At 48.0% G+C, this 71,919-nt stretch overlaps 1 protein-coding gene across 1 annotated transcript; it reads right to left on the bottom strand.

Moving 5' to 3' along the window:
• Window positions 1-7,600: 7,600 nt before the first annotated feature.
• Window positions 7,601-36,995, bottom strand: RP1L1 (RP1 like 1). Its single transcript, XM_074989040.1, has 3 exons — window positions 36,357-36,995; window positions 17,261-17,438; window positions 7,601-13,377 (listed from the first exon to the last, which is right to left on the bottom strand). The coding sequence occupies exons 1-3, from the start codon at window positions 36,993-36,995 to the stop codon at window positions 7,601-7,603; spliced, it is 6,594 nt and encodes a 2,197-aa protein (XP_074845141.1).
• Between the last annotated feature and the right edge of the window lie 34,924 nt (window positions 36,996-71,919).

A 71,919-nucleotide genomic window follows, 5' to 3' on the forward strand; every position in this document is an offset into this window, starting at 1 on the left:
TGGCCCCTGTTCCTGGCCAACGGGCGCTACAGAGTTGGCACTTGGGGTGGGGCCAGTGCACCGAGACACATGACCAGGGGCCACAGGGAAGCTCTGGCTGCTGCAGGAGCAGGGCAGAGCAAGGGCCAGCAGGAAGCCTGCCTTAGCCCCGCCCTTTTAAATTACCCAGGCTGCTGGGCAAGCGCCCCTTTGGTCGGTGGGTCTGCATCTGCTAGTGTAAGTCTGACTAAACACTGGACTCAGTGGCCTAGGGGAGGTTGAGGTACTGCCAGCCCTGGAGATGCTGAAGAGCAGGTTAGACAAGCACCTGTCAGGGATTGTCTGTGGTGTGTGGTCCTGCCCTGAGGGCCAGGGACTGGATTTGATGACCTCTGGAGGTCCCTTCCCATTCCAGCATACTGTGACTCTCTGACTTAGGCCCTGATCCTGCAAACCATTACATGAAAGCCTCTTGTTATATATGTGCTTAGTTTTGCCATCAGTCCCACGGAGCTTTATATGCTGCCTACCAGAGTTGAGCTAGGGGTGAGGTGAGAGATTATTTTAAACATTGCCCACACAATTTATCTACAAAACCGGCTCCAGTTCTCCCAGCTCCTGACCATCAAAACTCTGTTGGCTCCTAAAATATTAGGTTGAGCGGGTGTATCTTGCATGCCATCTGAAAGGTCACCTAATATGGGCCTTTGAAGACCTTACACCTGCAGCTTCAAGTGGACTCTCCCAGCAGAGTGGTGTAGCATGTAGGTCACCTCAGAGATCGTTAGAGCTACAGTGGCTTCGTCAACTACACGAAAGAAATGCTGGTTGCACAGCACCTACTTCAAGTGCCCTCAGCTCAAGCTGGGCCTACTTGGCTCAGCTAATCACAGTTCCCCTGAACAAACACCTGGACCACTAGGAACAAGCTAAGTTTTGAGAAATGTGACCCTTGTCTGCGACATTTGGGTGGCACTGTCTCTTCTCTGCCTCCCTCTGAGAAGTACCGCTCCGGTCGATGGCACTCATACGTGGAGCCCTGGGCGTGTCCGCAAATGCAAGATGACAAGGGAAACTCACCAAAGCCAGGGATCCTCTGGGTCCTGCCTGATGGGGCTGCTGGGCCCCAGTTCCTCCACTGGCGTTGCAACCTACACGCAAGGTCTTGGCACTGCGTGAGCTTGGCATATCTGCCCCTCCGTCGTAACAGGGGGCACCACAGGGCCAAATCTGACCGAGTGGCTTAGACTCAGTCAAATTCATGTGAGGACAGCCAGGCCAGACCTGAGCAGTGCTGTGATCCTGTGGGGCAGACTGCAACACCCAGACCCGGGAGTGGGGCCCAGTGTCATGGAACAGGAGCCAGAGTTGCAACCCGCCCCAGGGACAGGACACAATCTCCCCTAGGCCTGCGTTCTCCCGCTTGTGGACAATACCTAACCCCCCCCGGGCTTCCCTTCTTCTTAAAGCAAGGTCGGGGTTTAGTTTTGCCAGGAGAATGGGATGTGCCTGGAATGCAATGGTTTTTTACCAACTGGAAAAGCAGGGGGTGTGAGACCAGGAACAGTTATACTCAGGAATGACCACAGGGGGGCAGCAAATGTCCCAGCCCCAGGAAGCCTCACTGTCTGATAAAATGGCCCTCTTGACCCTGCCCTGACCTGGGGAGCAGCAGATGACCGGGTTTCATGGCTCCCACTGCCCTGGGATAGCCCCATGGAGAAGCCAGTGTTTGGCCTGTGGACACCCCTCACCCACTGGCCTGGGCTGGGCTGGCCCCAGGCAAGGCTGGGTATGTTTTTTAGTTGGTAACAACACAGCAAAAGCATCCTGGATGTGGAGCGACTTAGACTAGTTAATTTACTGATAGTGTTCCAACATCATGGGCTGCAAAGAGCCACAGAAGACACATGAAAGAGCCACGAGTGACTCCTGAGCCTCCGTGTGATCCAGTGACTATTTAACCCAAGAACAGCTAAAGACGTCATGCAATATGCAGAACCAGCTCTGAACGTCAGAATGGCCACACTGGGTCAGATCAAAGGTCCATCCAGCCCAGTGTCCTGTCTTCTGACCATGGCCAATGCCGGGTGCTCCAGAGGCAATGAACAGAACAGGGAATCATCAAGCGAGCCATCCCTTGTCGCTCATTCACAGCTTTTTGCAGTATCCCATTGACTTGCTCCGAGGTCGTGCAAGAATAAGGACCTCTCAATTCTTGCAAGGCAGCTGGAATTGTAAAAAGGCCAGAGCTGCACCGTGTGCAGTGCCCGAAAGGAGCCATCAGGCTAGCGTGATCACCAGGGGCTCCTTGCTGGGCATGGGTCATGGAGTGTGGGGGTTGCCAGGCCCTGCACCCCCATCCAGAGTCAGATGTGACTCCGATTCGGGAGGGAGAACAGAAGCATTATTAGGCGACAGGGACACAGTGTAGAACAGGCTTGTCAGCACAGAAACCAGAAGCCATCAGTACAATCCATCTTGGGGAGAGGGGCCTAGAGGGGGTCTTTGAGCCAGGGCCCTAGCTCTCCTTCCTCCCTCTCCAACCAGATGAAACTGCCCCACTCAACAGCTCATTTCCAATTCAAACCAGCCAGGCCCCCTCCTCCCTCCTTTGTCCTGTTCCCGGGGAAGAAAGGTGTCACCTGGTTGCCTGGGTTACAAATGGCTATGGAGGCCCATTGTGTATGTGAATGAAGCTGTCACACTGAAAGGCCCATCACCCACTACGAACTGATGCTGTGCCTAGGGAAACTGAGGCACCCATCTCAGGTTGCTGCAGGACAGTTAAAACACATGCAACCTATTCAGAGGAATAAAATCCTCATGTGCCCCACTTCATCACAGCATGAATTTAGAGAAGACTCTCAGAGTTAGAAAGCAGTTTTGTTTTATTTGACTCTCATTTTCCGTTGCATGATTCATCACCCTGCACTTAACCAGCACTAAACAGACTTTCAAAAACAAAACAAAAAAGCAATGTTCAAAACCCATTTGCCTTGCTTGCAAAGAAAACCACCCAACTAAATACAGCCAGACACGTTTTACACAAGTGTACCAATAACACACCATTCATAGTCCCTCAGCTTCAACTCCCCACTGAAAGACAGAACTGTAAATCCCCTGGGGTACTGCCATGAGTTATCTTCCCAGCCAGCAAGACTGTGAAGCTTTTTATCTGCCATACGTATGTGTCCCCTGTGGCAAAAGGAGAGGGCGGTTGCAAGATTTAACATGTAAATGGTTCATCAGCCAAAGGGAAATGTACACTTTTGTAACACAACAAGGGTGAGAAATGTAATCACATGGTACGCTCCATTCACAAAACCTCAGGGCTCTTGAGGGAGAGAAGACCAGAGTGGGAGATAGTGAAAAACAACCAATGCAGAGATTCCCAACCTATGGGTGGGGACCCAAACATGGGTCACCATTAGCTTTTTATAAGGGTCACTCACTGGGTGGCTCCGAGCCACATGTGGCTCTTTAAGGAGCCATTTGCAGCTCCTGCCGCTGCTGCCACTCATTCCTCCAACTGCTAGTTCGTGCCCTGCCGCACTGAAATGGAACTGAATTTAATTGGGTTAACAGTCAGCTGGAGGGATCGGGCCATTACACCAACTAAACTGAGTTCCATTTCAGCGCAGAAGGGCAGGGAGCTGCCTGTGCTGCATGCGGGGGAAGGGAGCAGGAGGGCCCGGGGGAGCCGCACAGAAGAGGAGGCATTGGCAGCCCAGCAAAGGAGCAGTGGGAGGGCAGCTGCGGCACTTGTGTCAGGTAGGTCGGCGGGTGGTTTGGGTCTGCAAGAGGTTTAAGCCTGCGAGTGGGGGGTAAGGAATCAAGATTTCAAAATAATAATAATAATAATAATAATTCCCAGGGGAGAAACTCCCCTGCCCTGTTTTGAATTGTCTCGAGTCAAAATGGGTCACCGTCTCCAAAAGGTTGGGAACCTCCCATCTAGTTCAATGACTTAAGTCTCTGAGTTGAATCCTGCAATGCTGACTCATGGAAATAGCCCCACTGAAGCTAACGGGGTTGTTTATGTGAGTTGGACATAGGCATTACGATGAGACACAAAAAGAGGAGAGAATTCAAACACCCATGCAGGGTTTCTCTTTCATGGGGACAGGGCTGACTTCAAATTAAAAAGCAAGTTAGAAATCATTTCATGACCCCCATGTTCTTCTGCCAATTTTTGTTGTTTTATGGTTACATTTTTAATAAAATACTCCTCTCATTGGTATCTCTAATGTAGGGTGTTCTCCTGGCTGGCTCACAGAGGCCTGCTTTTGTCTGCTTAGCTACAATGGCTTTAATTCCCAGCCATAACATTGTTGTGTCATGACAGAACACCATGGTAGTAAGAGAAATGACCAATGAGACGTGCTGTTTGTTGCTAAACCGGACAACTCCAACTGTGCAAGGCACCTAAACACACGCCTAACTTTAAGCATGTGAGTAGTTAATGGGATTAGTCATGTACTTAAGGTTAGGCATGTGCTTAAACGTCTTGCTGGTTCAGGCTCTGGAAACGGGAAGTTGGTGTTCTGGAAGGAATATCCAGATATCTCTCATGCCTATCGGTCCTTTCACTTCATTTTACAAACCATTGTAGAAGTGATGGTGCACTGAGTAAGCCTTCTCTATTTGCCTTAAATCCTCTTGCTCAGTCTGAGGCTATGTCTGCACTGCAGGTTTTTGGATGTTACTTATCTGGACGGTTTAATGTCTAAATAAGTAATGTTGGAAAATTGCATTCACACAGCCACAGCATTGCGAAACGGTGCGTTCTCATTTACAGCCACAACATGGCCAAAGGAGCCTTCCCGTGAGCTGGTAATAGCTGTGCTTTGTTCACACACATTCATTTTTGACCTTGAAAGCAGGGGCCGGGGGCAAAAGTCATTTGAGGAGCTAGAGGAATTATTTCAAGGGAAAAGCCCTCTTGTCTTTGAATAATCCTGCTTGGCTGTGTGAACACTTGTGGGTTTTTTTTATTCCCCCAGAAAAAAAGGGGGGTTTCTGAGGAAAAAGCCCAAAAATATAAACAAATACACAAACGATGTAGACAAGCCCTAAGCCTGCAGCCCTGGGTTTGAGGCAACAAGCATGCATGTGAAAGATTGATGTGGTAGAGCCCTTACTAACCAAGGTGAGTAAAGTTACTGTGGCGAGCATTAACAGAGCCAGGCTCTCTTTCAGTTCTCAGCAGAAATGGGGACAGTGCCATCTTGGACACTGGGAAATCCATGCACTGGATTTCAGGGCTTCTGCAGTCATGCTGTCGTTCCAACTTTCTGCTGCTTTCCGCTGGTGACCTGTAACCTCCAACTTGACTGCATCCTGTATGGAAGTTAATCAGCATCCATCCAGGAAGAAATTCGCCTCTGTGCAGAGGCCCAGTGTGATGTATGTGCACCACTTCCTTCGTATTTAGGCCCTCAAAATAGGGCTCACATGTGACTCCTGTCACGCACAGACCCTTGCACTGGCCTCTGCACAGGAATTTAATTTATCCCTATGGACCAAGGCACATATTCACTTGAGATGTAAGAACTTACAGCATGTGGTGTAATACTTGGTTCTGATAAAATGCAAGTATGTTTTTGGGACAGGGAGAGTTGCTTCATGTGATGTTTTTGTACTTTTCAGCCTGGATTCACCAAAGCTCTTACATGCTCAGCTTTAAGCACGCACTTAAGTCCCTTTGAAGTCAGTTAATAGTATCTGCGTTAGGAAATACTCTTGAGAGTGATGCTTTGAGGTCTTCTTTTAATGAGGCTGGCACGCACCTGGCTCAAAATTTCCCACTCGTTTTCAACATTTTCTTTAAGGCATTTTCACACTTTATCAACTGTTCCTTCATCTGTGACTTTTGATAAAATGGCTATTTGTTGCCTAAGGAAGTGCAAAAATTTACTTTTTCCCATGCTTCTGAAAGCATCGTCTCCTCTTGGAAATGGTTTTCTTTCTATTCAGAAATGGCCTGAGCACCAAGAAAAAGAGTTTAGCCATATTTCCCCCAAATGAGGACTTTGTCTCAAGCTTGCTTTGCAAATTTCCTTTGTGCTGACAATTTCACACTCCTGCTATCGGTACATTTGGTGAAGGTGGGCAAATTCCCTTACACTTTAAATCTGAATTGGTCAGCCACTCTGGGGAAATAAATTATAGGACAAATACTGAGTGGTCTTAAGCAACTTTTGATTTCAGAAGCATGGTGCCTCTTAAGCCGTGTCTACACGTGCACGCTACTTCGAAGTAGCGGCACTAACTTCGAAATAGCACCCGTCACGGCTACACGTGTTGGGCGCTATTTTGATGTTAACATCGATGTTAGGCGGCGAGACGTCGAAGCCGCTAACCCCATGAGGGGATGGGAATAGCGCCCTACTTCGACGTTCAACGTTGAAGTAGGGAACGTGTAGACGATCCGCGTCCCGCAACATCGAAATAGCGGGGTCCGCCATGGTGGCCATCAGCTGAGGGGTTGAGAGACGCTCTCTCTCCAGCCCCTGCGGGGCTCTATGGTCACCGTTTGCAGCAGCCCTTAGCCCAGGGCTTCTGGCTGCTGCTGCTGCAGCTGGGGATCCATGCTGCATGCACAGGGTCTGCAACCAGTTGTCGGCTCTGTGGATCTTGTGTTGTTTAGTGCAACTGTGTCTGGGAGGGGCCCTTTAAGGGAGCAGCTTGCTGTTGAGTCCGCCCTGTGATCCTGTCTGCAGCTGTGCCTGGCACCCTTATTTCGATGTGTGCTACTTTGGCATGTAGATGTTCCCTCGCAGCACTTATTTCGATGTGGTGCTGCGCAACGTCGATGTTGAACGTCGACGTTGCCAGCCCTGGAGGACGTGTAGATGGTATTCATCAAAATAACCTGTTTCGATGTCACCACATCGAAATAAGCTACTTCGATGTAGGCTTCACGTGTAGACATAGCTTTAGTGTATCATAGGAGGGACCTTAGCTCGGGGTAAAGTGCTTAGATATTAGGCCGTTGAGCACAGTAGAAATGGATGGTTGGATAGAACTTGGCTCTTCTAAATTGACCCTGCAAAGCACTGAGTTCTTCATTGAAAGGTCAGTGGAATAGAAGATCACTCCAAATCTCACAGCCTCATGCTCTCTACTGCAGAATATCTTAGTAGGGATAAGGAATGGCCATTTCAGCTCTGAGCAAACTTTGGCAAACAACCCACATGGTGTCAGGGTTCTACCATTTACCAGCTTTTCCAAAAGGATTACATGCAATCCATCAAGGCATCCTGAAGTCAATTGCAATAAAGCCCAGTTGAGACTGATTATCCAAGCAGAAAATACCAGGGCAAACTAAAGAGCTGGAATGAAAAGGCAATGTCCATGACAGCCACTCCCCAAACCCACATTTCTGTTACCCCATCACCCTCAGTCTACTGGCCCTGTTGATCAGTCCTCTAGAAAAGAGAGTGAACAACCTTGACTTACAAATTCCACTTACAGGTTTCCCACTGCAGGTTGCATGTTGAACTCAGAGCAGAGACATGCCTGTGAGGGTGGTCTCACTCATAGGGAATACTGGAATATGTAACGAATGTCTATATTTAAAAAAAAAAACAAAACCCACGCTCTTTGGTTAGCGGCTCTAAAAGTCCAAGTCGTCTTGGTCAATCTCGTCGGCATTTTCTGCCTTCTTTTTAGTGTCCTGGCCATTATTGGTGTCACCATTGTTTGGAGGGTCAGTACCATTTTTCCTCTCTCCAGCCACAGGACTGGTGCAGGAGGAGGCTCTGTCCTCTTCCTCATCCTCCTCCTGGATGTCAGGATACATCTTTTCAGGCTTGCTGCCTCCATCACTGTCAGCCTCCCTGTTGGGGTCTCCGTTCACGTTCCCATCTTCTCTGCACTCTCCTTCGCTGCCATCCTCTGACCCCTTCTGGGACTGCTGCGAACAGTTTCCCATGGAGGAGTTGTAAGAGGAAGCAGCTGCTTTGGTCAGAGTTTCTGGCCCTTTGCTGCAGTCTTGGTCTCCGGTCATTTCAGAGGCCATCTCGGGAACCTCGCTGTTACTCGCATCTCTGTCTTCTTCATTATCTTCCTTGGGTTCATCACTGGCTGCTTCTATTGCCTCGTCACCATTCTCAGCACACTCAGCGCATCCCTTGTTTTCATCATCCTTCTCTGTTGCTGGTGCTTCTGAACATGCCTCATGGTCCACCTCTGAGCCTGCTTCACCCACAGCCTCATCCGCTGCATCAGCCTGGGCCTCTTGTTCAGCTTCCTCATTCGTGGCTGCAGGGGCTTCTTCTGAGTCTTCAGCAGCATCAGAAACTTCAGCATTCTCCTCACGTTCCAATGCACTCTCTTCGTTATTGTCTCTGTTGGCCTCACCCTCAGCACCCTCTGCTCCACCCTCAGCGTCCTCCTCAGCTTTGGGTTTCTCCTCACTTTCCTGATCTTCCCTTTGTGTTTCCTCTTCTTCTTCTTCTTTCTCCTTCTTTTCCACTTCATCGTTTCCCTCTTCCTGTTTCACGTCCTCTTCCTCATTCCCTTGTTCCTCTTTTACTTCATCCTCTTCATCCCTTGTTTCTTCCTCCTCTTTTGCTGCCTCCTCTTCCTCCTCCTGTGCTTGTTCCTCCTCCTCTTCTTTTGCTGCCTCCTCTTCTACCACCACGTCGGAGTTTTGACTATTTGACATTTCCTCTCTCTCTGCAGGGGCTGCTGCTTCATCTTCATTCACTTCCTGTTCTCGTTGCTCATCAAATTCATGTTGTTCTGGCTCTTCCTCTTTGCCATCTGGTTTCTGCTCTGGGGGATCAGGTTCCTCCTCACCATTCTTGTCATTTGGGCAGGTTTCTTCTTCTGCCTCTTGCATGTGCTCACTGGGAACCACCTCGCTATCCAGAACTACTTCTGAGGCACAGTCCACCACATTATTTTCAGATTCGTTCTCCTCCTTCCTCCTCAGGATTTGCTTTAAGTCAAACGCCTTCACAACCGGGGCATTGGCTGCCAGCACTGGGTTTCGGCTTGGCTTAGAAGCCATTTTCTTCCTTAGGCAGGCATCGCAGGGGCAGTATTCTTCTTCACTTGGTTGTTCGCTAACGTCATCACCAAGATGAAATTCTTCTTCGTCCAGGTCAAATGATACATCCGTTGTCCCCTGTTGTTTACTCTGGGTCACGTTCTTGTCATTAAAGAGAGATTTATTACGCATGGTCTGCAACCATTGTCGTCTTTGCTCTGTCTGGATTGTTGACTCACGCCTGAGTGTTTCATCTGGAGGCCTTGGAGGCCTTCTCCCTGCTCTGCTTTTGATCTTCCTCAGCTCCTTCTCTATGCTCTTTTGTATTCTTTTATTCACCTCTTCCTTCAGTTCCGATATCATTATATCCAGCAGTTCGTTGTTCTCTAAATTCCACCTGATCTTGAACTCATTCATAGCACTGACATAGTGAGTCATAAATTCCTTCTCAATCTTCTTCAGCAACCTCAGCACCCAGATAGGGTCCGGGTCAACGGATGTTTGCTGGGTGATGGAATATGTTTTCACACTCGTTTCCGGGATAGCCTTGACATTGGATTCCTGATCCTCCACAGAACCCTCCTTTACCACCACTTCCAAATTGGATTCAGCTTCTTTTTCACCATGAGCATCATCAGCCTTTGCATCTGTTTCAGCAGTGTTACTTGAGGGCTCTGTTGCCTCATCTGCATTCCCTTCTGGAAGGATTTCATCTCCGGCTTCAGCCTTGCTGTTTTCTTGCACCTCATTTTCACCCCCTTCGCCATTTTCACAGTTGCTATCCTGGTCATCTTTCTTGTCGTCTGCTTCAGGTTCCTCCTCTGGAGAGCCCACCTCAGCGGACTCTGCTTCTCCTCCTCCATTAGACTTTGAGCAGGATGTTGGAGGCCGAGAACACTGCTCTCCTTCTTTACCCTGTCCCTCAGTCTCATTCGGTTCAGTTTCTTTCTCTAAACTTGCCCCTTGTTCATCTGATTTGGATTTAACTGTCTTCTGGGGCAATGTGGTGCAGTCTCTGGTACTAGCCATGCTTCCCTCTCCCGACTCACCCGAGCCACTACTGACATCAACCCCAGAGGACGACATTGGAGTGAAGTCGTTGTGTGTGGATTTCTGGCTTTTAAAGCCCGAGCTTATCTTTGTCTGGTCACTTCCTGGCTGGCCTGAGCTCGGACCGCTTTTCTCCGCTGCGCACCCAAACCACAGAGCCTGAAAAATGTTCAGCAGTTCTGTGTATCTAGGCTTATTCAAGCACTTTGGCTTATCTGATGGACCTAACGGCTCTTCGTCAAGGAGCTGCAGACTGGCCAGACAGGTGATCAGAATATTGGCAGAGTGACTGAGCTTCCTTCCCATGGTGGGGGACACTTCAGGCAAACTGTTTGACCGATCATATTTTGCTTCTTGTTTTGAACTGAGCAATGCCTTCATGATCTGCACTGAAGTCTGGATAGTGGTTGGCAAGTCCTTTTTGTTATTATTTTGGCTTGAGGTCTCAACGGACTGGCTGCATTCCACTTGATTGGCTTCGGCTCCTTCTGACATCCCCTCCAAAGTCTTCTCCTCTTGAGGGCATTCTTCTGCTCCCTCATGAGCAGCATTGTCCTCAGTGGCCTCTTTTTCCATTTCTTCCTCTACACCATTTTCACTTTCTCCTGCTTCCTCTTTCTCAGCTGTTTCCTCTTCTGAAATTCCTTGGTTAATTGCACAGTTTGATATATCCATAATTGTCTCTGCACATTCCTCTTCTCCATCAGCCTCCATTTCATATTTCATAAGCAACGTGTCTGGAGGAATTTTGCGCAGCCACTCCTGGACAACTTCTTCTGGAGATGTATTTGGCAGGGCAGAAGGTGCTAAATCACGTTTGTCCTCTGGTGCATTGGCCATTTGTAATTTTTCTTCCATTTTCCCTTTGCAGTAGTCACCGTCTTCTTTTTGATTATCATCCGAGTTATTTCCTGCTGCTTTCATTATGTTTGTTTCAGCTGATTTAGACCCTGAAGAAGTTGGTCTGGAGGAGTCTAATATTTCTTTCTGCTCTTTGTCCTCAGTCAGCACTGACTCTGTGCAGGCACTGGCGCTCAAAGAATTCTTCAACACGGCCGGTCGCAGTTTTTTGCTGCTCGGCTTTCCTTTTGGTGGAACAGGACAGTGCAAACTGTACATTGAGGCAACCTCTGAGGCTGACGCTCTGCTAGAATTTTCCACCTCAGCACGAAGATTCTTCATTTTTTGCCTCCTGGATGATCGTGTTGCACTGGATTGTGAGGAGCCATCATTGCTTATTCTTGACACCTCAGCCTCTACACATTTGCCCTGCATATCTGAGTAAGAAGAGATTCTCGAACTTGAACTTGGGGGATATCCATTCTCAGCCTCAGTGGGCTGATCACATTTTGAGCATAAAGATTCTGACATGCTTCCACGTCTAGAGCTTGGGGTCTCAGAACGAACTTTGGCGTGTCCCTCTCCATTGTTTCTGTTAGAATTTGAGAAACTTGAAGCAGGGGATGACATCTTACTGCTTTCTTCTGACTGGCTGCCCTGTTTGGTGCCTTTTGAAGACTTACTGTAGCACTTAGAGGTGCAGCTTGTGCCTTGGTCCTCATTATTAATAGGAAGTGGAGCTGCTTCATTCTTTGATGATGCACTTGAAGGAAGAGAGTCTGAATGAGGTGTGTGGTTTCCAATAGACTTTTTTGTGATTTCACAAGAGCTTTTGGAGTAGTTGGATACTCTGCTGTTTGATCGGGAAACTTCTGCATGGAGAGAATTTTTCTTCTTTTTCTTAGAAGTTGATTCAAGTGATGACATGGACATTTCAGAACGTGCCTCCAGATGAATCTTACTGTGCTGGCTTCTCTTTGATGCTCTGGAGGAACAAGAAGCATTGCAAACAAGTATTTCCTCACTATCACTCCTCCTGCTGTTTCCATCACAAGCTTTGGAATGGTAAGATCCTTCCATGGAATGTCTTTCACATTCACTGAAGTCATCTTTGATCGATTCGCTGGGCACCCTTTGTGCTGACACTGAACCAACTTCATCATCGTGGTTGTCTTCTTGTTCTGCTTCCTTCTCTTCAGCATCTTTCTTAGGGCAGGACTCACTGGAAAAGGAAGAGATCACTGGGTTATTGTCAGAATGGTCGTGCTGGTGACTCTTTGCTCTCAGCCCGCTGGACTTGCTAGACCTGCTGCACATACTATTAGCAGAACTTGAGCATGCAGCAGTATCTTCATCTTCTTCTGCCTTTTTCAAAGTGCAGGATGACATGGTCCTTGCCATGCTATTAGTTTCCTCACACATACTTTTCTTACATTGTCTGGAGTGCAGAGATGACTTTGAGATGCTACTTCCAACCCTGCTGACTTCAATTTCATCCACTTCACCCTTTGACCCCTTCACCGAAGAAATGTCAATGTCGTTTTCATCCTCGTTCTGTGACTGGGTCTTACTGGCTTCATCTTCATCAACAGTTTCTTCGGGATCCAGGTTGTTTTCATAGCTTGAATGTGAGACTGGTCCTAAAGATGACGCCTTTTGGCTACTGCTAGTGTTCATTCGGGAGTGTTCCTGGTGTTCTTCTCCACTGGAGGCAGCTGTAGACAAAGCACTTTGATAGCTATGCTTTTTAATGTTACGGCACTCCACTCTGTTTTCTGTCATCTCCGAATAGCAAGAAGACTCCTGCATGATGTGCTCGGAATACTCTTCGCTGGATGTGGTGCGGACACTGTCTAGGGAGGTAATCTTTTTGCGGACGACCCGCCTACGTGAAGACGTGCTGGAGCACGAAGACCGTGCGTGCCAAGTATTTCTTACGTCAGGCTCTTCTTTCTGGGGAGCATGCATGGGGTTCTTCCAAATGTCATAGTCCTGGTGCTGCTTGCCACAGCTGTTGCAATGCGTTTCCTCAGATTCTGACTCGTCGAGTTTTGAGGTGTAGGAATCAGCATCACAGGGATACAATGAGTCTTCTGCCTCTGAGCTGACATCTAGATTCATTTTCTGTATGGGGTCCACTCCATTTTCTTCCTCTACCCCTGACTCTTCACAGGGTATGTTATTCATGAAATTGGACTTCTTGATCTGTGTGGACCACTGAAGAGTCTCGTCATTTAGCAAACGAAAGCGGACTTTCATCTCGACGGACAGACTGCCATCCTTGTTCACATGCACCCGTTTTTCAATGTCATCGTTGACTAAGGAATGGACCAAGTCTCCTGCTTTTCCATGTGGACAGTTGTTTGAGAAAGGAGCACCATTCTCCAGGGATGCATTGAGACCATTTGCATAGGATTTTTCCGACGATAAGGAAAATCTCATTGACCTGTTGCTTGAAGCTGACCTTGGGTGGATAACACTTTTTTTGGCTTTCAGTCCAAAGTTCACTGGAACTGAGGAATACAAAACAAAATGAAGGAGACATAATGAGAACTCACGTAAAGGTAACACAAAACATGCAAGGACAAATCTTCAGCTGGGGTAAATAGAAATCTTAGAATCTTAGGGCTGGAAGGGACTTCAGGAGGTCAACAGGCCCAGCCCCCTGCCTAAAGCAGGATCAAGGCTATCTAACTCATCCCAGACAGGACTTTGTCAAGCTATGACTTAAAAACCTCTAGGGATGAAGATTCCACTACTTTTCTATGTAACGCATCCCAGTGTTTCACTACCCTTCTAGTGAAATCGTTTTTCCCTAGTATCCAACCTAGACCTCTCCCACCGAGAGGTCCCACTTCTTGTTCTGCCATTCATCACTACTGAATACCACTGTTAAATTCAGTAGTGCTCTACCAGTTGTGACAGACTCAGGGTAGCTGGCTACTATAACTTGGTGGAGGGCAGATATACCAGGATATGGGTGAATGGTTTTTCAGTTCCCTGAATAAACTGCCAGAGGCTGTTGCCATGTAATCAAGTCAGGCAGACACCAGAGGCTACTTAAGAGCTAGCCTGAAGCAGCACACTAATCAGGCACCTGCAGCCATTAAGGCCTGCTGGGCTGTTTTAAAAGGTTTCTCCTCAGGTAAAGAGGATGAAGGAGAAGAGTGAAGGACTGAGAGGAGGAAGTGAGTTGCTAGAGAGTGCCTGTGCTAAAGAAGAAAAGATTTGCTCAGCTACCAGGAAGAGGGTACTAGGGGAGCATTTGAGGAAGTGGTCCAGGGAAAAGGCCACCGTAGAGGGGTTAAGGGGAAAAAACTCATCAGTTACCACGAACTAGGACTCATGGCCTGGAAACCCAGAGTAGAGGGTGGGCACAGGTTTCCCCACAATCCTCTGCAGACCACAAAGAGTCTGCTCGTGGAAAAGGGGCCAGGATTATGGAGGGGCTTCCCCCACATCCTTTGGTCCAGTTTCGAGGATGGCTCAGTAAGCTGTGACTCTGGCCTTTAGAAAGAGGTAAGAGGCATTGGGGAATCTCCCCAAAAACCTCTGAGGCCTACAGTAACCACCTAGGTGCACAGGACCCACAAGACACAGCTGGAGCTTTTCCACAGGGTGTATACCTGATAAGGGTCTGAACATAATTAACAGATGTGCCATAAACTGTGAATATAGAATGAAGAGTTCACAGTAAAAGTTTCTATTCTTTAGCTTTTCTTGTTAAGGCTAGTTTAAATTATGAATGTTTCAGAACCTTCTGTTCTATCCCAGATTGCAGAAAACCAGTATGTTCTGCAACTTCCCCCATCCCTGTTTTGTGTCACTTCACATAGGTGTATCCCTAGCTATGTTTAAATACCTGTGTGGAAGACCTGCCCAAGCCATTAGAGAAATGCGTGGGGAACCATACATTATTGTGTGTGGTTTGCTGATCCACCTGAGTGCTGACAAATGTCCATGGGGCACAACATACGTTGGAGGGAGCTCACCCAATGCAGCAGGTACATGACTGAATAATAAGGTATATCAGGATTCAGGGGGCCCTATCATCACAAAGGTGCAAGAAGGCGTAAGGGTCTGATCAAGAGTAGACTATGTATGAAAGGCCCAGAAAAGAAGGATGAATCAGCAAACACAACTAAGAACAGAACAGAACAGAGCTGGGAAAAGTATCTAAAAAGTTAGTTGAGTAAAAGTGCAGCTGCTTTGGGTGGGGGGGATGTACTTAAGTACAAGATACTGGTGTCCTGCTGGGAAACTACTTGAGTAAAAGCAAATGCATGGGCGCACACGCACACGTCACAACTAGATTGAACTCAAGTATGCAGAAGTAAAAGCTGCTGCACTTTTACTCAAGTAACTTTTTGGGTACTTTTTCCAGCTCTGGAGCAGAGGCACCAGCTTTCTCCTTTCCCGTGGGGTACACAACCATCCTTTAGACCCAGGCCCTTCCTCTCAAGGCCCCACCCTGCCTCTTCATGCCCCCTCATGCCCCAACCCCACATCTTCCAACCACATTCTGCTCTTCCCCCAATTGCTCCTCGTCCCTGTGTCTCCCACTCCCCCAGTACCACCTCCATCCTGCTGGACAGCTGATAGCTGACTGTGGGGCACTGGGAGACGCTAGGAGGGAGGGGGAAGAATCGATCAGTGAGACGTCGGCCAGCAGAAGACACTGGGGGGGGGGATTTGCTGGCTGCCAGTGGGTGCTAAGCACCCACTTCTCTTCTTCCATCAGTGCTCTAACCCTGGAGCACCCATGCAGTTGGCACCTGGGCCTGAGCAGGAGAGTGCTTCTTACTCGTGCAATTCTCTGCTGTTCCAGGCTCCCCAGCATTGGGGCACCTTGGTCCCAGCCTCCTGCGAGCTGTAATTCTTTGCTTTCATTACAGGAGCTGGGCCCCATGTGGGAGTGGCTCAGTCAGGCTTAGCGGCCTGAGGTGCATAGAAAGTCAGACTAGAAAATTTGGTGGCCTTGAATTCTACGATTCTGTGACTCAAAGCAGGTCCCACCTAACCACACATGCGCACATTGCACACGGTTGTGAGGGTGTGGGGAGGAACCCAGTGGCACTGAATGCTCTTGACCCCAGACTCTTCTGCTGCCCTTGGCCCCACCCCTTCCAGGAGGTGGTGCTGGGCTTCCCTCCCACCTTGCCCTCGATCCCCCGGTGGCGGTCGGCCCTGCTGCCTGCCACACCCATCTCTGAGACTCAGCCCCCCTCCTCCCTATGTCACTCATTCTCCCCCACCCTCCCTCCCTTTCACTTGACTGGGGCAGGGAGCTGGGATGCGGGAGGAGCTGAGGGTTCCAGCTGGGGGGTGTGGGCTTTGGTGCAGCCAGACATGTGGGGTTCAGGTTGTAGGAGGGGGCACCAGGCTGGGGCCAGAGTTTGGGGTGCTGGAGGAGATGTAGGAGGAGAGTCTGGAATGGGGCCAAGAGGCTCTGGTGCTGAATGGAGCTCAGAGTTGGGTTTCAGGATGTAGGCTCTGGGAGGGAGTTTGGGGGCGGGGGAGGGAGGCTCAGGGCTGGGGCAAGGAGTTGGCATGTGGGGCAGGGTAAGGTGTATGGGCTGCAGGAGGGAATTGGGGTGCAGGAGGAGGTTCCAACCTGGGGCAGTGCGTTCAGGATGGGGACTCCGGCCTAGTGGTGCTTACCTCAGGATGTTCCCAGGCAGTGGAACAGTGAGGCTAAGGGAGGTTCCCAACCTGCCTTGGCTTTGCGCTGCCCCTGGAAGTGGCCAGCACGTCTGGTCCCTAGGCAGAAGCACGGCCAGGTGGCTCTACATGGGGTGTGCTACTGCTGACTGCAGGCACCACCCCACAGCTCCCATTGGCTGCAGTTCCTGGCCAATGGGAGCTGCAGAGATGGACCTGGGGGTACAGGCACATGCAGAGCTTTTCTGGCTGCCCCTCTACCTGGCAGCCAGAGACAAATGCCAGCAGTTTCTGGGAGCTGCATAGAACCTGGGAGCATGTCTAAAGTTTGCTATGCCACTGACCCGACTTTTAATGGCCTGGTCAACGATGCAAGGTCCCTTTTCAACCAAGTGTTCTGCTAACCTGGAGGTTTTGAGGAGACAGAGGCAGGAAAAGAGGCAGGCAATTTCTAGAAGGGAAGTGAAGAGGCAGAGACTGGGAAAGGGAAAACAGGAAGTCAGAGGGAGGAAAGGACATAGAGGAAAATTCAAAAGGAGGAAGCCAGAGAGAACAACGGGAAAGTGGAAGTATTTGACAGTGGTTAAACGGAGAGATGTGCCTGCATCCAATGTCCACATTAGTTCCTTACAACATTAGCATTCCTCTCCACTCCCCTGGCTGTCCCGAGGGACATGTGTGGGTGACCAACAGCCCTGCAGCAAGCTACCTGGCACAGCACCCGCTCACCGTCTTTCCTGCTGCCGTTGTTTTCACTCATGGTGTTGCCACTGGATTGGGAAGCCAGGCCGGGGAGCTTCTCAGAAGAGCGTCTCCTCAAATTTTCCATCACAAGGGGTTTAAATGGTTCCCGGCCCACACACACCAGCATGCTGGGGCAGTGGAGCAGCGCCTGCATGCTGTCAATCTGGAGGGAAGAAAACAGCTGCTGAGTCATGCAAGTGGGCCAGAAGAGCCTCCAAATACGGGAAAGGTTGTAGACTCTGGGGATCAATGGTCCTCCAGGTCCACAGAGGTGGGGACAGGAAGGAACCAGCTCATTTTATGGCAAAGGAGATTCAGGTTCAATACGAGGAAAAACTTCAGCTGTGGCATCCCAGGCACGGGTGGTTAAGACCAGGTTCGCCAAACATCTCTTATGGGAGGTCTAGCTTGGGCCTGACCTTTGCAGAACCCACCCGGCCCTGCACTTTTATTATTCTGTCACCATTGCTTCATGCGCCAGACCCAGCACAAGGTAGGATACAATGGAACCCCCCTTGTGCTAACGCCACTCGTAGCAAAGGGAGAACCTCCAGTCACTCCACTGCACTCAGGCCTGCCGCCAGCGTGGGAGGGGCAAAGTGAACGACTGCCCTATCCTGACCCCATCTGCACAAGGCCCCGCCCCTTTCGGGGTGTGGAATGGAGCTCTCCTTCCCTCCTCGCCTGGGGGCCCAATGCATCTGTCAGCCCCGCTGATGGCGCCCCAACAGGTTTCTCCTTTCCGGGTAAGCCTGCCCTGCAATGGAAGTTGTGAGTGAAGTTCAAGGAGGCGCTCCCCCATGCGCACACACTCTGGCTGCGAGCTGGTGAAAACAGCTATGAATAGCCGTGAGGACACAGGGGTGTGGGACTGAGAGCAAACTGGCAACCCAACCCCAAATCCAGGGAGCTGACCGGCCATTGAAGCCCCTGCTGCCACGCTGCCACTGCAACTGAAAGCCCTGCGAGCTGGACTAAAGCTAGCCTGGGGATATCTGCCCAAGTGGCAATCAGACCTTTAGCTGCAGGGTGGACATGCCCTGAGAGTGAGGTTGCACTCTGCTGGCAGGGAATGTTTGCTGCATCGTGCTCACACTCCACACAGCTGGTTCCTCTGCAGTGCAGCAGCTACCCCCTGCCCTGGAGAGCAGCTGCATGCTGCATTCCAGAGAGAGCTCTCCTACTGCTCTAGGTAGACCACCTCCAACGCCAGTGCTCCCTGTAAGCTGAGCCCAGGAGAGACGCAGGTGCCACCCAGCTGATTAGAAAAGCACCACAGTGCCCATAGCTGGCAGCATGTTTCTACTGGTGGTGCACATCCCCACATGCCTTGGGAAATAAAATTTATTCTGCACATGAGTGGGGGGAGGAAAATCAGAGGGAACGTTGTGTAGCACTGTCCACAATGATGCTTTCCAAAGTTGTCGCTTGTTGTGATCAGGGGTGTGTAGGGCTTTTTCATGCCCCTGAGCAAGAAAGTTAGAGCTCAGTCACTTGGCTGTGCAGACAAACCCTAAAGGAACAAAAGAGAGAAGAGAGGCTGCTATATTCCCAGCATGCAAAGAAGTTAAATATAAAACATAAAACACTTGTACTGGAGGGTACAATGTTATTCTACTTTATTTCTTAAAATCCAGAACCTTAAGCCGCTTCTTGTCCCCTTGACATCACATTTTGTTTTAATGGAAATTATTAGACAGTATTACGGGGGCGGGGGAGAATAAATCCATTAAAAATTCTGAGGGGCTCAGGCACTGGGGGTATTATATAAACATTAGATAGATCTGACAGACAGTTCGATGGATAAATACAGACGGGCCAAATCTGGCAGGCCTGTTCAGTTTTGCCTTAGTAAGGTCTGCAGAATGAAGCCTTTAAGAGAGAATTAGTGATAAAAGTTGATGATCCACTAATTATTAGTATTAATTATCATTTGTAGTGCTGTAGCACCTGGAGCCCCCATTTTGCCAGTTTTTTAGCAAACATAACATAGAGAGAAAGTATCTGGCCTGTGAAGTTTACAATCTAAGTAGCACTTTGACTAAGTCCTCAACATGAAAGATCCTGCTTCTGTGCCAATTTTTTTTTTTAATTAAGAGAAAATAGAAGAAGGAACCAGCCCAGAAAGATCAATCTATCTACATATTTCCTGAGCTGGTTTATATTTGTGTCTTTCTAGACTAGCATTAAGAATAAGTTCATAATTTCAAAAAAAGTTCCAGACATTGTTAATCTATAATTACAAAAAGGAACAATTTTAGGACTTTTTGGGCCAATATGTCTGTCAAAAAATTTCGGTTTAAAAATTATCTGTTTTTTACCTCCTGCCCCTTTTTTCCCCTCCACTTATCTCCATTTTGCCAATGGGAATTTTTAAAAAGTGAGGAATGTGAGGGGAAAGAAAGAAGTTAAACCAAACCCAAACCTGCTTATACACAGGCATTTTTTCCAGATTTGTTTTTTCAAAATAAGAAGAATAAAAACAGAAACATTGAAAAATTAATTTTGTAGAAAAGTTCACTTCATAAAAAGACCACTTCAGGAGATGGAAAATATTTATATCCTGATTTTTTCTCTCAGCTGTAGCATATGTTTATCTAAAAGTTTATATCATCTGCACCACTGTGGCAGCCTGAATGCAGAAAATATATGATACTGTCTTCTTCCTTAGTGTAAATGCACACAGCTTGAGAAATCAATGGAGTTAAGCCAATTTATACTAGCTAAGGGGCTGAGCCATGCTGCCCAATCAGAATTCTTTCTTAAGGAATGTGCTTATAGTCACTTGATTATTTAAAATAAGATGTCCCCAATGTAACATATGAAGTAGCAACAGCTTTTTAGCTCTGCGTCTATATATAAGCAACATCTTTCCTAATTAATTACTAGCAACGGTAATTCACTGAGAACCCTGATGGGCCTCTAAACATGGCATTTCTTTGTAAAGACCGAACAGGCTGGCGTGCTCTTGTATGACACGCGTATGACAACTTTGAAGAGCAGCGATGCGTATGCCTCATTGATGTTCATGAGAGGAAGAAAGCAACAGCAGCCGCCGCACCAACAGAGCCAGGACAATTCCCTTGCCCCCACTGTGAACGCCCATGCCGTTCAAAGCTTGGACTCCTCAGCCACATGCGAGTCCACAACCAATGAGCCTGTGCAAGCTCAAGACATCATTGTCGGACATGACAGACTACCTACTATTTTTGTAAATACAGCTGCTGCAATGAAAGGGTTTTCACAAATAATTTTGATCACATTCATTTTGTCCCAAGCTCTCCTGTTGCACCTGTAGAATACAGATCTGTAGGACTGAAACAATAGCTCAATCAGCCACAGCAAAACATTTCACTCATTTCTCTGCAAATATTAATGATTGGGCACACAAAAGCAGGAAAACAGGACATTATTTGTCGGGACAATCAATACGGTCTCATTCAGCAGTACTAAAGTATCTTGGAAATAGAGGACCTGATCCTGCATTCAGCATCTTCTGAACACGCTCAGCACATTGCAGAATGAAACCTGTACATTGCGTCTTATGCTTTTCTTTTTGTGTCATGGAAATTAATAATTAAAATGACAGGTGTCCCATCTGGAACCCTTACCCATTCAAGTGCCTTAAACTCCCTGGGTGAAATCCTGATCCCACTGAGGTCAACAGACTTCCACTGACTTGAGTCCCCTATCTGTAAGTAAAACACCCACACTACGGCTATGAGCCTGATTCTGCCATCTTTACATTTACTCGAGCAGTTCCACTGACTTGGTACGAGAAATCCATAAGCAGTCAGGTTACACACCGCCATACCTGGCTCTTGTGAGAGGACACCTACCATACAGCTTTCAGAGGCAGACTTTGGAGGGAAGAATGCTGGGATTGGTTAAGATGCTTGAGGGAGCATTTCATAGAGAAAGATTTTTTTTATAAAACAAGCAATTACCTTGGCTATGCAATTTCTGAAGGCTGAAAACACCAAAGAAAGAAAGGATCGGTCCAGATTAAAGAACCCAGGACTGGTGGGGGGAGAGTAAGGAAAGAGAGCTTGAGGTGGAATATCAGAGTGCAAACAGTGAGACAGGGGAACAGTCTCCCTCACAACCTGATGAAAGCACGAATCCGTGAAACATTTAAGCAGAGGTTTCACAAAGTGCTCACAAATTGTTTATAAATCACACTCCTACTCTAATGTTTGTGATGTGGGCTGAGCGATACCTTCATCAGCAGATCTCAAACGGCTTTATGAAGGGGCGGTATCCTTACAGTAAACCCACGATATGCAAGATTTCAACTTGCACTTAACTTACGTTAACGTGAGTTGAAATCATGAGGTTCCCAGGGGCTGGGGGATGACAAGAGTGCAGCTCCTCTGCCAGCTCCCTTTTCCAGTTCCTAGCTCCACCAGCTGGGGGAACTGGGGCATAGAGAGCTGCTGTGGCTCAGCAGACAGCCGCACCCCTGTGGGTTCTCCCCAGCTCCCCATCACTGTGGGAGCCAGGAAATTGACCAGCGCACGTATGCTGATCGGTTGCCTGGCTCCCACAATGCCAGAGGTGCCAATGTGCCAATCGTATATCCACACACACACTTAACCATTTCCGTTAGGCACTCCCTACGCAGGACAAGTTGTCAAAAAGAGAAGAACTGAAGAAAGAAGAGGGGAAGCAGAACATAACATCCATTCAGTCCCAAGTGCTGTGCTGTTCCTGGCTGTCATCCCTGTTCCTTACCTTAGTTCATTTTATGCTTGACAACTGGAACCATAATAATGTTGTTTGTTGTTCGTACCTTTGTTTAATAAATTCTCCACTGTTTGTTTGTCTTTAATTTGTGTTGTGGTTAATGCCTGGTGACTAGATACAGAAAGTCTAGTACTTGTACTTCGGGTAGGATTCATTCTCTGCCCTCACAGTTTAGGCAACAGTTCTCTACTTTTTCTGTCCCATGTTACCACAGAAAAACATTGACACCTTCCCCTCCCATCTAGCTGCAAGAACAGGGAAATTGGCTGTGAAGTCTTTAAACCTTCCATGGTGAATAGTCACAGAGAGGTAGCCATGGTAATCTGTATCTTCCCCAAACAAAAAAGCCATCATGTAGCACTTTAAAGACTCACACAATAATTTATTAAATTAATTAAATTATTATTATTATTATTATTATTATTATTATTATTATTATTAAATTTATTGAATTCTTTTATTACATTATTATTATTAAATTTATTCAATTATTTTGTGAGTCTTTAAAATGCTACATGGCTGCTTTTTTTGTTACGCATCTCATAGAGCTGGAAAGGACCTCGGGATGTCATTGAGTCCAGTCACCTGCTCTCTTGGCAGGACGAAACACGATCCCCTTCCCCACCCCCCTCTATTCTGCCCCAGCTCCCTAAATGGCCCCCGCAAAGATTGATCTCAAATGCTCAAACTACTGCGCTATCCCTCCCTCTCCTTCTATCATGCCCCCTCTCCCCAGTTGGACAGCCCATGTGTTGTCGCACTTCACACCCACATGAACTGAAAGGTCAACTGTATATAGACCTCAGAATCTCTTGTTTCTAGTTCTTTGGTCTTTACTCCCATATGCTACATGGAAGACCATGAAATAATTACCTGGTAGGGTCTGGCCCTGTGCATAACACACTGCAGGAGTTTCCAAATGGAATTACCAGGAGTGGAGTCCAACAGGAGTATCACTGAGGTGACCATCTCAGCTCAGCAGCTGATGCTTAGCTGCCACGTGAGACCACTTTCCTAGCACCCGCAAAAGAGTATTACAAGAGATCCCTGTGCTAATCTGTGCTAGTCCCATAGACATGAACCATTGGGAATTCTATCTACATGGACAACGGGGAGGGAAATGAACAGTTTGGGAGGAATATGACTTTTGCCAATTCACTTGGTTGGTTCTCCACTGGCAAAAGAACCTGAGGTCTACATCTGCACTGTTCACTTAGACTGGGACATGGACTGTCTGTACAGTGCTGACATGAATAAATGTCGACAAAGGGTTAAACCCAGAGAGAGTGGGTTCTCTGTTGACCATCAGCCAGGTGAGCGAATGGGAAGAGAGAGGGGGATTTTCAGAAGTGAAGCAGTTACCTGCTGCAGAGGGCTGAGCACTCCAATGCTTCTGGTCTTTGCCCACAAAAACTTATGCTACAATATATCTGTTAGTCTACAGGGTGCTACAGGACTTCCCGTTTTTGCAGATCCAGACTAACATGGCTACTCCTCTGATACCTGCTGAGGAGTCTTTCTTTTGTATGGCTGAAGGCGAGAGATGCAGAGATGGTTTAAACCTGTGCAGTGTAGACAGGGTTCTTTCAAAAATAAACCCCATCTTCAAAAGAACCCATCTTCCTGAAACAAAATAGGGAGAAGAGTTCTTTCAAAGAGGGGGTTTACTTTCGAACGAGCCCTGTCTACACTAATTCCTTCAAAAGAAGTTACTTCCAAAAGAGATTTTGCAAATGAGGTGCCAGATATGTTAATCAGTGCCTCATTTGCATTTTCAATTTCCTTCATTTGCATGCCCCTTTTGAAAGAGGAATGCAAGTGTAGACACAGCTATATTGTATCCCTCTTGCTGAAATGGACATAATTTTATTTTCTGGTGGCTTCTGAATACATCTTCTGCATCATTCCTCTGAACCCAGGCACATCTCTGTACCCTTGGGCTCCACTTTTCAAATGGGATGAGAAGATCAGATAAGGTGTCAGGTATGGTAAGGTGCAGTTCTGGACTTGGCCTTCTCTAACATAAACACACAGTAGTGTGTATGTTTTAAGAAGCAAAGGCCCTACTAAAAATACTCCCACTGAACTGCATACACAATTTCCAGTCTGCAGAGAGAGGTTAAGTCACAGTGAACTTTGGAACAGAGCAGGAGAAGAACCACTTGAAGTTAAATTAAGAGAAGAAAGTCGGGATGGCTAGGCCACATTCTCAGAAAACCATCATCCAACATAGTCTGTCAAGCTCTTACATGGAACCCGCAAAAGAGGAAAACCTTGGACAATATGGAGAAGATCTACTGAAACTGAAGGAAAACTGGGGTATTCTTGGAGTCAAGCTGGAAGTTTTGTCCCAAGATGGAGTGAAGTAGAAGAGACTTGTAGGTGACCTATGCTCCACACGTAGTAAAAAGGTTTATAATAATAATAATAACAATAATAACAATAATAATGAGGTTAATAGGTAGAATAAACCACACAGGCCTGATGTTAGTCATCTCACTTAATGTGATGAGAGCAACAAAAGCCTACACAGGACAGAATAGGGGCTGTTTCATCCTGCACTGCTATTACTATTATATTGAGAGAGTCAATCACTCTGAGCCCTTTTGTGCTTGGTATGGCAGAGACATGTAAAAACAACAGCCCCTGCCCTCAGTTACTTACACTCTAAGAGATGAGGCACTTGACAACAAAGTGGCTTGGTCTACACTAGGCAGGGATATCGACTGCAAATACGCACTTCTAGCTACAGCAATTGCGTAGCTAGAATCCACTTATCTGGCCATCTACGCAGAGGGAGATTGATGGGAGAAATGGGAGAGTTTCTCCAATCAACCTCTCTTACTCCGCATGATATTGAGGCGTACAGGATCAACTGTCAAGCCCAGATAGTTCGACTTTGTGTGTCTCTACCAAGCAGGTGAAATCGAACTCTGGAAGATCGACCCTGACCAGGTTGATCTTCCCTGTAGTGTAGACACACCCTCTTTGAGAGGGAGTCATGAAAAACAACTGGCTATGTGCAATTCCCAGCCAATCAGGAGCAGAGATCTTAACTCCCCACCTATCTAGGATGGTGGCTGCTTTTCTGGCTATAAACCCACCCTCCAGGCCCCTCAGAATGTGGCCCGAAAGATTGTTTAGGGTGATGCCCCTTCCAAAGACTCCAGAAGAACGTTGCAGCCCTGGGGTTCTGTGACTGTTGAGGAACAGTGCCTGAGGCACAGGAGAAACTGAGCTTCTGAGCTGCACAGAAGGATATAAAGGAAAGAGCTGGAAAGAGGAATATCAGACAAGAAAAAAGCAGGTCAGTTCTTCTTAAAGGGTACAAAGTGTGGGAAGGGGAAGGGGGCAAAGGGTGAAAGTGTTATTCTAGTTTGAGGAGAGTGTGAAAATGGCCTCCTAAGCCATGTTCCTGGTCTCTCAGGGGGACTACTCATGCCCCACTGAAAAGACTAGGAGTTGGATTGGACCCAGACTGACTCCAGATCAAGTCTGCTTCATTTACAAGTAGGGCGACTGTATCTCCCTGTCTCAAATACAGGACAGGGAGATTATGGGAGAAGGGGAGGGGCAGCTCTTCCCAGCTTCTGCTGGTGCTCCCCTACGCCGCCCCAAGCTGAGGGGAAGTGGCAGCCACCAGCCCTCCTGCCCCAGAAAGTGGCAGCCACCGACCTTCCCCCCCAGCAGAAAAGGTCAGCAGGGAGGGGGAGATTTTGACAGACAAAGGAGAGAAGTACTTTTGCACTGTCTCAGAGGGGGAGCCATGTTAGTCTGTAGCATCACGAAAGAACCAAGCAGTCCTGGAGCACCTTAAGGACTAGCTATTTTATCTACTAGGTCATGAGCGCTTTGTAATCTGAAGAAGTGGGTCTTTCCCATGAGAGCTCATAACCTAATAAATGTGGTAGTCTTTAAGGTGCTACAGGATTCCTTGCTATTTACAACCACCTCTTAATCATCAAGGGTAAAGAGTCTTCCCCGAGAATTCAGGGCCCAACTGGGCTCAGCATCTCATGCATTGGGGTAAATCAGGACAGCATTTCCAACCCTGAGCTTCAAAACTCATGAATCCTGTCCCACCGCCCCTAAAAATCATGAGATTAGTTTAAAAAAATCACATGGATTTTTCAAAGAAATGTTGAATCCTTTTCATTTGTTTTCTGGTTTCTGAGCCTTTAGGTGGCATTTGGTTCATGTTTGCAGGCTTTTCTCTGCAACCATGATGACTAAAAACTCCATTAAGAAAACAAAAAACAAAGTTGATGATCTCACAAAATTACCTAATTCCAGGAACTGGGACTTTAAGAGAAACATCCAGGGTGACATCTTGTCTCCACTGAAATGCATGAAAGTTTTGCTTTCGACTTCAATGAGGACAGAATTTCACCCTAACCACCATAAGATTTGCAATAATGAGGTAGAAGCAATACTAGAGCTGACATCAGCTGCACTATATTGGCATAAAAAGTGTAAAGCCAAGAAAAATCAGACTCTAACTGTAATTACACTGTCCTCTAGCACCTTAGAGACTAACACATTTATTTATTAGGTAATGAGCTTTTCAAGGTATGACCCACTTCTTCAAATCTGAAAATCATTACCTAATAAATAAATGTGTTAGTTACTTAATAAATAAATAAGGTGCTACAGGACGGCTTGTTTTTTGTGAAGCTACAACTAACACTACCCTCTGAGACCAATTAAACTGCACCAAAAATCCTATCAGTGTGTGTATGTGTGTATGAAGATATATTTATTTCACTAGTGAGTGAATACATGATGATAGAAAAGCAGAATGTTCTCTTTTCATTTCCGATTTTTTCATATACATGAAAGACTGTTTTCAGCGTTTGGAAAGCAAATATTTCTCCATTTAAAAATATCAAGTTTGTCTCCCAAAACACCCTCAAACAACTCCAGTACAATATCCCTGAAGAAATGGAGATTTTTTTTCTTCTGCAACTTTACCATTTTTCCATGAGGGGGTAGAATTTTGTCATGTTTTGCATCATAAAAAAATAAATAAATAGCAACATGTTTGCCAGGCTAAAGTTATTTTTCAAAAGTGGTTTTTACTCTGGATTCAATTAGTAAATATTTGGGAAAAAATATTGTTTTGGAAAATGAGTATTCACACTGCAGAAACAGGTGGTTTCTCTCAGTCCAAGAGGATCACTTGCAAACTGCAGAGTTTGTTAGCCTGAGAACGAGCCCTGCACACTGTCGGGTAGATTCTCAACAAGAACAGAGTGTCATCGTTGCATTTATTTCAATTTATAACAATTAAAAGCAGCGGAGGAACTGCAAGTTAAACCAGAAAGCAAGAAGACCCAGATCCACAAAAGTATTTAGGCTTCTAACTGCCACTGCAACCTCCCAACCTTATGAGGATTCTCACCAACAGCCACAGTCTATACCACAGGAATACCAATCCTGGAACTTTTCCTTGCAACAAGGCCCGTTGCCAACTTTGTCCACATATCTACTCTGGAGATACCATCACTGGACCTAAGCAGGTTATTCACAGAATCATGGGCACATTCTCATGCTCCTCAGCTAACATCATATATGCCATCATGTGCCAACAATGCCCACATGCTTTGTATATTGGACAGACTTCAAACTCTCTTACACAAAGAATTAATGGGCATAAAACAGACATAAAAACACTCCTGATTCACAAACCTGGCAGCCAGCAGTTTAATGGAGTGGGCCATTCTGTTAATGACCTGAAAGTCTGTGTTTTACTGAAAAGGAATTTTCACAGCGGTTTGGAAAGCGAGGCTGCTGAACTCTCTTTTATATTCAAATTCGACACATTAACATGTGGTTTGAACCAGGATGACAATTTTCTAGCTCATTATAGGGGCTCTTTTACATACTTTGCTTCATCTAATTCTTGACTTCCCCTCCCGCCTTCTGCCCCTCTGCTCTCTGATTTGCTCACCTTGATACTAATTTTTCTGATTTGTTAACCTTGATTACTATGTTTGGTTCTCTCTGCCTTAAATATTGAGTCTGTTCTGGTCTGGCTATGGGCTGAAGAAGTGGGTCTGTCCCACGAAAGCTCATCACCCAATAAATTATTTTGCTAGTCTTTAAAGTGCTACTGGACTGCTTTTTTGTTTTGCAACCAATGGGAGTTAGTGGATTTAGGTGCTGTAGTCCATTGTGTCACTTAAACTACAGCTTGAAGAGATGCTGGGCAAAATGCTCATCGTGACCCTCAAAAGGGATTCAAACACATGTGGAGGTGGGTTTCCACAGACATCGGGTTCACAGAACATTTCACTGGAGTTTTCGGCTCTTTTGTGGGACCCTGTTTGAAGTCGTCAGAGGTGTGTCATGAAATTGGATAAAATTCCATGTGACAGTGAGGATTTGTTTGGAGATTATGATCCAGATACACAACAGATGCAAAAAGACCTCACTTGCTGTGTGTCAGATGCGCAGTACCTGTTTACACCAGCTGAGAACCTGGCCCAACTGGGAATCATTCATATGCGGCCAGTGAGAAACGAAGTGGTGTGGGGAGGCTGTAAAGATACCCCGAATGAACCCAGAGAATACAGGCACAAGAAGTGAAATGCTGTACCTTTGGCATAGCTCTGATATTGCCATCTTTACTTATTAATCATGGTATTTGGGTAGCCTCTAAACACCCCGGTTATTATACCCAGCACCGTAGGAGCAGAGAACAAAATGACAGACACTGGCCCAAAGAGTTTGCAATCTAGGTAATACTTTACACCCCGGATGTAGGGAGGCACACAATGTTGTATGTGGTTGTCTGATAGCCCCAGTGAAACCAGTAGGATTACTCACTCAGTAAGATATGAATCAATACAAGTAAACATAGCAGAATCTGGTCCTTAGGACTTTGTAAGCTGTGGAGTCTAAGATCTTCTTCTGCCGAGCCTTTCAGCCAATGAGCTCGGCTAGCTTTACAAACACTAGGGAATGAATCCCCCCAATATCTCTGCAAGACAGGTAGGAAGTATAATACCCATTTTACAAATAAACTGAGGCATGGGAGCGGGAGCTGTCTCAGTTTGACCAGAAGTGTGGTCCATCGGAATGAGTGAGGAGTCAGGAGTTCATGAATTCTAACCCTGATTCTGCTAATGATTCACCAAAGCCTAAATTGTTAACCTGTGGAACTCCTTGACAGAGGATATTGTTAGGCCAGGACTTTAATAGGGTTAAAAAGGGAACTAGATAAATTCATGGAGGTCCCTCAATGGCTATTCGCCAGGATGGATAGGAGTGGTGTCCCTAGCGTCTGTGTCTCAGCAGCTGGAAATGGGTGTAGGGGATTTATCAGTTGATGATTCCCTGTTCTGTTCACTCCCTCTGGGACTCCTGGCATTGGCCACTGTTGGAAGACAGGATCCTGGGCTAGATGGACCTTCGGTCTGACCAAGGATAGTTATTCTTACGTTCTCTGCTCCTTCTGCTTGAGGCCACACCCCTTCTGGGAGCATGGAGCTGCTCTTCTACCCCCACCCTACCCCCCGCCAACCTTTCCCAGGGGCTGGGAAAGCCTGTCAGATCCTCTGATAAAATATTCTTAATTTGGCCCCATATGTATTAAAATCTGCGTTCAGTTCCAATTCCAACCCATTTTAAAGAGAAAATGGGTCATTATGATCCTCTAGTGGGGTCTCCAGAGTAGCATGTTGTCACCCTCGGATTCCTGCATCCCACTCATTAACTCATGGTTGGATGTTCCTTGTAGCTAGACACCCCATCTTGATTTAAAGACTCCAGATGCTGGAGACTTTCCTGTGTCCCTTGGCAAACTGTTCCAGGGTTACTGGAGCTCACTATTGGTTATTTCCCGTGCTTGAGAACATAGTACGTAATAGGTGAGCTTGGGCACAATTGCTATAAACTACTTGAATTCTTCACCATAGCACATAAGGGGCTCGTCGCCTACAATCATACCTCATTACTGGAGTCCAAGGAAGAGTTTTTTTGGAAAACCCAGCCCTGTGATTACAACACAAAGCTTAAGAAACAGAAGCGAGCTCAGAGCCAGGGCTGTTTTGCCGCAGATCGTTTTCCTGCTGTGGTGCAAAGCAGCTCTAAGGCCAGCTGACCTGGACCCTGGAGGATTGCCAGGAGAAATCCTTCATTGGTATTTGGCTGTGGTGGCTTGCTCCAACACCACCCTTTCACCAGGTCTGCTAGGCCAGGGGTATGGCTGAGAATACGGGGCTATGTTAGTGGTCTCTGGCTAGTGAAACAGTACCTTTGGGCACACTACCCCCCTCTGGCATGTATACAGTGGAGCAATGAGCATGTTGGGAGTTTTCTGTGAGCAGATAGATGATCTGGGTCAATGACATCTCTTATGCAGAATAGCCTCCCAGAGAGATGAAAGCCGCTTAGCTTGACTCATTTAGATCCACTGCACAGGAAAAGCGGTAATGACCTAGTAGTTCTTTTCCCGCCTCTCATTTCCCTGAGTCTGTTCTGTAGCAGCCTGCAGAGTGCCTTTTAAATTCAGACCTGAAGTCCTGAATGAGCGCTAAGAGAGACCCAGATTGTAACAAGGAATCCCAGAGGCCTCACCCCAGTTCAAGAGTCAGCCTGCCACGTTCTAAGCTTGCAACCATGTAAATCCATGGATCACTTGAGAAAAAAGTATGCCTGGTGTCAATTCATTGCGCACACAGGCACAAAGAGAAGTGTGTTTAGCAAGCAAACAATAAGTCAACATTGATCCAGAAATTGGAGACAATCCAGAGAAGAGCAACAAGAATGATTAAAGGTCTAGACCAGTGTTTCCCAAAGTGTGGTCTGCAGCCCAGTACCAGTCCTTCGAAAAAAAATAATGGTCCTTAGAAAATATACAGATTATTTCTATATACTATTATTACTGTGAATAAAGAATAAACAGTGAAAATTTATTCATTTTTCATACTTTTTATATGCATTTATATTTTTGGGCTGCAAAAAAACAGAACTGAAGAAAAACAGTCCCAAATATATAAAGTTTGGTAAACCTGGGTCTAGAGATCATGAGCTGTGAGGGAAGACGGAAAGAATTGGGCTTGTTTAGTTTAGAAAAGAGAAGACTAAGAGGGGACAGGATAGTGGTTTGCAAGCACCTAAAAGAGTGTCACAAAGAGGAGGGAGAAAAATTGTCCTCCTTGGCCTCTGAGGATAGGACAAGAAGCAATGGACTTAAACTGCAGCAAAGGAGGTTTAGGCTGGACATTAGGAAAAACTTCCTGACTGGAATAAACTGCCTGGGGAGGTTGTGGAATCTCCACCACTGGAGACATTTAAGAGCAGGTTGGACAGACACCTATCAGGGATGGTCTAGACAGTGCTTGGTCTTGTCGTGAGGTCGAGGGACTGAACTTGATGACCTCTTGAGGTTCCTTCAACTGTGAGTGTTTTATGATTCTATAGCTTTCCCACTGGATGCATGAAAAAGGTGTCAGCCTGGTGTCAGACAGTGCAGTGCATTGCCATTGATGGATTTATAAACCCAATGGGAACCTGGCTGATGTTTTAAAGCTAAAACAAATCAGCATCCCTCCCACAAACACCATCTCAGTTTAACTCTGTCCCTTGAACCGACCTGTCATTCAGAATCTGACCAAATAAAATCAAACCACCGGGAGCGTCAGGGGGTGACATCCCAGCTGCAGTGGGGCTCTGTTGTCACCTGTGGGTTTTTCCCCACCCAGTGTCCAATCAGATTGCTGCAATGATTATATGACTGCTGCTGACTCCAAAGGACAGAGAGATGCAGGGTTTTGTGATGACCTTGGTTCTCCCACTGGTGCAAAACCGGGAGTAATGCTTCAGGAATCTTGTTACCTTGGTTTTAAATCAGCTGATTTCCATTAGACATGCTCCTAAGTGCACCGGTGCAAGTGGAATGAGGCTCTTCCAGTTAAAATTTCCTGTGACTGCAATGAACTTTGCATCCTTATTATTTCTAGTACAGAAGGACTAAGTCCCCTCAACAGAGATCAGGGCCTTGTTGTACTTGTCACAGCACAAAGAACACAGCCCCAGACAGCTCAGAAAGGAGGCTATTTGACAATATGCAATAGGTGAGTAAATAAATGGAGGTGGGGTGTAGAACAGGAACGGAAGATGAGATTAGAGTAAAAGCAAATATTCGAGGGGTAGCCTCATTAGTCTGCATCTGCAAAACCAATGAGGAGTCCTGTGGCACCTTAAAGACTAAGCTTTTGTGGGCAAAATCCCACTTTGTCAGATGCTTCTGATGAAGTGGATTTTTACCAATCCAGCCTATGCCCACATAAGCTGCTCAGTTTTTACGAGGCCATGGGACTCTTCATTCTTTTAGTAAAAACAAACACAGCTGTAAGAGTTAGCAGCGGCCATAGTTTCAGTAGCCACAGTTGTCATCACAAATGAGTCAGGCCTTAGAACCAATTCTACCTGTCTTCGGGCTTGTCTACACTTAGCACCCGGTTGATGCACTGAAGGTCAATCACCTGGGGTTTGCTTTAGTGGGTCTGTTATGACCCACTAAATTGAATGCAGAGGATGCCCTCATCAACCCTGGTAGTCCTCACAACTGCAAGGGAAGTAAGGGAAGTCAATGGGAGAGTTTCTCCCATCGACCTCCCACTGGGGGGATGGTTGAGAAATTCAACCGAAGGTATGTCAGCTCCAGCTAGGTTATTCTTACAGTTGGCATTGTGTAGACTTTCTCCCTTAGTGTAGGCCTGCCCTTACATTCTCTTACTCCCGACCATCACCTCTTTGTCTGAGCGCATTCCATGTAAAAGAGACAACAATGGCTCGGTCCTTAGTGGACTTCATGGAGTCTCTGGCACTTCTCCCTCTGTGCAGTGAACCCTCAGGGCAAAGCCAATTCAATGCAAGTGAAGAGAACGAAAGGGTGATTAAAACAAACCAACCTGGAGCAAGGGTTTTTCCAGAAAAGAGAAAAAAAAAGAAAAGAAGAGTCACAGCTGGGCACAATCCAACTGAGTAGCATTTCTGTCCAAAAGGTGAATTCCTCAGACTAGTGGCTATGACTTTCTTCAAGCAGGAGGTGTTAATGCAAACTTATGCAACTTGAATAATTGTTGCCACTTCCAGCAAACACTATGATGATGATAATGATTAATAATAATAACAACACTGTATCAGTACAAATCCCATGTTACTGCAAAGGATCACACTGGAGTATCTGAGATGAGAATCTGGCTGTAACTGTAGTAACGCAGCTCTCACACAGTTGGGGTAACACTGACCCTCCTTCACTGCTCCTGTCTCTACAACTGTTCATGCTCTGAGGCTAAGCTGGGGCACTTTTACATTCCAAAAGAGATCCCCAATGAGCACAGGAAAGCCTTGCTGGCTGCTCGTGGCTTGCTTATGGTGTCGCTGGTGGCACCCTGCCATAGGGATGTACAGGATTGGTGATTACAGAGCAAGGAAGAAAAAGGCTGTTCACATGAGGGAGAAAGGAAAGTGATCCCAGCAACAGCCTTGCCAGGTAGTGCCCCCACGTTGAATGGATGCACAATATAAAATCCCATTGCCACTTGGAAACCTGTCCCAGATTCTGCCTTCTAGTAGGCATGTGTAACCCACACACCTATGTGTGGTGAACTGTGCCACGTTGTGGCACCTAGAACACTTCGCAGAGAAAGAATAAGTGTCTACAGTCTAAGCTGAAAGCCAGCTGGCCTTTAGCTCAAGTTGCAGAGGCTCCTGCACTAAGCTCCAGAGGTGCCAGCTTTGAGTCTGCCTGCGGGTAATTACACATGCACTGCTCTCCCTGTAACCTGCAGACCGAATACAGTCCAGATTTCTGTGTGCTCGTAACTCTTCCAGCCTTTCGTGTCTTTGTCACACCAATAAAGCAAACAAAACTGAATCAGAGGGAGAGACACCAAGAAGGTTCAGTGCAAACTTCTGCTGTGACTACACATAGTCTTGATCCAACTGTCAAGTGAGTGAAGCCCTAGGAAGGGTATATATCTCTCCCACAGAGCTGGAAGGGATCTCAAGAGATCCTTGTGTCCAGTCCACACACTCATAGCAGGACCTACCACCAACTCTGACAGATGAGGCATTTTTGTTTGTTTTTTTTTAAATCTAAGCTGCCTCAGACCCTTGAAAGGGCCCCCTCAAGGACTGATCTCTCAAACCTGTACTTACAAAGGCAATGTTCTAACCACTGATCTCTCCACAGTCGCTGCGAGGAGGGGGAAAGCAATCTTATTCTGTCTTTAACTTATCCCACAGTGAGCTTCAGGCTGTGCCATTGAAGTCTATGGGATATTTGCCGTGGACTTCAATGCAAAAATCAATCCCTTTCCAAGTGCCTGCTGCAGCTGGAATTACCTGAAATTCAGTCATCATAGCTACAGGGACCTGTGCAAGCATCTTCACTGGAGAACATGTCCCTGCCTGATCCAGCGAGGTTCTTCTGAGCAAAGTCAGTGGAAACTTGGAGCTAGTTGGGACCCTAAAACACAGACTGGCCCAGACCAATTCATGGACCCCTGTGAATTTTCCATTGGAGTGGCAGCTTAGAGTTTGTAATGAAACTTGAAACTGGTGGAATTTTGTGTGGTTTCTGATTGTCCTGTGAACCTTTTGCATGGCCCTAGCCACAGCTCGTGAGCCAGGTGTCTGGCTCCTCCATAGGCTCATGAGCTCCTCAGTGGAAGATGATTCCATCTACAACTCCTGAAATGGTCTTGTTTTTGCAAGACCATCAGGTGCTTAAAGCTACAGCAACTTCACTTTCCATGTGTACACTGAGGGGAGTCTGAAGCATTCCTTGTGTTTGCCTGCTGGTGGAATGTCAATGTGCTAGGCTACAGGAGAGCTAGGGTTGGTTTTCAGCCTGCTGTTGTCTTAGTCCCTAGATCAGTAGGGCTGGGAGGTCTGTGGCACCAGGAAGTTTGCTATCTGAGAGGTTAAATTCTTCACGTGCCATAGCAGCTGCTTGTCCAGCTGATAGTATCTCCCATGAACTCAAGGGGAAGTTCTGGGGGTGAAGATGGTGACTGACATGTGGGACCTTACCAAGGAGAAAGGGAGCTCAAGCCAAAAATTGAGGAGAGAGGAGAAAATAAGAGGCTCTGTGGGACACAAATCTCTCCTCCTTTCTGTCACTCCCCTCACCATATTCTCCAAAGCCCACCTTGTTCAACCAAAGTCAAAAATCATTGCCTCAGCACAAGCTTAAGGCCCAGGTCCTGCGGGGTGCACAGGGATGGGAAAACCCAAAATGCTTCCCCTTCTGGGCCTCTAATACAGTAGCTAGGCACAAAACAAAAAAGCAGTCAAGTAGCCCTTTAAAGACTAACAAAACAATTTATCAGGCAGTGAGCCTCTAAAGGGCTACTTGACTGCTTTTTTGTTTTGATAGTATGCAGACTAACACGGCTTTCTCTCTGTTACAAGCTAGACCCAATGATAGTCACTGCGCATCCCCATGCCATGGGCCCACCTTGACTCTGCACTGTCCAGCAGAGCGGTCCATACATATGCAGCAAGAAGCTTGCTGCAGTCTCATAATAGGGGGTGTAGGGAATTTGTTCCCATTGCACTCTGGGCAGCTTGGGTATCCACCAGGCCTGCCTGAATCATAGGGCCTCTTGGTGTTCCCCCTGGAGCTCTGCAGCTCCACTCCACTTCTTCTCCAGCGTGGTACCTTGCTGGTACACCTGAGCCCTTGCCAGAAAGTCACACGTGGTTGCTAGTCAATAATCTTCCATGGCAAGAATCCCGAAAGGCCAGCCAGTGCTGAACCCTCATCAGCGTTCACTTGTGCACCAGCCTGTTTAGAAGCGCACGACTCTCGGCTCACACAGTCATTACTGCGAAAGGGAACTTGAAGCTCTCTAGTAGCTGAATTCAGGCTCCTGATTTTAATAGCGGATTCATTTGGCTGAGGGCGCACGCTGAAGATCCCCTTGGTTGTGTAGTCAGAGACTGCCTGACCACTGCTTCCCCTCCGCCACATCCCCTCCCCAATACAACGCCCAGACACATGGAGTTCACTCAGGTGAGCTGCTCAGAGTCTGACTGGAATCCTTCCCCACACCAATTGCTTCATGGGAAGTATGTACAGGCCGCATCCCTCCAGGCCCATCCCAACCTCCCTTCATGAAGCCACTGCTATACGGAGGCCAACTGAGCCCCACAGGCCACAGAGGATGCCAACCATCTGCAAGGCACCAGCACAGCCTTTGCTGTGTTCTGAGCCTTCTCCCCTGCCAGGGGATTTGCCTTACCCAGCACGAAGGGGATGGAGGAATTAGAACTCGTTAGGAATAACCAGCAAGTGCCATGTGTCACAGAGACTCACCTTCTTCCCATCAGCTGTGTAGAGCTTCTTCACCGTGAACTGCAAGAGCTCAGAAATCTCATCCAGGAGAGTTTTGAAGCTGCGAGCGTTCCTGTGATTCAGGATAATCGAGCGCCGGACACCGATGTCCCCGTTCTTCACCAACATGATCTTCTTGGGTATTTTGGGGCCTTGTTGGAAGAAAGGCATGAAATGGTTTTCGTGCCTGCTCTCCTGCCCTCCTCTCCTCAGGGCACTCACCGGGCGGCCATTCCACTGAGGGCCTACCTTCTGGCCCGGGCCGATGCTGAAGGGCTTGGCGTATTTCTTGTCAGAGCAGAGGTAGCACCCTCCATCCTCCAGCTGGTCGAGCGCACTGATGCAGTGTATCCCCCGGGGAGTGGTGATGGTCCGCACCCCAAACGGCAGAGGGACCCGGTGGGAGAGGTCATCCATAAGAGCATTGAAGCTCTTGAAGCTGCGTGGGTTGATGGCCATCTTGACTCCCCAAAACTGAGGGTCTCCACTCTTGAAGAAGGTTATTTTCTTGGTCGGAGGAACCTGTGCGATAGAATTTGTCCGAGCCGCAGTGGGAAGAGGCTGCTGTTCATAGTTGTTGGGGCTGGAGGTGATCAGGTAATCCGCAAGTGCTTGAGTCATTCCCCACACTTAGACGTACCTGCAACAGAAGCACAAGCACACCACAGTTTGGACTGTGTCACACAGAACCAATGGCTTGCAAATCACAGGCCTCAGTTTTGCTATCTGTAGTGTATGGGCAACCATACTTGCCATGTGGGCATAAATGAGAGAGCAGAATTTAGCCCACAATATGAAACCATTGCAAACGAAGTGGCTCAAGTCTATATATGGGGTTAGGTGGCTGCAAATGTCACTACGACCCTCTAAAAACTGAAACACCAATTCTGTTCACAGTTATTCTAGTGCAAATGCACAGAAAGCCCTGGGCAGGGCCCCTCAGCCCCTCTTGAATTGCTGCCACAGTGTGGCTTCACCACTGTGCATGGCTGTGACAGAGTGAGAAGGAGGAACCCAGCACTGTGGTTCGGGCAGTACAGAAAGCTGAAAGCCCTTGGCCCCGCCCCCACTGCCCTTGGCCCCGCCCCTTCCAGGCAGAGCCCGGCTCCCCTCCCATCGTTCACCAGAGCCTATGGCGACTGTTGATGCCACTGGCCCTGAGAGTGTAATCAGTTTTGCTGAATCCAGGCACTCAATAACAGTATATTAGGCTCCCCTTGGACCTTTCATTTGCCTTTTGGATTTTGAGCCTTTCCCATTCATGTTTTCAGACTTTTCTCCAAAACTGAGACAGCTAAAAATTAATTTAAAATAAAAAAGGAGATTGAGATTCTCATGTGATCCCATGACTCCATCAGCTGGGGCTTTCAGAAAAATGTCACATAGTGAGACTTGTGATAGAATGTTGGCAACACTGTACCGCGGTGAAATGTGAGAATGGCCTTTAAAATATTGGTGTCATCAGAAGAGTATGCCCAACTTGCAAAGGAACTGCTGGGCACTCTGTTCTTTTGGGAACCAGGTCACCTGGCACAGGGAGCCTCATTTCAGGTACGCAAGTTTGACAATTGAGGCCCCCCCATTTTTACTGCTGGATTCTTGTTCTTTCTTCTCCTTCTTACATTGAATTGTCAGATGCTTTCTGTTTGCAGTCTATTTCTAAAAAAATCCAAACAAAAACCCCTTCAATTAAGCAGGAATGGAGACACCAAAAAAAGATAGTTTGCCAGCCTAATAATTTCCATGTTATTGCTCATACATGGAAAACAAAGCAATGAAGTTACATGCAATGTCTATGAAGATTTTATGAAGGTTAGAAGCACTGTAAAAGGACTGGAAGTAACAAGGTGAAACTGATCAGCAAAGACTGCTGTGTAAAGAAAGAGCACCTGACCACAGCCAGGTAAGACCTGGTATCCAGGGCTAGCACCCAGTTTGTCTCCCAGATGCATTCTGGAGTAGATGGGAGCTCTCTAAGGCAATTTTTAAAAACTACTCTTAAGTAAGAACTGTTTTAACTCTCTGTAAACTACCTAGGAAGGTGATAAATGTGTCGTTAAGTCCATGCCTACTTCAGGTCATACACATGATTATACAGTTACTTGTAGTATTTCACAGCTAATTTTAACTCTGAGAAAAAAATTATTTAACTCAGAGTTACTGAATGGGCACCCAATTCTGCTACCAGTAAAGCCAATGGAGATTTTGCCATTGCCTTCAGTAAGGGCAACATTCAGGCCTCAAAAATAATGTGATTTGCTATGTTTTACATCTTTTGGCATCTCAAACTTTTTTTGTTTTGTTTTGTTACTGCTATGCTATAATTAAATGGCTGTACCCTAATAGCAGCCCTGGAAATGAGAGGATCATGAGAGAGATGATCTAATACGGTGGAGAAAGTATGAGTCAGGAAATACACTGACTATGTAATATAGCATGCTAGTGACAATACACAAGAAAGGAAGTGCATTGGAGTGCAAGAACTACAGAACATTTGCCCTAACGGGTCATCTAGGCAAGGTGCTGATGATGATAGTGAGAGAGAGACTGAGATGGCAGATAGAAGACCATCTAGCAGATGAGCAAGCGGGGTTCAGGAAAGATAGAAGTACCGTACAGCAGATATTGGCACTAAGATTGATAGTGCAGAAAGTGCGATGAAAGAACAACACATACAATTGCTTCGTCGATTTTCAGAAGGTGTTGAACAGTATAGATTAGAAAGTGACTTAGGCAGCGTTGGAGTCAGATGGAGTGGATAGCAAACTGATATGGTTGTTGAAGGACATCAATGACAATGTAGAGGCAGTGGTGAGAACATGTGGGGAATTGGGAAGTTGGTTTAGAACAAGTAGAGGTACGAGACAAGTAGATCTGATATCTCTGAATATCTTCATCATGCATCTAGAGAGAGCGATGAACAAGATCAAGGAAGAGGTGGAAGGGATATTTGACCACAGGAAAATAAGGAAAAACTTGAGGTTTGCAGATGATATAGTTATCACTGAAGAAGATGAGGAGAAGCTAGTGAGAACTGTGCAGGTGCTAAACGAGGAAGGGAAGCAGTATGGACTGATTATGAACAAGGATTAAACAAAAACAATGGTATTTGGTGATAAGGAAATAGGAAGAAAGATCAGTGTAGATGGGATTCACTAGACAATGTAGAGAAGTTCACATATCTGTGGAGCAACATTATGCATGATCTCAGCTACATCTACACTGGGATGCTACATCGACATAGCCTATTTCGATGTAGCGAAATCGAAATTAGCTATTTCGACGAATAGCGTCCACACATCCTCCAGGGCTGGTGCCGTCGACATTCAACATCGACGTTGGACAGCACTACATCAAAATAGGCTCTGTAGGGGAGCGCCTACACACCAAAGCGGCCGAAATTGAAATAAGGGTGCCAGGAACAGCTGCAGACAGGGTCACAGGGCAGACTAGCACTTCCGGCGCAGCAGCAAGCCGCTCCCTTAAAGGGCCCCTCCCAGACACACTCAGCCTGCACAGCACGCGGTCTGCAGAGTCACAGGCATGCACTTCCCATGAAGCACCATGGACCCCTAGCAGCAGCGGCAGCAGCAGCCAGAGGCCCACACACCCGCCCCTGGAGGAGCAGTGGCTGCCCTGCTCGGTGCCATGCAGGAGGCAGCTGACCATCTTTTATTTGAGGAAGATGAACTGTCCTCAGGGGATGAGGAAGCAGCCCCAGACCTTGCTGCCCTCCCAGCCCCCCCCCCCCCCCCCCCCCGACCACACACGCTGCCAGCTGTGGAGATACCCCACGAGCACGGACTGGTGGGAGCGGCTGGTGCTCAGTGAGTGGGACAATGACTGCTGGCTCCGGAACTTCCGAATGAGCCGGCAGACATTCCTGGAGCTCTGCCAGTGGCTCATCCCTGCCTTACGGCACCAGGACACCCCCATGCGACGTGCCCTCACTGTAGAGAAATGGGTCGGCGTCACTGCCTGGAAGCTGGCCGCTCCAGACAGCTACCAATCCATCGGGCAGCAGTTCGGCGTGGGCAAGGCCACCGTCAGGGCTGTCCTCATGGAGGTAAGAGGACCCGGGGGAGGGGGGGAGCCCGGGCGGGAGCCCGGGGTGGGGAGGGCAAGACACACCCTGCACACCCCTCACTGGTGCTCTCTCATGTCCTTCCCCTGCAGGTTGTCCGTGCAGTCAATGTCCTGCTACTCCACAGGCTCATGCGGCTTGGGGACCCGGATGCTGCCATTGCGGGGTGTGCCAGCCTGGGCTTCCCAAATTGAATTTGGGGCTCTGGATGGGACCCATATCCCCATCCGTGTCCTGGAGCACAGTGGAGGACGCTTCCTCAATAGGAAGGGATACCATTCCGTGGTCCTCCAGGCCTTGGTGGACAGCTGGGGCCGCCTCTTGGACATTTATGTTGGCTGGCCTGGCAGCACCCACGACGCCCGGGTGTTCAGAAATTTGGGCCTGTGCCGCCGGCTGGAGGCGGGGACCTACATCCCCCAGCGGGAGAGCCCTGTGGGGGACACCACCAGGCCCCTCTGCCTCGTTGCAGACACAGCATACCCCCTCCGGCCCTGGCTCATGCACCCTTACACAGGCCATGTCACAGCCAGCCAGGAGCGGTTCAACACGCGCTTGAACCATGCGCGCCAGGTGGTCGAGCACACTTTTGGCCGCCTCAAAGGGCGCTGGAGGTGTCTCCTCACCTGCCTAGATGCAGGCCTCACCAACATCCCCCAGGCTGTGGGCATGTGCAGCGCACTCCACAACCTGGTGTAGAGCAAGGGGGAGGCATTCTTCCAGGGCTGGGCTGTGGAGGCTGGCAGGGCTGACGTCCAGCCACCCGCTGCCCCCAGTCGCCAGGTCGACCCTGAGGGGATCCGGGTCCGGGAGGCCCTGCACGCCCATTTTGACCAGGCTGTGGGGTGAATGCTGGCAGGGCCAGCTGCGGGTGAGCCACCCACTGCACCCTCCCATCCTCCACAACACTCCCTTTTCCCTGGCCCACACCACAGAGAACCTGAGAGCACACCCCCCCACACACACTTCTGTGCAATAAATGGAATTTTTTTTAAGAAGGGGGGAACTATGTACATGGAGGGCAGGTACTAAACAGGGGTAGAACAAAAACTATTTACAAAGATGGGGGGAATATGTCCAAAGGAAGGGGCCTTGTGGTGCAACGTCCTCGGCCACGCACCCCTTATTGTCCTGCGCCCGGTGTTGGGGGGCGTGACCCACATCTCGGCTGGAGGCCCGGTCAAGGCTGCGTGGGGGCCGGGAGAACCAGCAGATAGGGCCGGGCGGAGTTCAGACGCCCATGGTCCCCCTCGGTGGCAGGCCCCAGGACGGCTGATGGTGGAGGGACGGCAGGCGGAGCGGCGGGCAGAGTGGCCGGCACAGTGGCGGGGGGGCCAAGTGCCGCGCGATGGCATCGAAGGTGCGCATGAAGGCCCCGCAGGCCTCCTGGTGCCAGGCCAGCGCTCGCTCCTGGAGATGGAGCCGCTGCTCCTCCACCTGCAGGCACTGCTCGGACACCTCCAGCTGATGCTGGAGGGTGGCGAGCAGCTGGGGGTCCGTGGACGCCTGCAGATGGCTCCGCTGCTGTCAGGCTTGTCTTGTGGCTGGTCTGTGATCCACCGAGGGGCTGGCCAGGTGGGATGGCCCCGGTGGGCTCTCCGGGACCACTGATGCCTCGCCGGTGCTCTCCGGGCCCTCCGATGGTGCAGCTGAGGAACAGAGGGGGGAAGAAGAGTGGAGACAGCTGTTAGTCTGAGACCTGACCCGTGGCCCTTGTCCCTCCACCCTTCTGCTGCTGGTTCCCCATCCCCATCCCCTGGAGATGCTGCTGCTGATGATGATGGGTGTCCAACCGCGCCCCCCCGGGGGACCTTAGGTTCCTCTCCCCCCATCCCCAGGGATGGGGCATGGTGCTGTCCTGCTGGGGGGCAGGGGCTGATGGACTCTTCTGAGGGACATGCCACTGCTGTCCTCAGGGCCATGGTCATCTGGGTGTGTGGAGGGCCCTGGTCATGTCTCTTGTTCCCGCCCCTTAATCCTGGGGGTGTGCATCAGGGGGGTACATACCTGACGCTCCGCTCCCATGGTCGGGGGACACCCATCGGGCGGATGCCCTGCTGGAGCTGCAGGAGGGGAGATCAATTTGGAGCCCCCCATCGCTGGAGGCCTCCTCCTCCTCCTCCGGTGTCCCGGGGTGGGCTCCTGGGGGGGCCCCTGGGGTGCAGGGCTGGCCTCCGGGGTGGACTCCATCTCCAGGGCCTGCTGGGGCTCGTTGCCCCATGTGTCAAGGGTGGCCAGGGGGGAGGAGGTGTACCGGGGGCCCAGGATGGCCCTGAGCTCCCTGTAAAAGGGGCAAGCGGCGGAGGCGGCCCCAGAACGGCTGGCCGTGTCCCGGGCCAGGGTGGAACCTTGCCACAGCTCCTTTACCTTACTCCTGACATGGTCAGGAGTGCGGGCAGGGTGACCCCAGGCAGCCAGGCCCTCAGCCAGCTGAGCGAATGCATCTGCGTTCTGCCTCTTGCTCCCCATTACCTGGAGTACCTCCTCCTCGACGCAGAGCCCGAGCAAGTCCTGGATCTCGGCCTCCGTCCAGGAGGGGCCCCGCTGCCTCTTCCCCTGCTGGCTGGCAGGCTGGGAGCCCTGGGTCCCCTTGGGTGGGGTGCCCTGTGGGCACTTGGGGGGCTGGCTGGACGCCATGGGGTGCAGGGTGGTGGGTTGGGGCTGCTGAGGGATGTGCAGGCTGTGCACGTGGCTGTGCTGCTGCCTGCATGAGCTCTCAGCTTTCTGCACAGGAAATAAGGGGGCGGGGAGCTTTAAGGGGCTGCTGCATGCGGTGACCATAGAGCTCAGGGGCTGGAGAGCGCGTCTCTCAACCCCTCAGCTGATGGCCGCCATGGAGGACCCTGCTATTTCGATGTTGCAGGACGTGGATCGTCTACATGTGCCCTACTTCGACGTTCAACGTCGAAGTAGGGCACTATTCCCATCTCCTTATAGGGATAGCGACTTCGATGTCTCGCCACCTTACGTCAATTTCAACTTCGAAATAGCGCTCGGCGCATGTAGACGCAGCAGGCGCTATTTCAAAGTTGGCGTGGCTACTTCTAAATAGCCAGCTAGTGTAGACACGGCTCTCAACTGTAAGAAGGAAATAGCGACTAGAGTAGTGAATGCAAGAGTGAGTTTGAAGGCGATGGATAAGATCTGGAAGAGCAAAGCGATTAGCTTAGGAATGAAGCTGAGGGTCTTCAAAACGTGCGTATTCAGCAGCATGTTGTACAGATGTGAGATATGGGTGATAAAGAAAGACTTGAAGAGAGGAATATTGGCATTCAAGAGCTGTGTCTACACGTGCACGCTACTTCGAAGTAGCGGCACTAACTTTGAAATAGCGCCCGTTGCGGCTACATGCGTCGGGCGCTATTTCGAAGTTAACTTCGACGTTAGGCGGCGAGACGTCGAAGTCGCTAACCTCATGAGGGGATCGGAATAGTGCCCTACTTCGACGTTCAACGTCGAAGTAGGGACCGTGTAGACGATCCGCGTCCCGCAATGTCGAAATTGTGGGGTCCTCCATGGCAGCCATCAGCTGGGGGGTTGAGAGACGCTGTGGTCTCTATGGTCACCGTGTGCAGCGTGTGCAGCACCGTGTGCAGCTGTGGTCTCTATGGTCACCGTGTGCAGCAGCCCTTAGCCCAGGGCTTCTGGCTGCTGCTGCTGCAGCAGGGGATTCATGCTGCATGCACAGGGTCTGCAACTCGTTGTCGGCTCTGTGGATCTTGTGCTGTTTAGTGCAAGTGTGTCTGGGAGGGGCCCTTTAAGGGAGCGGCTTGCTGTTGAGTCCGCCCTGTGACCCTGTCTGCAGCTGTGCCTGGCACCCTTATTTCGATGAGTGCTACTGTGGCGTGTAGACGTTCCCTCGCTGCGCCTATTTCGATGTGGTGCTGCGCAACGTCGATGTTGAACATCGACGTCGCCAGCCCTGGAGGACGTGTAGACGTTATTCATCGAAATAGCCTATTTCGATGTCTCCACATCGAAATAGGCTACTTCGATGTAGGCTTCACGTGTAGACGTAGCCAAGAGGAGTTGTGATAGAAAGATCCTGAGAATAGGATGGATGCAGAAGGTCAACAATAAGGAATTATATTGGAAGATACAGCCAAAAGGGAACCTACTGCAGAAGGTAAAACAATGGAAGTTACAGTTATTTGGGCATATTTGCAGAATGAATGAGGAATGTAAAAACAAGACCCCGGTATTCGGCATAATGGACGGTTCAAACAGGAGAGACAAAACCCACAGAGAATGGACAGATGATGTAGTCGACTGGTGCAGAGTTAGTCTACAGAAACTAAGCCGCTCCACACTGGACAGAGAGAGATGGAAGGAAATAGCGAGAGAGGCATCAGACACCAACGGGCGCTGAGCCCATGGTTGTTGTTGATGATGATGATGATGATGATGACCCTAATAGCACACTTAACCTACCATTTCAGTAAACAATGGTTTGATCTAGAATGAGTGACAAATGAACTTCGGCACCATTTGAAAGATTATTTTGATACATTTTTAATCAGCTTTCTGATGCTATTTCATATAGATTTGGATTTCCAGGAGTTCCAGCTTCTTCACACATGCATCAACTTTCTCGGCTGCAGAAGGACAGACAATTCTTTTTCTTTTCTTTTGTAAAGATCGCTTCGTCAATCTATCCTTTCAGAAAACTCTGCCATTACTATGTATTTCAATGGCATTCAAAATATGCCCCTCTCCTTCAGCGCATAAATCCTTTCTCATAGCTTTCAGATAGTGGCTTATTTTGCAGATAACCTTGTAACCCAGAACTTCCCAAACTGAGCTCTGCGGGCTACTGATAGTCCACAAAGCACTTATAAATGGTCTTGGAAATGTGTTCCGTTAGATGTGGTTGGCTTGCTTTGTTCCTAACTGTGAAATCACATTAAATCACAGTTAAAATGACATACAATGCTTTCCTTATATTACTTTTCCATGTAAGCGATTGTACAGGGTGGGTAGGACACTTCAAAAGGAAAACGAAACGGTCTACACAGTGGCAAGGGGAAGGATAGGTGGCTCATACCACAGCAGGTGGTATATGAGAAAGTCTATCAGTGGAGAAATAGCCCTTACAATGAAAAACCCTTCCACCACACCTAGGGCAGTCTCAGTTTGCTTTACATTTTAACTAGGTCCCTGAAGAAGAATGGTGGAAACATTCATTTCCACATCTAGGGTTGTAACAAACATTGGGGTTAGACCATATAATGGCTTCTTAGCCTGGTTAGAAAACACGATAGAAAAATAACACAAAGCAGCTGGGAATCAGTGCATGTGTCCGTACTTACATGGAATTGCAGCATGGTTCTTGATCAGGATGACTTTTCTTTAACAAAACATCCAAGAGATTTTAAACAAACCACAACACCCAAACTACTAGTCAACGCAATGCAAAGCAATAGCAGGTATAAGCTGTCAATCAAATTGTCCTCAAAACGACTGACCACAGCTCTGAGGGTTAATCGGGACTGTGCTGCTAAGGATAGAAAGCAAAGCTACCTAATCTCTCAGATCCAACAGGGCTTTAGACACAGATTGTCTGATTTGTCTTTCACTCACTCCCGTTTACTCTGGGGTACATTGATTGGTTTCAATGGCCTTACTCTCAGTTTACTTCAGAGTAAAGGAGGGCAGAATCAGGCTCAAAGAAGCAATGTCTTCTATTGCATAAAGACATGTGGAGCTCAGCTTAAATTTCCTGAGTCATATGCAGGCTTACTCAGTGATTTAGAGCCAAGTTTGTCTCTGTTGTTAACACCTGTGCTGTATGTTATTGACAGGTGAACTGTCCCCAAATGCTGAACTGGCACAAGTGTTTTTATATGGTATGAGATTTATTTTTCCATTAAACTCTTTTCTTTCATCCTCTCCAACACACATAAATCATGTCTCAGCTCTTCCCATTCTCCACCCCCCATTACTGATTCTCTGCTCTATATTCCACCCGATTTTGGATGGATTGTTACTTTCACGTCTTCATCTCTGGGATCTTTTTTTAACCACACTGTTAACCCTTGGTCTCATATGGACCCAGGAATGTTAGAATCAGTGTTCCCTGTAAGCTGAGAACCTGGGCGGCCACCCAAGTGAGATTAGAATGTTGCTCAGCTGATTAGCAGAGTGCCAATAGCTACCCACAGCCAGTGGCATGTGTTTCTCCTGGTGGTCCACGTCTGTACATACCTTGGTTCACATAACAAAATTTATTCCACCCATGGCTGGAAAAACATCAGGGGAACATCGGTTTCAATGTTTGAATTCAAGCAAATTTTCAAAATGCCAGAACCAACAACCCCCCAGCGCTAACAGCCACTTCTGCCAGGTTCAGCTTGTACCCGTAAGTCCAGCCTTGCTTTCCTCATCCCATGGCTCATCCCTACATCCTGCAGACAGTACCTTTTTCCACACAACACTCTGGGGCAGGCAGAGCCTCCAGGACTGTACGGATGCATTTCCCAAACTAATCTGGCCACAGAACACTCTTGGGTTTGCAATATACTGACAGAACTCATACAGGCTGCTCAGGGTAGAGGATGTTCATACCAAAAAATTGCCACATGTAATGCTGAGAAGTTGATTTAGAAGAGTTTGGATTTTTTCTCTCTCTTTTACTTTACAGAGAAAAAAAAATCAAGATAAAATCATCTAAACGAACAACTCATGTCCTTCTGATAAGAAGATGGTCATCAATGCTATAATTAAGAATAAAAATTAAATCCAAATCCAAAACAAAAGACCAATATAACAGCCAAAAGAAGGATGGCTAGTGTCGTTCTTTTGTATAAAAATAGAAAGGACAATATTGTTTAAAAAACTACAGAATCACAGGGCTGGAAGGGACCTCAGTAGGTCATCTAGTCCAGCCCCCTGCTTCAAGCAGGATCAACCCCTACTAAGTCATCCCAGCCAGGACCTTGTCCAGCCGGGACTTAAAAATCTCAAGAGATGGAGAATCCACCACCTCCCCAGGCAACGCATTCCAGTGCTTCACCACCCGCCTGGTGAAGTAGTTTTTCCAAATATCTAACCTACACCTTTCCCTCTTCAACTTCTGACCATTACTCCTTGTTCTGCCATCTGACACCACTGAGAACAATTTCTCACCCTCCTCTTTAGAGCTCCCCTTCAGGAAGTTGAAGGCTGCTATTAAATCACCTCTAAGACTTCTCTTCTGTAAACTAAACAAGCCCAAATCCCTCAGCCTATCCTCATAGGTCTTGTGCTCCAGACCTTTGATCATTTTTGTTGCCCTTCGCTGAACCTGCTCTAGCAAATCCACATCATTTTTATACTGGGGGGCCCAAAGCTGGACACAATATTCCAGATGTGGCCTTACCAGTGCCGAATACAGAGGAATAATTACTTCCCTAGATCTGCTCGAAATGCTCCTCCTAATGCACCCCAGTATGCCTTTAGCTTTCTTGGCTACAAGGGCACACCATTTACTCATATCCAGCCTTTCACCCACCATAACCCCTAGCTCCCTTCCCATTGTACTGCTGCTGAGCCAGTCATTCCCCAGCCTGTAACAATGTTTGGGATTCTTCCGCCCCAGGTGCAGGACTCTACACTTCTCCTTATTGAACCACATCAGATTTCTTTTGGCCCAGTCCTCCAATTTATCCAGGTCACTCTGGATTCTCTCTCTACCCTCCAACGTATCTACCTCTCCCCCTAGTTTTGTGTCATCCACAAACTTGCTGAGGGTGCAACCCAGTCCCTCATCCAGGTCATTAATAAAGATGTTGAATAACACCGGCCCCAGAACCGAGCCTTGCGGCACTCCGCTTAAAACAGACCGCCATCCAGATATTGAGCCATTGACCACTACCTGTTGGGCCTGACCATCAAGCCAGCTTTCTATCCATCTTATAGTCCAAGGATCCAATCCATATTTCCTTAACTTATGGACAAGAATGTTGTGGGAGACCTTATGAAAAGCCTTGTTGAAGTCAAGGTATATCACATCCACTGACTTCCTCATGTCCACAGAGCTTGTTACTTCATCATAGAAGCTGATCAGATTGGTGAGGCAGGACTTGCCACTGGTGAATCCATGTTGGCTACTTTTGATCACTTTCCCCTCTTCCAAATGCTTCAAAATGGATTTCTTGAGGATTCCCTCCATTATTTTCCCAGGGATTGAGGTAAGGCTGATGGGTCTGTTGTTCCCTGGATTGTCCTTATTTCCTTTTTTAAAGATGGGCACTACGTTTGCCTTCTTCCAGTCACCCGGTATCTCCCCTGATCTCCAAGAGTCTTCAAGGATAATGGCCAAAGGTTCAGCAATGACCTCTGCCAATTCCCTCAGTACCCTGGGGTGCATTAAATACAGACCCATGGACTTGTGCACGTCTAGTTTTTCTAGATAGCTCAGAACTTGTTCCTTCCCCACAGATGGCAGCCCTCCACCCTCCCATACTGCATCATCTTGGACCATCATTGGGAAGTTGATTTTGTCTGTGAAGACTGAGGCAAAAAAACCATTGAGTACTTCAGCTTTTCCTGCATCATCTGTCACTAGGTTACCTCCCTCATCCAGTAATGGCCCCACACCTTCTCCGATAACCCGTTTATTGTTCACATGCCTGTAGAAACCCTTCTTGTTACTCTTCACATCCCTTGCCAGCTGCAGTTCCAATTGTGCTTTCGCTTTCCTGATTACTGCCTGGCATTCTCCAGCCATATGTTTATACTACAGTCCTTCCTTAAAGCTTAAAAAACATTTTTATGAAAAAAATAATGGCAAACAAATTAGGTAAGAAAAAATATTTTTAAATTTTGTGGTTTTTATAAATTTGTTATTTTTACAGAAGACTACTGGCAAATAAAAATAAATAACATTTGGGAGTTTTTTTAAATGGGAAGAGTGTTTTTCGCATCTTTTGATCACAAATTCGCTTAATACTAGGAACAATGCTGTAGAGTTGGATCCTCATCTCAGTCTGAAGACGACTTAGGCCGAAAAATCCAAGTCGACTCTGATTGTTTTGACATGAGGCGTATTATCACAACTATGCTATTATGAACGCATTATAAATATTAATATACCTTAATATAAACACTAGTCAAATACCTTAGTATCTTTATACACATGTAATTTCATATTTAATATTTTAGGAGGAAAAATACCACTGGCGTCAATTTTTTTTTTCATGGAACACCTATTCACATTGTGTGGAGCACCAGTGTTCCAGGGAACACAGTTTGAAAACCACTTCTGAAGGGTATATTCTCTCATCCCTCTCTTATGCACCCTACCAGTTCTGTGACCCGTTCCAGTCACAACAGAGAGGAGTTGTGGTGCCAGGATCACCCTGTGGCACTGTAATTCTGTCTAATTGGTACTAGTGCTCTTGTGTCTGTTTGTGATTTCCAATGCTTGCCTCTTATATCATGCCCTGCACCTGGACCACCAAATTAGGTATGCCACTACCTGGAAGTGGATGCTACGCCAGCATGTTATCATTGTATGGCCAGGGTTTTGGACTGGGGCAGGGACTTTTTTATAGCATAAGCATGTACAGCACCTAGCGCAACAAGGAAGGGGTTGTGGGTGCTGCTATAATTCACAGAAAATAATAGTAAGAACCATAACTCATGCACTGGCCATCCATCACTGTGTCTTCCCAGTATACCTGCTCAGTCCTTTAGACTGTAAACTCTCCAGGGCACCAGTATTGTACGTCTTGCATAGCTCACCCAGCAATCTAACCATCTTAGGTACTTGTGTGGCTCCCTGTACCACAGCATCTCAGGGCCCACCCCTCTCCAGTCTTTAATGTTTACCCTGGCAACACTACAACAACATAGGGCATTGCTAGTACCTCTGGTTTTCAGATGGGGAACTAAACCATAGAGAGACCGAATCGCCGTAAGAAGTCTTCGGCAACTCAAGGATTTGAATTTGGGCCTTCCAAGTGCTAAGTTAGTGCCCTACCCAGTAGACTAGCCTTCCTTTCTGAACACCCTTCCTGCCCCGAATGCTGTATTTTGCTCTTGTGCAACCGGCTGCCCCACCGCAATTAACACACAGATTGCAGTAACCCAGCAGAATGCCCTCCAGGGGAACATCACGTGCTTTTTACCTCTGACAAGTGCCCTGCAGAGCTGTCTCCCTCCAGCTGCCCCAGCCCGTCCTCCTCTGTGGCCTTGTTCTCATCCAATGGGCTGGACAGATGCTGCCTCTCTCCTTTCTGTCTTTTCCTCCATCGTGTAAGTTCTACCCTTTCTGCTCCTTCACTTTATCCCTGATCGAGTCCAAGCTTTTCCTGGGTCATTAGCCCCTCGTCTGCTGGTGATGCAGAAGGAGGAATAGAAACCAGCTTGATATACAATGGCTGCATTGGCTCTACTAGGCTACTGTAGTATAAACCCCTTTTACTGTGACTAAAGTACGTAGGTGTCTCTTGAAGACACACAGGGAGCAGATCTGTGGAATTAACAGATTTTTATTTCAGAAAGGTCTGTATTGAGCATCTAGTCTGACCTTACATACCTTTGGCTATGTCCACACTAGAGAAAGTAAGTTGATTGCAGATACTCAATTCTAGCTACGGCAATTGCGTGGCTAGAATCGATGTGTCTGCAATTGACTTACCTGGCCGTCCTCACTGAAGAAGATCAATGGGAGAGTTTCTCCCTTCAACCTCCCTGACTCTTCGCATCTCCTGAGGAATACAGGGATCTACTGCCAATGCCTGATAGGTTAGTTTTGTGCATCCCGACCAGATGTGTGAAATCAAACCCTGGAAGATTGACCCTGATCAAGCCTCACCCAAAAATTTCTGCATAAAACCCATAGTTTGAGCTAATATCCTATCAAAAGGCATTCACAGGCATGCCTGTGATAAGTGAAAACAGAAAAGCAGTCATGTAGCACTTTAAAGGCTAACAAAATAATTTATTAGGTGATGAGCTTTTGTAGGACAGACCCACTTCTTCAGATCTACAGCCTTAGCAGAACAGACTCTATATACAAAGCATAGAGGTCCAAAAATTGTTATCGAGGTTGGCAAACCAGACAGAAGAGCAGAAAGAGGGGGCTGAGGGGTGGGGGGAGTTAAGAGTTTGGTCAGACATCAAAGTGTGTGAAAGAGTCCTTATAACGGGTCAGGTAATTGCTGTCCCTGTTCGAAAGTTTTAATGTGTCAAATTTGAATACGAATGTTTGTTCCGAACATTCTCTCTGTAGATGGTTGTTAAAGTCTCTTTTCTCCAGAACACAGACTCTCAGGTCTTTAACAGAATGGCCCACTCCATTAAAGTGCTGGCTGACAGGTTTGCATAAAAGGAGATTTTTTATGGCTGCTCTACGTCCATTCATTTTTTTGCCGGAGTGTTTGCAGTTTGCTCAATATACATAGTGGGTGGGCATTGCTGGCACATGATGACATATATAATGTTAGTTGAGGCACAGGAGAATGTGCTCCTGATTCTGTAAGTAACATAGTTAGTTCCAGTGATGGTACGTCCAAAATAGATATGTGGACAAATTTGGCAATGGGGTGTTCTGGTAAAGCTGTAGATCTGAAGAAGCGGGTCTGTCCCACGAATGCTCATCATCTAATCAATTATTTTGTTAGTCTTTAAAGTGTTACTTGACTGCTTTTTTGTTCTGATAGAATACAGACTAACACGGCTATCTCTCTGTTACTATTCACCATGATAAGTGGACATCCAGCTTACTAAAATAATACTGGACTATGGAGGTTGCTGGACCAGGGACTAGAGAGGTTCAACCTGTACTATCATATATCTCTTTTCCATATAGGTACTTAGAGGTGCCATTTTTATATCAATATTTTTGCTCATAGAACTACAGTTTTCTGACAGTATCAACCTTTCCAACAAAGCTGATTAAAAAATTAACAATTTTATTTGTGCAAAAACATAGAACAAAATAATTTCATCTGAAAATTTTCATGTAAGACTGGGATTTTGACAAAAAAAGTTGAAAATTATCCATATCATTTCACTTTGGTTTTAATTTTTTGTTTTGCTTTCTTTTTTGAAATCCAAACCAAAATGAAATGTATACTTTGAAATGATACCAAACAAAAATGTCAATTTAATTTTATTTCATGGGGTTTTTTTTGTTGTAAAATGGCTAAAATTTAACTGAATCAGAGGGGTAGCCATGTTAGTTTGTATCTGCAAAAACACTAAGAAGTCCTGTGACATCTTATAGACTAACAGATGAACTGTTGATGTGAAACATTTACATATTAACAAAACTGGATTTTAGGGTGGAAAAAAAATCACTTGAAAAATGTTGACCAACTCTACTCTGTAAGTATATCATTTACAAGTGTAAATTATAAATTGATTATAATTTTCACAAATAATCTGACAAATGTGTCCTCTTTTTCTACCTTAGCTTATAAACAGGAAGATCGTATTTCCCAGTCCATTTGTTATTCAATATTATTTGACAAGCTTTGGATACTTATCTCAAAATAGTCAATAGTTGTTGTCAAAGACGGGTTTGTAGCAGGGTGGTTGACAGACATGCCAAGACCTTGGGTAAGATAGGGGAGCCCGGTTCAGAACTCCCAGAAGGCCTAGGGCTTCAGGTGCAAGGAGTGGGACAAGGCTTGTCTCCCCAGCCAGCCATTCAGCACCATTTGATGCATGTCGCTCAGAGTTCAGGCTCCAGCAGCTGGGAGCCCACCCCCTTTTAAATCACAAGGCCCTGGGGCAGCTGCCCTCTTACTCCACCTGCAGTCCACGGGCCTGGCTTGTAGTGATTTTTCAGATAAGTCACATGCTGTAAATTGCATTCTCTGATTGGTTGACTTTGCAGGCACCAGTAGCAGGCATGTGACATTAAAATTGTCTGGAGACCTGAAAAACAACAAGAAGTCCTGTGGCACCTTCTAGACTAACAGATACTTTGGAGCATAAGCTTTTGCAGGCAAAGACCCACTTCGTAAGGTGCATTAGTGGGGGTTCCAGAGGTGGGTCTAAATTTATAGGCTCATGAAAAGGAGGGAGCCTCAGTCAAAAGGAGGGCCAGGATAATGGCCCACATCCTCCATGACTGAACTGACCTTGTCAACTCTGGTCCTCCTCTTGACTGAGACTCCCTCATTTTCATGAGCCTATAAATTTAGACTCTCTTCTGGAACCCCCCATTCATGCATCTGACGAAGCAGGTCCTGGCCTGTGAAAGCTTATGCTCCAAAATATCTATTAGTCTGTAAGGTGCCACAGGACTTCTTGTTGTGTTTGAAGATACAGACTAACTCAGCTACTCCTCTGCTTCTGGAGATCTGGAATCACATAGGAATATTATAATGGGTACAGATGGACATCAGCTGGCCACAAACATGCACTGGGCGTAAACCTCAAGACCTGCAGCTTTGAAAACATTCTACCACTTGAACGAAACAAGCGTCTGCATGTTCTGTACATGTTAATAGTGAAAGGAATTAACCTTGATTGACAGGGTTAACAAGTATCATGGGGGAGTCTCCATTGCTGACCAGTTTTAAATCAAGATGAGATGCTTTTCTAAAAGCTCTGCTCTGTGAATTACTCTGGGTCCCTCTTCTGACCTGTGATAGTCGCTGATCACAATGGGCCCTTCTGGCCTTGGACTCCGTGGCAGTAATAGCAGGGTTTCTAGATAACCATCCATGGGAAGGAACAGATCTGCACACAGAGACATTACAATACTTCATTGCCTATGAAATTCAATGATGGACGCTATCTCCTCTTCTGGCAGTGGGACTTAAGAGGAAGGAATTATCTCATCATCAGACCTTCCCCACGCCTACATGTCTGGAGCCAGAGTAGGGGGGCAACTCATGTTTTTGTCTCATCCCACATCCTGTCTTTACAGCTGAGGCCAGCCTTGAATCACAGCCTAGTCTAGGTCATATGCACAAGTAGGCACAGAGTTGACTCATTCGTAGTCTCCTGTGGACTTTCCTATCTACTCATCCACCCAGATTCTTATACTGGTACTCACCACCATTGCATAAGTGTGTTTTCTCATTGTAAAATCACAGAACACCAGGCAACCACTATTTGGCAGAGTTTAAAGGCTACGGGAGTATTGAGATGCCTTACCATTCCTCTGTGAGAGAAGTCTGTTCTATGCCTGGTTTGGGCTAAGATCACACATGGAGCCAGTTTGATGTGATATGTCCCTTACTGGGAAACTCAACCCTCCCCTTATCAGGGAGGGATTCTGGGATCAAATTGGACTCTTCCATCGCTAATCACAAACATCCTGTTAGCTCTTCACATTATTGATTGATGAATTATTTCCCACAAAGATTACATATTTGTTTGTCGTCTCAGAGGTGTAGCTATGTGAGTCTGTAGCTTCACATATAACAAGCTGTCATGAAGCGCCTTAAAGTATAACAAATTTATTAGGTAAATAACCCATGAAAGCGCATTACCTAATAAATTTGTTAGTCTTTAAGGTGCTACATAACTGCTTGTTATATATGTTTATGAAAGTCAGACAGGCCCTAGATGATACGCCTTTATTCTTTCAGAAAAGCTATGGTCTGATTTCTCTATATTTACTTCTCAGTTTGGGATTTTATCCACTCATTTAAAACAAATTGTTCAAATTATTTTTGTCCAGAATTTCTTCCCAGTTACCATTCTCTTTCTTTCTTTCTCTCTCTCTTTCTATTTAATTTCTCTTGCACTTAACACACAAAAATCTCCACGTCTCCTCTCTCCAGCTCTGCATGCATTATCTAATGCCTCTGCAATAAAATCTGAGGGGATAATCCACAGAATAAAATCTGAGCCCATTTGAAATTTTAAAAGAGCTAAAATTGGTTATTTTTCAATATTCCTGGTTTTTAAAACACAGGATATATAGAAAGTCATGTGACCTGTTTATATACTTAAACCATAAACTTGAACCTTGTTTTAAAATAGACAGCCTCCCACAGATGGGTCATGGTTTTTCTTAATTTGAGGCCTGATCCTGAAACTGGATCATAGGCAGGTAAAGCTCTGTGCCTGTGTCGAATCAGACTGGTGTCAGCGATATTCCAGGGTGCAAACATTCACCCTTGCAGATCTGGTTACAGGCCTAGAAATTCAGACCAGGTGATCTTATTTGGTCTAAATCTGAATGCCCTAAAATATCCTGGGTGTTAGACCATGAATCAAACTCCATAGTTGTGGGGTTTGCGTTTTGCTTAGCAGAGACTACGATATGAGGGAAGAGTATGGGTGATACACAGTATGCTGTTATATATTGGCCAGAACTCTACATAGTGTGGCAGGCACTCTTTTATTATAACCCAGACCCCAGGATAGAGACCTGGTACATGACAACACAAGAGCATGTGACTATATCTGCATCACTGGGACACCACAGAAATGCTGCGTCAGGTGAGTGTTAAATATCCTCATGAAATTCCCCAGGCCTGCTACCTCCTGGATCTTGCTGTCCTCCTAAGATTTGTTCATCAGCCTCTCCCTGAGGAAATCAAAGATGCAATGAGCCGCTTGGTAGGAAAATTCAGAGCCAACTTTGCTTCATCACAATTTGTCTACTCACCAAAACTGGGAGGTTTCATAGAGATGGCACAATTTCACCAAAATTTCTGTCACAACCCTGCCTGGTTTCCTGCCAGCTAACCCAACTGGCACCCCAGTAGCTCACCAGGCATACTGTTGAGAGGACCAGACTTCCAGTCCATAGATCCTGGGCAGCAAGTCCCCTGAATTGCTCCAGAGTCCCAGAGCTTCCAAGGTGGGTTTGGGGAATAACAGAGTCCCTGCCATACTGCATAGAGTTCCTGGCAATAGATAACGATATTTTCTGCCTCCCCCATTCTGGGGCCTGGAGGCCCCCATTGCCTTTCACAGAGAATATTGAGCCCAGTAACTGGAAGCCTCCAAGAAATGGCATAACCTTTCTCCGAGCAGCTCTGCTGGTACAGACACCACCTGTCTAGAACAGTCAGATCACCCAGTGAAGGGGCTGAACCGCTGTGTGCACCTTATCTGAGCAAGCACACAGCTGGGCAAGCGTGTGCAGAACCCGGATCAAACGAAGTGGAGAGTTTGAAGACAACCCTCTTGCGGCCAATGGTTCAGCTGACAGCTCCTCTCCCATGAGCATTAATAGGGGCCCACAGTTCAACCTCCTCTGGGGAACCACATCTTCCTCCTCTCTGACCTCCCTGCCTCTGCCTTCTTCCACATAGGTAACACACTGCAGCTACAACAACCCTCCTCTGGCCACATGCAGCCACTGGCTCCCTGTTCCGCCCCACACCCAGTTAAAAGTCACCCTACAAAGAGGCCTAAGATATGCCCACCTAACGCCTCTAATTGACTCTCACTCAGCAGCTCCACCCACTCCCCTGCCAGGTGTACCTCAATGCCAAGTCCCACTCCACTCTGTGGGCCCCATTCGCCCTCACTCCCTGCCTTTAGATCTCCCCAGAACCTACACCATGGCTGCCCACAGCTGCCCTCTCTCCCTGGCCCCTGCTGGAGAACAGACCAGGTTCGCTCTGTCCTACAGCTCATGTAGCGTGTATGTGCCTTGCTCCCCAGCCTCTGGCCGCCATCACCTCCTCCCTCCGCGGCTGGTTTGTCTCTCCCAGGGGGGCTGCGCACCACCAGAGCACCTGTTGGCAGCAGAACCCCAACAGCTCCTGCTCCCTCTGACCCTCTGAATCTCCACAGGCACTGGGTCTCCCTCAGCCTCCACTGGGTCCTGCGCCATTTCCTCCGGGCTCCCCTCAACACCTTCCTCATCCTCCATCTGCCTTACCCGCCCTCCCCTGCCACGGGTCACCCTCTGCCTTACCCGCCCTCCCCCGTCCCTGGTCACCCTCTGCCTTACTCCCTCCCCCGTCCCTGGTCACCCTCTGCCTTACGCCCTCCCCCGTCCCTGGTCACCCTCTGCCTTACCCCCTCCCCTGTCCCTGGTCACCCTCTGCCTTACCCCTTCCCCTGCCCCTGGTCACCCTCTGCCTTACCCCCTCCCCTGCCCCTGGTCACCCTCTGCCTTACCCCCTCCCCTGCCCCTGGTCACCCTCTGCCTCACCCCCTCCCCTGCCACGGGTCACCCTCTGCCTTACCCCCTCCCCTGCCCCTGGTCACCCTCTGCCTTACCCCCTCCCCTGTCCCTGGTCACCCTCTGCCTTACCCCCTCCCCTGTCTCTGACCACCCCTCCCTGCCTTACCCCAGTGGGCCTAGTGAGGCCGGAGGGCCAGTGCAGGCAGCAGCAGTCTGAGCCCTTCCCCACCCCCTCACCAGCAGCGCAGAGAAAGCCTGTCGAGGGATCCCCAGTGGCATTGCTCTGTGTCCGTGCTGCTCTGGGGGAGCGGGTGGGAGCCCGGGTGGACCCTGCACCCCTGCAATCCCCACTCCCCACTGAGTGCAGGGTGGGCACGGACCCCTGCTAGCCCTTGGCCATGCTAGCTCCCAGGCCACCTCAGCTGCAGGAAGAGGCTGGGCAGAGGTGGGGTGGGGCGGGGAGGAGTGGGGCAGAACAAGTAGGGGGAGGAGCAGGGGCAGGGAAAGGCAGGGCATGGGGCAGAGGGGGTTGTTCTGACCCTTCCCCAGGAGGGGGTCCCCCTCCAGTCATCTCTGTCCTTGCCCTACTCCAAGTCCTATGTCACGGTCCTGTCCACCTGACACCAGTTCTCTGGCTGCTGACTGCTCTTGCCCCACCGAGCCCAGAGGCCCCTACCCCCCTTTGTCCCACCCTGAGTCTCACTGCTTACCCCACCCCATGCCTACCCACTTCCTTCCCCTCACTGCTAGCTGCCTGCTCTCTGCCTGCACTCCACCAGATGCCCTCCTCACCAGTTCTCTCTCTGGTTTCCCTCCCTCCCTCCAGAGCCTCCCCTCTGCCTTTGCTTGGGGTCACTGCTGCTCCAGAAGACAATGCACCCAGCAGAGATTGATGTGCAGTGCAGCCCCAGCTCCCAGGCAAGGTGAGCTTCCCTGTGCCTGCCCTGTCGTAGCAATTGTTGCCAGGTATTTCGATCCGATGATGTAGATTCCTAGGAATTTGGATCGATGTCGAATTCTTTCATGGCCTTTTTGCATGTATCCTTGAAGCTTAGCTTTCATCTTTCTCTTGTTCTCAACCCACATGAAAGTTCACCAAAGAGGATTTCGTTGGGAAGACGTTCATCACCCATTCTTCTCACATGACCAAGCCATGGGAGTCTTCTGCTGTTGAGGATCACTGTGAGGCTGGGTATGCCAGATCTTGAAAGGACATCTGTATTTGAAACTTTATCTTGCCTGTTGATATTCACAATTCTGCAGAGGCAGCGAATATGGAAGCTGTTCAATATTTTCTCGTGATTGGAACAGGTGGTCCATGCCTCCAAACCATATAGCAGGATACTCAAACCGACCCCTGAAATGCTTCAGCTTGCTGCACTTCCTATCGCTTAGCTTAGAGCCAGAACAGGAGAGGAAACCCACTGTATCCCGAGATCTCGCCCGGTTGCAGTGAAGTGTGCAGCCAGAGGAGGTTCATTGTTCCAGTCAGAAGCGCTCAGCAGTGCTTAGGTAAGGGACAGGAGCTGGGATATTACATGCTTGAGTCTCACCCGCCTGAACAATTCACCTATTTAACTGAGATAAAGCACAGACATGATGAGCTCATCCTTGCCTCGGACCAACCCCTGGCATCAGTTTGGGGTGTTCCTGCTCTCTTCAGCTCCAGCACCACCAGTTGACCACCACTGGCCCTTGGCTCCCCCCTCTACCAAACTCCCTAGTTCAGACCCCTTCTGGGGAATTATAAACAAGGCCAAACAAAAGTCCAGATAAAACTAAACTGGTCCTCTGCTCTCATGGGCTACTGAAGTATCTTCTCTACTTGCAACCCCTACCTCAAAGCTTCCCTTGCAGGCATCTGCCCTGACCCATTGTCTCTGGCTATGGACCCAAATCCCAAGCTTCTCTCTGCTGGAGAGACCTAGCCTCTTTGCCATCTCCCCCTCAACTAAGCTCCTCCAATCTACTTATTACAGCTTAGCTCTGCCCCCTGTGGCCTGGAGCCAGTTAGCTGCTCATCTCATCAGATGCAAAGCCTGGCAAAGAACCAGGGGTCGCCCAATGAAATTAGTAGGCAGCAGGTTTAAAATAGCAGAAAGCAGCACTTCAACACACAACACACTGTGGAACTCATCGTCAGGGGATGTGGTGAAGGCCAAGGCTGTAACAGGACTCCAAAAAGAATTAGATATGTTCATGGAGGACAGGTCTACAACGGCTATTAGTCAAGTCCTACCAAATTACGGCCATGTGGAACACAGCAAAGACCATGAAATCTGGGCTCCTCTGTGAAATCTGGTCTTTGTGTGCTTCTATCATATAGTATACACATTTCACGGGGGAAACTGTATGTTTCATGGATCAGTTCCTGAAGGATTGGCACATCAATGGCTATTAGCCAGGATGGGTAGGAACTGTACTCCTAATCTCTGTTTATCAGAAGCTGGGAATGAGTGACGGACGAGGTCTCAAAATAGGTGATTGCCTGTTTGGTTCAATCCCCCTTGAACATGCGGCATTGGCCACTGTCAGAAGACAGGACACTGGGCTGGATGAACCTTTGGTCTGACCCACTGTGGCTGTTCTTAAACCAACAAGAAGTCCTGTGGCACCTTCTAGACTAACATATTTTGGAGCATAAGATTGCATGGGCAAAGACCTACTTCATCAGATATATCTGACGAAGCGGGTCTTTGCCCATGAAAGCTTATGCTCCAAAAGATCTGTCAGTCTATAAGGTGCCACAGGACTTCTTATTGTTTTTGAAGATACAGACTAACATGGCTCCCTCTCTGATATTTGTTCTTAAACCAGCGTTTCTTCAATAGTGGATCCTGACTCAAAAGGGAATTGCAGGGAGATCACCAGGTTATTTTGGGCAGGGGGCGGGCCACAGTATTGCTTCCCTTACTTATTTGCTGCCTTTCGCAAGCGGGTAGCCAGACAGCAGCAGGTTTCTGAAGGCAGCCCCCTTCCCTGCAGCAGCAATGCAGAAGTAACAGTGGGAATAGCGCACCATAACTTCTGCACTGCTGCAGGCATCTGATCTGCCTTCAGAGCTGGGCTCCCAGCAGCTGCCACTGCACTCCAGTGGACTGTCTCTGGAGGCAGTGCAGCAGCGAAGGAGAAGTAAAAATAGCAATACCACAACCCCTATCCCTCCACCCCCCGCTTTTTGGGTCAGGACCCCTACAGTTACAACACTGAGCAATTTCAGATTTAAATCGCCAAGATCATGAAATTTACCATTTTGTAACATCCTCCATCTATGCATCTATTTATGGCCCCTTTTCATCGTGAGAGATGGTTAGCAGCGCCAGTGAGGACCTATGGGCAGTGTTTGAGTTGGTAGCTTCTCTCATGGCTTATCCATCCAATATTGGAATTGCACTTGCTGAATCCCCATCAATCAGCATTGAAAACTATACTTTAGAAGTTGTCCACAAGTTCGTTTACCTCGGGTCCACCATCACTGACACCCTGTCGTTGGACACTGAGCTAAATAGGAGGATCGGAAAAGCGGCCACAACTCTGTCCAGACTCAGCAAGAGAGTGTGGAATAACAACAGCTGTACACTCACACCAAAATGCAAGTCTACAGAGCCTGCATCCTCAGCACCCTCCTTTATGGCAGCGAGACTTGGACCCTGTATGCCCGCCAGGAAAAGAGGCTGAACGTCTTCCACTTGCGCTGCCTCAGGCGCATCCTTGGCATATCATGGAAGGACAGAGTTACCAACACAGCCGTACTTGAGCAAGCTGGAATCCCAACTATGCACACCTTCCTCAGGCAGCGTCGGCTCCGCTGGCTTGGCCACGTCCACAGGATGAATGATGGAAGGATTCCAAAAGACATCATGTATGGTGAGCTAGCCTCTGGCAAAAGACCCCCCAGATGCCCCCAGGTGCGTTACAAAGATGTCTGCAAGAGAGACCTCAGAGAGGTAGACATCGAGCCGGACAACTGGGAAGAACTAGCAGACAACCGCGGCAGATGGAGGCAGGGGTTACACAAGGGCCTTCAGAAGGGCGAGTTGAAGATCAGACAGCTAGCAGAGGAGAAGCGAGCACACAGAAAGCACAATAAGGACTTGCCAGACACCCACTACATCTGCAAGAGATGCAGCAAGGACTGTCACTCTCGTGTGGGTCTTTATAGTCACAATAGATGCTGTAAATGAAGTCTTAAATTGAAACTTTAAAGGGCGCGATCCATAGTCTGTGCAGACTGAAGGATGCCTACTACTGCAATAACCACTTGTCAGTCTAGTTCCAAATTCTTGAGGCTGAGAGTGTTTCCTTCTAAGATGAAATTCTTTTGCGTGGCTAGCACATCTACTATCGAAGGATCATGCGCCCTGTCGTAGCTAGGTATTTCTATCTAATGATGTATATTTGCAGAATTTTGGATCGATGTTGAATTTTTTTCATGGCCTTTTTGCTTGTATCCTTGAATCTTAGCTTCAGTCTTCCTCTTGTTCTCAACCCATATGACAGTTCACCAAAGAGGATTTCTTTGGGAAGACATTTGTCACCCATTCTTCTCACGTGACCAATCCATCAGAGTCTTCCGCTGTTGAGGATCACTGTGAGGCTGGGTATGCCAGATCTTGACAGGACATCTGCACTTGAAACTTTATCTTGCCAGTTGATATTCATAATTCTGCGGAAGCAGCAAACATGGAATCTCTTCGATTTTTTCTTCTGGTTTGAGTAGGTGGTTCATGCCTCAGAACCATAGAGCAGGCTATTCAGTACACATGCCTGGTAGATTAATATCTTTAACATGCTAGGATGGGCTAAATTGATGAAAATGGGCTGAATTTGGCAGGGCCCTAGCGACTAGCCAACATGGTCAGGGAGGTAACTGTGTCCTGTGCATGTCTCTAAACCTCTACTTTTGAGAAGTTGGGACTTGACTACAGGGAATGGCTCACCCAATAATTTTTCAATTCTGTTCATTCACTCTGAAGCACCCGGCAACGGCCATTGCTGGAAGACAGGAGGCTGCGTGAGATGGATGGTCTGAACCAGAATGGCCATTCTCATGTTCTTACCTCTAACTGGAAGCATTCCCTGGCCTTTTAGGATATGGGAGCTCTGGGAAGTGGCAGTCAGCAAGTCCCTGCGGGCCACACTGCTTTGCACAGTTCCGATTGGCTGGAAATAGTGAACCGTGGCCAATGGGTGCTGTGGATGGGCATACCTGCTGATGCCAGGTAAACAACCTGTCTGGCAGCCTGCCAGAGACTTACCCTGAAGAGCCCCATGCAGCTCATGGACTGCAGGCTGCCCACCATTGACCTGGACTCTGAAGCTGTTTAGACACAATCTGAATCTGAGCTTTGCAGCTCAGGGTCATCTGCAGTGTCTTGCGTGTTATTTTTCAAGGGGCTTTCCCTTTGTCCATGGCCTTTCGGACTGTTTTGAATCCATGTGACAGCATTCCTAGCCAAGCCCTCTGAATCCATTATTCAGTCCAGATTTCACAACTCACAGCAAAACTTTGAAGTCCAAAGAAAATGACATCTTTTGAGCATCCCTCCTTTGCTGATCTTTTAATTCAGACAACATAAGACATGAGCAAGTGAGTCTGGAAAGATGAATTGCTTAATGCTCCTAATCCTACTGCCCTTCCATTCAGGGAACTTTTTCTCCTTACATTTGTTCTGTTATTTTGCAAAGTAGGGTGGAACAAGAAGTCCTGTGGCACCTTATAGACTACCAGATATTTTGGAGCATAAGCTTTGGTGGGCAAAGCTGATGCGGGTCTTTGCCCACCAAAGCTTATGCTCCAAAATATCTGGTAGTCTATAAGATGCCACAGGACTTCTTGTTGTTTTTGAAGAGACAGACTATCTCGGCTACCTCTCTGATAAAAGTAGTTTGTAGCTTGAAACAATAGTACTTGCCATGCTCTGCTTTTTTGTTTTCTCATTCATGGGGTGGTGTTCCCTAATTCCTCTGGGACCTGGCAGTTTGACAGAGACCCTCTGCATCCAGTGAAGCGATTCCAGTGGTCTCAATGTAACGGCACACGGGCTTTTGCAATGATTCGCCCCTGCTGCAGACACCAACTAATACTGCACCTTATGCTGTATCTGCTGCGGCGGTTCCCAATCTTTTCTAGATAGTGACCCATTTTGACAATTCTATAAGACTGTGTGACCCAAGGCAATTCAAAACTGGCGGGGGGAAGAGTTCTCTCAACCCCAAACCACCACCCCCCAAGCTTAAACCTCTTACAGCCCAGACTGCCCCCCTAACACCTATCTCATGTGAGTGCCATTGCTGCCCCTCCCCGCCCTCCGCTCCTTTGCCAGGCCACCACCATCTCATCTGTGTGGCTCCCCCAGCCCTCCCACTCCCTTCCCCCATCTTCAGCATGGGCAGTTCCCTACCCTTCCGTGATGAAATGGGACTCAGTTGAATTGGTTTAAGGGTGGGATCCCTCCTGCCGGCCATTAAACCAATTAAGTTGAGTTCCATTTCAGCCCGGCAGGGCACGGACTGGGGAGCGGAAGTTGAGTCAGGTGGCAACATCCAGATCTGCAAATGGCTCCTTAAAGAGCCACATGCAGCTCCGAGCCACCCAGCCAGCGACCCTTGCCAAATCTAATGGTGGCCCATATTTGGGTCCTGACCCATACATTGGGAATCCCTGTGTTAGGACATTGAGCCAGACACATTCCAGATCATTTTCTTCCAGTTATCAGTGACTCCAAAACAGGCAATGCCCTTTTTTGACAGGGTGCTGCTCACCCTCCCCTATGGCCACTCAATCCTTCTATAGCCACTGAGTTTCACATTTCAGTTGTGCAGTCCATCCCACCAGAGTTCAGTAAAAGCATCTAGATCAAATGTATCCTCACAAACAAGCAATACCCGTTCCTCTTGTTTGTTGCCCTGACTCCTAGCACTGGTCTAGAGGCAATTCGAGAATTTCTTCTCTTCATCTCCTTGGTTCCTTGGTTAATTTTCTGCTTAACTTCTGAGCATTCTGCCGAGTGCTTGCATCTTCTTTCTTTTTTACCTACCCTTTTTGTTAATGATTATTACCTTCCTGACTATTCTAGCCGGCCTGCTCCCAAGGAAATGGATTCCCTTCATACAGAGGTGAGCAGACTATTGGACTAGACTGCACCCCCCCTCTCAATAGAAGGAAGACCCATGTTCTACAGAACCAAAAATCCACTACTCTTCTCCACTTACCTCGGCAGCGGTTCCTTTCCTGAACCTTCTGCCCTCTGGCTTTCGTCATTCATGGGACAAGAACGAGGGACGTGGGTAAAGCGTAAGCTGGGGGAGAGGTGAGTCCCTGGCCTGGCCTGGCCTGGCCTGGCCTGCCCCTTGTGCCTGAGGTTCTGACCCTCCTTCTCTTGCTGGGGCTGAAAGCCCCCTTCCCTGCTCCCAAACCTGGGTGGCCCGAGCTCCTTCAGCCCTGGAGTGTCAGGTGGCGGGCAGCCCTCAGCTTCAGAGAACCAGGTGGGACAGGGCTGGCCCCAGTCTCAGAGTCAGGCCCAGCCTTACGGCAAGGTGAGCAAGGCGGTTTCCTTGGGCCCCACACGTTCGGCACCCTGCCTGCCAATTGGATATAGCATCCACCGCCCATGGGCCAACCCACACTCAGTGTGCCGCATTGGGCTCCACCCACTGGCCAGCCCCCTCTGTGAGCATCCCACCTTGAGTCCTCCCCATTGGCCAGGCCTTGCAGTCAGCAGCCTGCCTTAGGCCCGCCCACCGGCCAGCCGGCATTCCACATTGAGTCCCACCCACTGGCCAGCCCCCTCTGTGAGAGTCCCACCTTGAGTCCTCCCCATTGTCCAGGCCTTGTAGTCAGCAGCCTGCTTTAGGCCCCACCCACCAGCCAGCCGGCATTCCACATTGGGCCCCATCCACTGGCCAGCCCCACTGGGTGGGCTCTGCTCAGAGTACCAGATGGGTGGTGCAGCCTCCAGGACTTCCAGCCCCAGAGAACTGAGCACCATTGCCAAATCACCCCAGGTCCCACCCCCGCCTCCCAGCACTGGGAAGCCCCAGCCAGCCCAAGACCTGGCCACAAGCCAACTGCCCTCATCCCAGCCCCAGCACACGTCCCAGAAGAGGAGCAATCTGCTGGCTGGGACCAAGGGGGAAGCAAGAAGGAGGGTCATGGGGTGGTGCATGGGTGGGGCCACACAGGGCTGTTTGGGGAGACAGAGTCTTCCCTGGCCTATGATATGCACGGCCTGCGGGCAGGAAGGGACTCAGAGAAGATGGCTTGGCTGTTCTCCTTGCTCCACACATTTCTAAGACTCCTGAAGTCACCGATTGCCCGTGAGCTATCCCATGATGCTGTGCGCTGCCACCCGCTCCTACCATCTTCAGAAGTCTATCCCAGCTCAGGGTGATCTCAGGACAGCACCTCATCCCCTTGTTCACTTGTCCCTTTCCGGTCTTCTGTGCACTGAACCTCCGTTGAGTGATCGGAGAGCTCTTTGCAGACAAGTCTGTTTTGTTCTAACCAAGGGGGTCAAAGGCCTTGCCCACGTTGCTGTTTCCCTGCGCCGGAGCTTTTGCATTCAGGGGTGTGAAACAATACCACGCCCCCAAGCACAGCAAGTGAAAGTGCTGCAAAGTGCCAGGGCAAACAGGCTCCCAGAGCTGTTAGCTACTCCCCTCCTGGAGGTGGCTTATCTAGAGCAGGGGTGGGGAACCTACAGCCCTTGGGCTGGAGCTCTCACGTGGCATGCCTGGATCTGGCCTGCAGGCTCTGCCTGGCAGCGTTAGAGGTTTCTGTGTGCTACAGGGACGCGGTCTGCGCAGACACCACCTCCACCTCTTCCATTGGCTGAATCATAGCCAATGAGGGAGGAGGGGACAGAGCCCAAGGCTGCCTTTCCTGGAGCATGGAGAGCCATGTAGAGTGATGTGTGTCCTCCCCACAGGTGCACCAGGTAGATACCACTGCCCTATCTCCTGTCCCCTCCCTCCCAGACCTGCACCCCTCCCTCCAGCACCTCACTTCCAGGCCTCACCCCAAAGCTCTCCTGTACATATCCTCTCTCCCGGACACCCCCCCAACACAGACACTCAGTGTACTCCCTCATCCTGCTTCCCACCCAGACCCCTCACCCCACTCTGTTCTTGCATCCTCCCTCCTGCCTACATCCCCACACTCCGACCCCTTGCCTGCTTCTGGACCCCCTCCCAGACCCCACACACCTGTCCCCAGCCCACTCCTGCTCCCTCCCTCCCTCCAAGGCCCGCAGTTCCCCAGCCCGCTTCTGCATCCTACCTCCTGCCCAGATCCTGCACCTCACAGTCCCTCCTGCACCATATCTCCTGCTGAGACCCCACATTCCCCCAGCCCACTCCCCTGCGGCCCCCTCCCCCATGCATTGGCCTCCTTTGGCCTCATCCCAGAGCCCAGGGGGGCCACCAAATCAGTTAGCCTCTGTGGGGGACCACATCTATGACGGCAGAGTGCTATTTGTCTTCTTGCTTGCATGAGGGCCCCCTGCCCCACTGGCTGTTCTGTGGGTCACTGGCCCCAGCCCATAAAAGGTTCCCCACCCCCGAGCTAGAGCGCTGGGAGATCTCTCCGCCAGTGCTGCTGCCATGGCTACACTGAGGCTTTGAAGAGATGCTGCCGAAGTAGCAGCCATGGTAGCTGGAAATCCGGGCCCCTTGGAAATCCCAGCCTCCTGTGCAACTGCCCCTTTTGTCCGCCCCTATCAGCAGGCCTGGCACCTCCCTCTGCCATAAAACCTAGCCTTAAAACACACTGCTTCCAAAACCATACCTGGAATCACAGAACACTCCAACTGGAAGGGACCTCGAGAGTTCATCGAGTCCAGTCCCCTGCCCTCTCGGCAGGACCAAGTTCTGTCCAGAATATCTAGACCATCCCTGATAGGTGTCTGTCTCACCTGCTCTTCAATATCTCCATTGATGGAGATTCCACAACCTCTCTGGGCAATTCATTCCAGTGTTTAACCCCTCTGTGGGTGAGGAAGTTTTGCCAAATGTCCAACATAAACCTCCCTTGCTGCAGTTGAAGCTTCTTGTCCTAAGCTCAGAGGCCAAGGAGAACAACTTTTCTCCCTCCTCCTTGTGCCACTCTTTTAGGTACTTGAAAGTCATCACAAAGCTTGCACAACACTGATCTCACCACAGGGAACCCCAGTCTCCGGTCTATACCTGATCCTGACCTGAATTCATATATCCACTTCAAAGACAGACGTGAAAAAAAATGAGATTAGTTATTAAGAGGCTTTAGGTCCCTTTGAGGAGGCTTAAGATCAGATAGTGTCTGTCAGGGCAGGACGTGAACACACATGCTTGCAGTGACCAATACAGCAGGAAGAATACAGCACAAATACGGAGAAATATTTGTTCAAGTTTTAAAATCAATTGGTTCGTGCCACATTTGATCACTTCGCACAGCTGTTCATCTTTTTACTAATGTGAATCATTGCAGACTGAATGTCAAGATTGAGGCACTCAGAGAAAAGCAAATCCAAATTCACTTTCTACAGGTTTTTATGCCAAAAGCCTCTCTAGGAGTTAAGTTCGCAGTATCAGGAAGCAGGAACACTGTCAAGTGATGCCTGTGACTTATCACAACTAACCAGCACAGAAGGATTATAATCACGGCATTTCAAATTACAAATTCAAGACAACTGTCGTGTTAGTGAAGTTTCCATGAAGAGGGGCAAAAAGGAATTTCACCAAGGCTGCAGCTACACTTCATTCCCCTTTCGGAAGGGGAATGCAAATGAGGAGCTGATTTACATATTGTGCACCTCATTTGCATAACTGCAGCCACTCCCTGTTCCAGAAGGGCAGTTTTCAGAAAAATAACAAGCAGTGTAGATGGAGTTCATTCAAAAACAAGCCCCGTTTTCAAAAGAAGTCTTATTCCTGAAAAATATGAGGCAGAAGGGTGCTTTTGAAGGTGGGGTTTCCTTTCCCATGAACCCCACCTGCACAGCTTGGCATTTTTGTCCAGAAACAGCACTTCTGGAACAGCGAGTGGCTGTCATTATGCAAATGAGGCAATTGGTACGTAAATAATCACCTCATTTGCATTTCCGATCAGCAGCATTTGCACTTCCCTTCTGAAAGGGGAATGTAGTGTAGCCGGAGCCCAACAAAATTATTCGTTACAAGGTACAGGTTGAACCTCTCTAGTCTGGATCACTTTGGTCTGGTAGCATCCGTGGTCTGACATGATTTTAATTAGCTGGGTGTCCACTTCCGTGTTTCCTGTGGCTTCATAAAATTTGTTTACAGCCACCAGTCCTGGCTCTCAGTGGTCCGGGTTGTTATTTAGCTATAATTTACCCTTAAAAGTATTCTAAGAGCCCAGTAAGCAGTAGAAGTGTTGGGAATACTACTAGACAACATGGACCTCCTGTGTTTCAGCAAATTCTCTGGTCTGGCACCGGTCCAGTCCCAAAGGTGCTGGACGAGAGAGGTTCAACCTGTATTGATTTAGCTCTAAAGACGCTATCTGTTATAATCACAGACTCACAGAATCATTGGGCTGGAAGGGACCTCAGGAGGTCATCTAGTCCAACCCCTGCTTCAAGCAGGATCAACCCCCACTAAGTCATCCCAGTCAGGACCTTGTCAAGCCAGGACTTAAAAACCTCAAGGGATGGAGAATCCACCACCTCTCTAGGCAATGCATTCCAGTGCTTCACCACCCTCCTGGTGAAGTAGTTTCTCCTAATATCTAACCTACACCTCTCCCTCTTCAACTTCAGACCTCTGCTCCTTGTTCTGCCATCTGACACCACCGACAACAGTTTCACCCTCCTCTTTAGAGCTCCCCTTCAGGAAGTTGAAGGCTGCCACCAAATCACCTCTTAGCTTTCTCTTATGTAAACTAAACAAGCCCAAATCCCTCAGCCTATCCTCATAGGTCTTGTGCTCCAGACTTTTAATCATTTATGTTTTCCTCTGCTGAACCTGCTCCAGCAAATCCACATCCTTTTTGTACAGGGGGGGCCCAAAACTGAACACAATATTCCAGATGTGGCCTCACCAGTGCCGAACAGAGGGGAATAACCACTTCTCTAGATCTTCTCAAAATGCTCCTCCTAATGCACCCCAGTATGCCGTTAGCCTTCTTGGCTACAAGGGCAAACTGTTTACTCATATCCAGCCTTTCATCCACCATAACCCCTAGGTCCCTGTCCATCGTACTGCTGCTGAGCCAGTCCGTCCCCAGCCTGTAACAATGTTTGGGATTCTTCCACCCCAGGTGCAGGACTCTACACTTCTCCTTGTTGAACCACATCAGATTTCTTTTGGCCCAGTCCTCCAATTTATCCAGGTCACTCCGGATTTTCTCTCTACCCTCTAATGAATCTACCTCTCCCCCTAGTTTTGTGTCATCCACAAACTTGCTGAGGGTGCAACCCAGTCCCTCATCCAGGTCATTAATAAAGATGTTGAATAACACCAGCCCCAGAACCGAGCCTTGCGGCCCTCCACTTGAAATCGACCGCCATCCAGATATTGAGCCATTGACCACTACCTACTGGGCCCAGCCATCAAGCCAACTTTCTACCCATTTTATAGTCTCAAGGATCCAATCCATATGTCCTTAATTTATGGACATGAAAAGACATTTCAGGGTAAATTACAGCTAAATAACAGCACAGGACGCTGAGAGCCAGGACTAGTGCCTGTAAATAAATTTTATGGGCCCACGGGAAACTTGGCCACATCCAGGATAAGCGGTCATCCAGCTAGCTAAAAGCATACAGGATTACAGATGTTGCTGGACAAGAGGGTTCTGGATTAGAGAGGTTCAACACGTACTGTTAAGCAAGACCATGCATTTTTATGTAGTTTTTATGTACTTATGTGTATTACAGTACTGCTTAGAGGTTCTCACTAAGATTGCATATGCTGCATTTCCCACAAGGAGGGATAATCCCAACCCCAAAGAGTATGCAATCAAAACAAACAGCACTGACAACAGTACGAGGAGAAAGAGGATGAAGTGATTTTCCAAAGGCCACGCAGAAAGCTGGTGGCAGAACTGGGAGTGAAACCCTTCTCTCCCAAATCCCAGTCCAGTAGCCTCTGCCCTAGGTAACATTTCCACCAAAAAAATGGTCAGTTTTCTACAGACATGCATGGTTTCGAGTGTATTTTTTTCTGAAAAAAATAATCCTCACTGTTTTGCAGAGTTATTTTCTGTGCTCCAGTTATGCACTGAGCCCATCTCGCCTGCAAAGCACTTCAGTATGCATTCACTTTGCTTATCTGAGCAGTCCCACAGGTAGGAATCAAACTGTTCAGGTAAATAATAACAAGGAGTTCTGTAGCCCCTTAAAGACTAACGCATGCTTTTTTTTAAAAAAAAAAAACAAAGCAGCAGAAATGTAGCACTTTAAAGACTAACAAAACGATTAAGTCGGTGATGAGCTTCTGTGGGACAGACCCACTGCTTCAGATCGATTTCATTTCCAATACAGACTGACATTTATAAGTTCAGAGGACCAAAAAGGAAAAACAAATGGCAATAAAAACTGACATATCAAACAGGATTGAAGGAGGGGAGCAAGGAGGAGGGAATGTTAATTGTCCTGTCTGAGATACTTACAAGCATCAAAGGAAGGGAAGCAGACCTTGTAATGCATGAAATAACTGGTGTTTCAGACAGGACAATTAACATCCCCCCCACCTCTCACCTCCTTCCTTCTACCCTATTTGATTTGTCAGTTTTTATTTCTATTTATTTATTTATTTATTTATGGTCCTCTCTACTTATAAATGCCAGTCTGTATTGGAAATGAGATTGGTCTGAAGAAGTGGGTCTGTCCCACAAAAGCTCATCGTTGAAATAAATCATTTTGTTAGCCTCTAAAGTGCTACATTTCTGCTGCTTCGGTTTTTATTTTTATTTTTCAAAAAATAATGGGTTAGTCTTTAAGGGGCTACAGAACAAAGCTTTCAGGGGCTGCAGCCCACAAAAGCTTCTGCTCAAATATGCCACGGGACTCCTTCTTGTTGTTGCTGAAACAGATGAACACAACTACCCGCTGAATCTGGTGAAGAAAGCAATGCATATTTTTAGAAGCTTTGCAAGATCAAGGCCTTAGAATATTGCATACACTGGAGGATCTCTCCAAGCCAGAAAGAAATTTGAGGCTAAGAAGTTGTATGCAGGAGAAAGATTTTGGAGCAAAGAGCTTTTTTTTCCCTCTCCAAATGTGAAGAAATGTGTCTTACCCCCAAAAGCTCATTACCTAAAAAATAACATTGTTAGTCTTTAAGGTGCTGCAGGACTGCTTGTTTTTCTAGGGGTTTATGTTTAGTCCAGATTGTTAATTCATTTTCCACAATAAACATCCAGGTGCAGTGACAAATTAATGACCTGCAACTTGGGTAGCCACAAATGTACAGACTTTGCTTAG

Source organism: Carettochelys insculpta, chromosome 3 (genome assembly GCF_033958435.1).
Source record: "Carettochelys insculpta isolate YL-2023 chromosome 3, ASM3395843v1, whole genome shotgun sequence".
Taxonomy (NCBI): domain Eukaryota; kingdom Metazoa; phylum Chordata; order Testudines; family Carettochelyidae; genus Carettochelys; species Carettochelys insculpta.

Coding starts and splice junctions, on each gene's coding strand:
- RP1L1 (XM_074989040.1), bottom strand. CDS start 36,995: ATGACTCAAGCACTTGCGGATTACCTGATCACCTCCAGCCCCAACAAC. Junction 17,439..36,356: donor ACACAGCTGATGGGAAGAAG/GTGAGTCTCTGT, acceptor TCTTCCCTCCAG/ATTGACAGCATGCAGGCGCT. Junction 13,378..17,260: donor CAACGGCAGCAGGAAAGACG/GTGAGCGGGTGC, acceptor CCTCAGTTCCAG/TGAACTTTGGACTGAAAGCC.